The sequence below is a fragment of the Danio rerio genome, chromosome 2 (assembly GCF_049306965.1).
Source record: "Danio rerio strain Tuebingen ecotype United States chromosome 2, GRCz12tu, whole genome shotgun sequence".
NCBI classification, from domain to species: Eukaryota; Metazoa; Chordata; class Actinopteri; order Cypriniformes; family Danionidae; genus Danio; species Danio rerio.
In genome coordinates, this window is record NC_133177.1 from 45,420,809 (window position 1) to 45,492,897 (window position 72,089).

The 72,089-nt window shown below is 35.7% G+C and overlaps 2 protein-coding genes across 5 annotated transcripts in view; both read right to left on the reverse strand.

Moving 5' to 3' along the window:
* Nucleotides 1–20,838: 20,838 nt before the first annotated feature.
* slco5a1b (solute carrier organic anion transporter family member 5A1b) lies at nt 20,839–37,347 on the reverse strand. Its single transcript, NM_001353347.1, is given in 8 exon segments — nt 20,839–20,928; nt 21,009–21,329; nt 22,957–23,260; nt 23,338–23,461; nt 25,632–25,722; nt 26,032–26,145; nt 29,062–29,112; nt 37,065–37,347. Coding segments are annotated over 8 exon segments (1,146 nt in total). The 5' UTR covers nt 37,141–37,347; the 3' UTR covers nt 20,839–20,863.
* A 6,349-nt stretch (nt 37,348–43,696) lies between these two features.
* esyt2a (extended synaptotagmin-like protein 2a) overlaps nt 43,697–72,089 on the reverse strand; it is a 75,465-nt gene continuing 47,072 nt past the window's right edge. For 2 of the 4 annotated variants that reach the window (XM_693440.11, XM_005171397.6), the window contains 10 exons: nt 65,319–65,381; nt 62,993–63,067; nt 60,192–60,278; nt 59,185–59,334; nt 57,402–57,793; nt 51,647–51,745; nt 48,683–48,814; nt 48,430–48,535; nt 43,940–43,989; nt 43,697–43,773 (listed from right to left, as the gene is read on the reverse strand). In XM_693440.11, coding sequence (XP_698532.5) covers nt 43,731–43,773; nt 43,940–43,989; nt 48,430–48,535; nt 48,683–48,814; nt 51,647–51,745; nt 57,402–57,793; nt 59,185–59,334; nt 60,192–60,278; nt 62,993–63,067; nt 65,319–65,381 — 1,197 coding nt within the window. In that variant the 3' untranslated portion in view covers nt 43,697–43,730. The remainder of the gene's footprint in view (nt 43,774–43,939; nt 43,990–48,429; nt 48,536–48,682; nt 48,815–51,646; nt 51,746–57,401; nt 57,794–59,184; nt 59,335–60,191; nt 60,279–62,992; nt 63,068–65,318; nt 65,382–72,089) is intronic. The other 2 variants (XM_005171399.6, XM_021468651.3) reach the window with 1 other exon arrangement.

Here is a 72,089-nt window from a genome sequence, read left to right on the forward strand (position 1 = left end):
AATTACACTTTAATCTGAATGAAAGACTATAAAATACTTAAAGGGATAGGCTTTGTCTAATTACAAATGTCTTGCAAAATAACTAGTGAAAATGTTCTGCACTGACTGTTACTATAGGGAAAATAAAAAAGTAGATATTAGAAGTTTTTAGTTAAACTATCATGTTTAAAAATGTGTTTTAAATAAATCATGTGTTGAAGTCGGAAATCAAAAATGAATGAAGGCAAAACTAAACGAGTTGAATATGACTTACATGAACGTGACTGAAAACTTCATTTGATCAATGTGTTACATCTGTTCTCCAGGACTTGCCGACTTTGTAAATTCAACACTGCATTTCCTAACGTAAATCTATGTACACTAGATCTCTGATTAATAGCGGTCTCTGCATAGCCGAGCACTACCTATATTAAAGTGTTAAAATCGCTATTACCTGTGTCAATTTGGACGTCAACCTCTGACAAGCGGGGAACTAGGCTAATACACGCAGCACCGTCACTGACAGAGAGCAAGTGCGCATGTTGCTGTGTCAGAATCCTGGCTTGTAACATACGTTTTAGAGTGCTTAGTTTATGCAAATGTGATGAACGCGATCATGCGTGCTGACCTGAAAGAGTCGCTCTCGCTCACCGAATGCGCTGTACTGCATGCATTGCGTGTGTCCGTTCCCAAAACAACAAGAACAAACGCCTAACATCGCCTGTCCGTATTCTTCAAAGTTGTTTAGAATAAATGTTTACCTATGTGTGCCTTTGATGCACCCCTTGATGCTTCTTACGTCCTTGTCGCAGCACCGAAATTAGGCACCGAAATTCATATGCTGATTTGATTCGGTACATACTGGTTACAATGGTACCGGTGCTATAATGGCACAGGGTTTTGGTACCCAACCCTACTCTTCAGTACTTGATTGTCCCAACCCCACCGCTCTTCAGTTCGCAATAGTTCATCTCAACCACCATGACGCAAAATAAATAAATCGAGGATTCTGTTACCTTAAGGTTAAGACTGACCCAGGGTAAACTAGTTCAAATGTGAAAGCCCTACTTACCTTGGTCTGAACCATGTTGGGTCTCTGATCTCTCAGGTGCTCCAGGGTAGCAGCAATATCAATCTCTTTTGCACCTATAAAAAAAGAAATTGCACTACTTAGTATTTATATTGCATCTGCATTATTACTGAACTGATCCTCTGCTTTCTTTAACTTTACCTTTGGCCATTTTATTCAACACCATGTCGATCAATATGTATGTTCCAGTGCGCCCAGCTCCATCACTGATGGGGAAAAAGCAAGATAATTCATGCATGTTAAAGAATTTGTTCATCCACAATTGAAAAGGTGTAGATGTGGTTGTTTTTTATTGTTGTTTTAACTAGATTGGATGGCCTGAGGGTCATTATGTTTCATTTTTGGGTCAAATATTGCTTTAATCCAAATGGTCTTTTTTCACACTAGTCACAATCAGTGTTGGGTAACTTAATTCAAAACCTAACTGTATTTAAATGAAGTTTTCAATGGCTGAACTTAATTACTCAATAAGTAAATTAATGATCTAACACTACTTAAAAAAATCTTTTAATTCTTTAATTGTGAGCCAAACAGGATTTTTTAGCTTTATTAAAATTGTAACACTTGGAAGAATAATAAAAAAATACATGTATCAAAACACAAAACCTTTAAATATCCCATTTATTATATTACTCAATGAGTAGTTTCTTAAGCATGTTTAATCATCTTGATAAATGAAACCTTTTTTAGCTGATAATTAACAATTGAACACAATTACTCTGTTTCTCTGAAATGATTTATCTAGAAATGTTAAATTATTTAAAGTATTCAAGGCAAGTGCATAAAAAATAACAGTAATTAAATGACCTTAAACTTTACTTTTTTCTGCAGAAAAGTAATCTAATTACAGTAACTGGACACCAACACTGGTCACGATGTAACAACAACTTCTGCCTCATGTGACTTTGCTTTCCCGCTGATGTCAAAATGACAGCATGATGATGGAAAACTGCCAAACAAATTTTCTTACTACCATCTGTTCTTTATCTATTTTCAGCCACCATGTTAAACATAAATCAGCAAACACTTTTTCCCATCTCAGAATTGCCCTTATTTCAGATGTGCTAGTTTAAATTGTATAGGAAAAACATAAGGAAGGGGAGGAAAAAAAAGAGTTTTTCATTTTCCTATTCAATTGCTGAAATTTAGACAATGATAACAATTATTTTTATTATTACAATTTTATGGGTGAGTGTGAGAGTGTTTACTTGCCTGCAGTGAACAATGATAGGACAGGATCTCCCACGGTAGCATTTGTTTACTTTCCTATTGGAAAGAAGACACGTATACAATCATAAAAACATAGACATACAGACAAACAGACAGACATGAGAAACTTGTAATTAGCCTTCAGATCCAGCTAAACTCAGAAAAGGATAGAGTTCTGAACCTCTTATTAACAACATTTATAAATATATCATTTACTCGTTCTTTACTTGTTTCAATCCTTAATGAGTTTCTCACAAAAGAAGATATATATTTTATAATTGTTGGAAAACTGTAACTATTGACTTTATTTTTTTTTCTACTATGGAAGTCAATGGTTACAGGTTTTCAGGTTTCTTTAAAACCACGTCTTTTGTGTTTAACACTGGAAAAATAAACCCACAATAGCTTAGAAACCACTTGAGGGAGAGTAAATAGTGAGTGAATTAAAATTTCAGGGTGAACTGTACTTTTAAAATTGTTGTGGAAAATATGATAGAATTTTTTTGAATACTCAGATGAGTACAGAGTAAAAAAAACTGCAATTATTTTAAAACAGAAATCTTTAGTAACACAATTAATACTCTATCCATTTAATGCACACTTTTTAAAGTGAAAGAATTAAAGAAGAAATTATTGAATTCTAGATGTCTAATCACAGACAAACTTCATTCACACATGTCATTTTGAGCACTTTCCACTGCCTCCCATTATGTTTATACTAAGCTAAAAATATTTCCTAACCCCCTAAACCTTGCCCAAATGATTTTCATTTACAATATATTCAAACCCTGACCCACACAAACACACACACACAGTCACATTAACTTCAGCCATGGTACTTATTTACACTTATGTTTACGGCTGCTGGTTGTATGCTAGGGCTGCACGATCAATAAAAAAAAAGATTTTGGTTACGATTCGACCCCCACACTATCTTAATCCAGCATCTTTACCATTCAGCCAATTATATTTTCAAGTTCGAGAGAAGCATAAAGGGAGTCGTACAAGTCTTCATATTGTTTTACACAGCTAAAGTCAGAATTAATAGCCCCCCTTTGAATTTTTTTCCTTTATAAATATTTCCTGAATAATGTTTAACAGAGCAAGGACATTTTCACAGTATGTCTGATAATATTTTTTCTTCTATAGAAAGTCTTATTTGTTTTATTTCGACTAGAATAAAAGCAGTTTTTAATTTTTTAAAACCATTTTAAGGTCAAAATTATCAGCCCCTTTAAATATTTTTTTCACATAGTCTACAGAACAAACCATCATTCTGCAATAACTTGACTAATTCCCCTAACCTACCTAGTTAACCTGATTAACCTAGTTAAGCCTTTAAATGTCACTTTAGGCTGTATAGAAGTGTCTTGAAAAATATCTAGTAAAATATTACCTACTGTCATCATGGCAAAGATAAAATAAATCAGTTATTAGAAATGAGTTATTAAAACTATTATGATTAGAAATGTGTTGAGAAAATCTTCTCTCTGTTAAACAAAAATTGGGGAAAAAAATAAACAGGGGGGCTAATAATTCAGGGGGGCTAAAAATTCTGACTTCAACTATATACGTTTCTCAGCAACATGGACACCTCCGAATGGTGTTAAAAGTGTCACATACTGTATTTATAAGGTATTATTTACCCAAAAATGTCATTTCTGTCTTAATGTAATGATGCAAAATCACATGTGAGCTGACGCACTGCTTGTTTACTACAGAGAGAATGCGTGCGCGAATTAAGTTTACTCTAATGAACAGAACCTGCATAGGCTGTGAATAACAAATTATAAATATTGCTCATTTTGTTGCACACAGCAGTCATTTCTCAGGAGCCGTGCTGGAAGTATGATTTGCATGTATGTTTTTATTCTCAGTGACGGCAGCCATGACATGAGCGCTCTCAACATATATATAATGTATATAACGTTGAATATAATGCATGAGGGAATCTGATAATGACAAATGTCTTATTTTACCAGTGAAATAAAATGGTCTAATAATGTTGTCAATGACAATGTTGTCAACGTCTCAAACATAATAATTCAACTTCAGAATTATGAATATTCTAATGTCGTCACTTTACTGTGCTTTAACGACCAGGACAAATTTAAAGTCTATTCAAGTCCACTATTTAAAGTCTTTACAAAATGTATCATTTTAACCAAGCGGCAACCTCCTGCTCTCCCTCGTGAAGCAAATACAGAAGTAACTGAAACTTCAATTTATGGAAATTCCGCTAGTCCTGTCTCCATACAGAACAGATTTCTAATGACCCCACTGTTAAAATGGCCAGCTTCACAACAGAGATAAAGTTGTTTACAGCCTGGCACAAAGAACGATTTGGTTCATAATATTACCTTTCATGACAACTGTTAGGGGGTAAATTTTTTATCATGCATTTCCTTTATATAAAGTTATATTAAGTTATATTAATATTAGGTCTGCAGTGACAGCTAGGTCTCGCTGGCCGCCGTCATTTCACCTCAGTTGATTCCGGCTGATTAGCTGCTGAACTCTGCATATACATCGTATTTTTGTTTTGTTTTACGTGGCTTTACACAGTCACTTGCTTTTTGGAATTATTTCTTATGATATGGCATGCTGTGTGCACCAATTATGTGGCCTCCGCTTTCTAGGTGAGTGAAATGATATACTTTTACCATCTCTATAAATGTTTTTTTATTAAATAATGTGTTTTATTTAAGATCATTCATCATTTTCTATAGTGCTGTTAAGCACTCGGGAATCTGTCAGACTGATTAGCTGTAGGCTCTAGAACAGTCATCTGAAGCGTTGTCATGGAGTGTTAAGCCTGGATTTTATCAAGAGTCTTGCATTTAAAAACACTGCTGTAATACATTGAGCCACTAAGCATTGTTTTTATGCTTAGTGAACTCAACAGACTATGTTTGAAATATTTGGAAGTATAGTTCACGTTTTCCTCCTGACAAAAACGTCATAAGAACAATGCTTAGTGGCTTAATGTATTTCAGCAGTGTTTTTAAAAGTCTAAACACTTTATTGATATAGTATACATTCAAACACATGTGGTCAGAACACAAACAAGTCGCAGGTAATGAAGTATTAAGCAATTCTCTCAAAGAAAAGCTTGTCCAAGCAAAATGCTAGCAGGTGTCTGTAGCTCTGCTCAGGCTCCGCCTCTTTGCCCTTGTTTGGTATCCCCCGGTAGGTGCATTGATGCAAACAAAATGGCGACGGTTGGCCACCCCTACGTGTTTTGCGTTCTTCTGAAACCTATGGGTGAAGTCACAGATACTACGTCCATATCTTTCACAGCCTATGGTTTAATCCAACAGTAGACCTATACGTAGGCCTAATATTTTTTTTGTTGCTTTACCATATGTTTGAGAATTAATAATATTAATAGTCTACTCATATTAACCTTTAATTTACATCTGCAGAATCGTAAGAAAATCCTGATCTTGATTTTAAGCAAAAAAAAAAAAAAAAAAACATGGTGATTCTAATTTTAGCCAGAATCGTGCAGCCCTATTTTATGCAGATCAGCATTAACAGGGGCGGGGCCAGGAACAAAACAACAATTCTGATTGGAGTAAAACGGAAGAAGTAATAAAGAGCAGAGGTATACACATAATTGTAGGTAAGAGGGACAGGAAAGAAAGAAACCATATGTAGGAGGTTAGCAGACAGAAATGCTGAATAAAGATTCAGGCTAAAGAGAGATAAAGTGGGAAGGGGGGGAGGGGGTCTGGTATCCCAGGGTGCACTTGGATGCAGAGTCGCAGTTGTCAATGATCACTTTTGTGACTATGCAACTGGAGCCAGTGAACTAGCTGCACGACCACAAAAATGACACTGGCAACCGCTCAGGAGCTGACACACACAGACATACACATTCGTAAAACACACAGACAACATATGTGCAGACTCTCAAGGACATACCTGCGGAAGTCCAGCAGGGTTTGGCTGGTTTCGGGCGTTGGGTCATTCAGCCAGGTGTGATAGTGGAACTGTGTGACCGTACGAGTTTCGTTCGTCTGCATGTTCTTCAGGTAAAAGCTCCGAACCAGGAAGTCCTCACACCAGACGTGCTCGGAAACCAGATTAACCTACAGAAACACACATATGAGGAATGAAAGTGTTAATAGACCACACAGCACAGTTGACAACATAAAATATACTTAAAACCGAAGCAAAATTATGCCTCATTCATACTAACAGCGGCACAAATCACGAAACAACAAGCAACTATTCATTTCTATTGAGAGATTTTCGTTGATCTCCATCTACAAGAGCAAAAGTGATTGCTGCCGACAGTTGAACATTACTCAATTTAATTTCTTTGTTTAAATTCAGCCCATATAAATTGTTTGCAACCACTTACCTTAAAAAAAAATTGTAAATCAATATTTTTTTTCAGTGCATACACCCCAGAGTTTTCTGCAGATACTGTACATAGCCGCAATGACAGAGCACACAGTTGTTTTCTTGTTCATCTTCAAAACAAAGCATTTCATTTATGTTTAACGTTTTCCCGCCACAATGTTTATTTTCAGTTGCAAAAAATCTAATTTGTTGCAAGTGAGTCTCATTAATGTAAGCAACCTAAAAGTGGAAACACTTTAGCAATGTCAGCTAGGGCAGTAACAGAGTCACTGATAGTCTGTGAATGGGGCTTTTTTGTCCCGTCAAGACACTAATTTATTATAATTTATTTATAATTTTATAATTTTTAATTTATTATAATTAATCCAATATAAAGTTGTACATCAACTTCATTATTCTAGGGTTAAGCTTAACTAATTCTACCCCTCCATCTGCTCTAAATGTAACAAATGTGAATCTGCAGGCAAGTTTTGGAGTGAAGTTTTCAGATTCTACTCTTCTTATTCTAGTGTTTTAGGTTGGTCTGACTCAATTTATGAGTTCAGCCATCAAATTTAAAAAGCTGTACAAAATGGAATGATAGTGGCTATGAAAAATTCTTCATCTATGAAAAAAGGCATCAAAACCACCTTTTAAATTCTGGCTTTCTGAACTCTCTAGCACTTTGCATTGAGAGAGGCTCAGACACAATCTTTCGGACAACATGGCTGGCTTTGAATCCACCTGAAAACCTTTTTTTTTAAATAATTTGTCAAATGTCAAGGATAACACTTTAAAGGTATGACTGTTTCATTGTTCATTGTGGAAATATACATAACATTGTTGACATATGTAAAACTAGAGGAACTGAGGCGACATTTTTCCCTGTCTTTTGTCTTTTTTTTGTTCTGTCTTTCTAGCTGTTGTTGCTTTTTGTATTGCTTTGTGTTGCTTTGAGGTCAAAATAAAAATATAATATTCCAAAAAGAGGCAGTACCTTGAAAAAAAAAAGAAAGTAGGTAATTCTCAAAACATCATTTATGCTACACACTGCAAAAAATGATTTTCTGACTTAAAGTAATTGTCTTGTTTCTAGCCCAAATATCTAAAACTATTGTCTAGAAACATTTTCTAGACAAACAAAAAGTATTCTCTTGTTTTCAAAAATATTAAAGCAAAGTTAAGCAAAAGGCTAAATAATCTGACCAATTTAGTAAGCAAAATAACCTTTTTTCAAAGCGAAAACAAAATTATTTTGCTCGCCTCATAGACAGATTATTTATCTTTTATTAAAGAAAGAACTCACTTAATGTACACTTCCTTTAAACCTGTGAGTTTTTTTTATTATGAAAGTTATTATTTAAAACTGGTTTCCTCAAATTCCATGGTATTTATCTGTGTATAATGAATGTTAATAGCAATTGTTAAAAATATATGCAGTTTTCAAAATTCTTCAAAACATCTTCATTTATGTTGAATAGAAAACTAACTCGAAGTTTTGGATACTTTTGCAATTTCTACACTTTATTACGCACACAAATGTTACAAAGAAGGGGTGCGATTTTCAGTAAAAGAAACTGCTGTTTCAATTGTGTCCATGGCAATTGCGAACTGTTCATTTCATCCAATGCAGAAGCAAGACTGAGTGTCAGTTTGACAGCCTTCTCAGAGAGAAAGACCACATCTATGCCCTGCCATACCACACTGAGGTGTTCTCACAAGGAAACGTAACCATTTCACTTTTGTCAGTTTAGTGGTTAATTCGTACAGTTCAGTTGTAGAGTTCAGTCGTACAAAAATGTTGGATTTCAAGAGTTCACACTTAGCTGATGATTGATTATTAAGCTTGTTTATAAAGCTTGTTATAAAGCTTGCCCGGGGCTCCCTGCCATTTGCAAGGCGAGAGGGGAGTTTGAGCTCAGGTCGATCTCGAGAACTCCCCTGCTGTAGTAGCTAATGAACAGATAGTGATTGCTCTTAAGAGATGACTATTTACTTGGAGCATGTCTATGGTGCTGATTTGGATTAGTCAGTTAACTTAAGTTGCATGTTTCTGGACGGTGGAAGGAAACCAGGGAACCCGGGGGAAACCCATGTGAGCACGGGGAGAATGTGTAAACTCCGCACAGAAACGTTGGCTGGCTTGGTAAGGACTAGAACCAGTGACGTTCTTGCTGTGAGGCAACAGTGCTAACCACTGGGCCATCGCACCACCCATCTAGGATGGGAGGAGAAGTAGGGGTGGAAGGGGGGATTCTTCAAAACAAAGATGGCTGTCATATGAAACTTTGGGTATTTATAGTGGCTTAGGAATCGTCTTATTGGTGAATCATAAACTGAACAATGCAGGGCCGGCTGCAAGCAATCATAAGCACATAATACTCTTGAAATTAGTTTATAATTAAACTTCACATAGAAAAGGAGGAGTGGCACCCAACCACACCCCTAACCCCAACCGTCATTGGTGGATAAGCAAACCGTATTAAACTGTACGAACGAGAATGTACGAATTCATATGAATTAGCCAAAAATTCAAAAAGTTACGAATTGGTGTGAGATTCTCTTGTCCTCAGGCTCCAGCTTTATGTAGATCGTATTAAAAGAAAACATTCTGAAGTTGTTGTTTTTAAGTCATGTATACCATGATTTTTCCAGTCCGGTCCACTTGGGAATAGATTTTCCTCCATGTGGCCGTTGAGCTAAAAAAAAGTTTGACATTCCTGTCAACATTGGCATGTGAAAGTAAGGGATATGGGATTCCCCCGACCTACCCCCCCCCCCCTTTTAAAAATCCCCAAATTACCAAATATGTTCATTTGGAGCTGTTTCGTTGTAAATAAACAGTTAAACGGTCAGTAATATGTTTTATATTTACAAAAGAAAAAATAAATAGTATAAATGAGCAGCAAATAAATTAGCAAACAGTTCAGCTTATTAAAATTAATATCTATTATAATTGAATAGAATCAAGCTATTTCATTAATTTGATTAGCCGTTTGTTCACTGTATAACGTACACATTCTGATTAAAGAGCAACCAATGAATCTCTTATTTAGATTTTTTCGCTTGATTACATTAAATAAGAGGTGTCACTTTAAAAATGCACACATTTAAAGTTATAATGAAAGCATTCAATTGCTTTTCAAACGGTTTATGCTCATTTAGGACGCAAATTAGTTGTGTTTGAAAAAAATCCCCACCAAGTTTATTAGTTATGTGTATGTATGTTTAAACACGTGCCCAAAACCCAGACTGTTGCTCGCGTGTACAGAATCCGTTTGGGAAACAGCGTCTATTAATCACTATGGAGCGCTTCAGCTGACAGTCACGTTCCGCTTTTTAGACTGTTTTGAGGATTGCATATGAAGGGGCGACGGCATCTGTAATGAAAAGAAAGAGAATCCCGATGTTTTTATATTTATTTCAAAGTGTTTTCATGTCTAAACGAAGCGAAAGCACAAAACAGACTTACATTTAAGAACAAGGGCGACCCCTGGTGGTTTGGTGGTATGGGTTGCGAATAGGGAGGATTGACTCTTTAATGTTTATTTGCCACCATTCAGAGAAAGACTGAAAATACGAGAGAAATACGGGAAAATACCTTGACGGAATGATAGCGGTATAGAACTGTAAAATACAGGAGAATCCCGGGAAAAACGGGAGGGTTGACAGGTATGCCCAGTCATAGAGTCAGCAGAGGTGAGCACACGTGTCCAAATATGGCTGAAGACTCCTGCATTAAGCTGATTATGCTGTCAGCTATTAGCTTCTTGCTACCAAAGCAGCTCAAAACAGAATAATATTGGCACGTACTGTACCTCATAAATGTGGTAGAGGTTGGAGCCTTCATCAGGCCAGTAGTGATAACACTGCTTCACACCGTTCTCAGTGAGAGGAGTCAACATGACAATGACCACACACCCGCTCTCCCAGACCATCTGCAAGAAGACACACAAATTGTTACACACACACACAGTGCATGACCACCTACAAGAGGACACACACATTGTTACACACACACACAGCATGACCATCTGCAAGAAGACACACACATTGTTACACACACACACAGCATGACCATCTGCAAGAAGACACACACACACACACACACACACACACACACACACACACACACACACACACACACACACACACACACACACACACACACACACACACCACATAGACAAACTGTGCACACACTTCCTGACCATCTGTGATGCACATACACACATACACACACACACATACACTCCCAGAATCTGTGCAAGTGATTGTACACAAACACACCAACAAAATGAACAACACATCACAGACTACTGTCTACGTAAGACTGCAAACAAACATTGCCATTTACCTGCCAAAAGTCCGCCACGGAGGATGGCAGTGGCCCCTGAGTGGCGATATATGCAGGGTTACGAGGGTCATGATCCATCTGAAAGAGCGAAAATAATTTAATTAACCACATGTAGTCTGGCTGTTTAATTAATGCCGAGTTCAGACTACGCGATTTACAAAATAGTCGCATCACTGATGTTTTCACACTGCTTGACTTTCTAGGGTAGCGTTTTGTTGCTGCTTTGTTTACATTGCAAGATGAATCGGTGACAGGGGGTTTCACTTTGCAGAGCACACTTTTGTAGCGTCCACTTTTTATAAGCGACATAAAGTATATAAAACATGTATACAAAGTGTTTTTAAGTGTAAGTGATTTGTTGATGGAAATAATAAATTTATAAGGCAGAAATAAATGTAACAAATAAACACAAGTCAGTTTGATTATTTGTTCTTGTTTGCTGTATACCAAGATCTGGCAACACTAATGAGTCTCGTCCTCTTTCCCTGTGATCTCTTGCTCTTTGCATATGGAAAAGAGAGAAAAATCATGAATAACTAGTAAACTATGCAAATCTGGAACAGGATTAAGCACTAAAAGGTGAACTCACAACCCAATTTAGCCCAAATCCTGCAACACTTTCATTCGTTCATTCATTTTCCTTCAGCTTAGTCTCTACTTCAGAAATTGCCACTGCAGAATGAACCGCTAACTTATCCAGCATATGTTTTACGCAGCGGATGCCCTTTTAGCCACAACCCAGTAATGGGAAACACCAATACACACTCAATCACACACACTCATATGACCAATTTAGTGTACCCAATTCACCTATAGTGGATGTCTTTGGACTGTAGGAGAAATTGGAGCACCCGGAGGAAACCCACGGGAGAACATGCAAACTCTACACAGAAATGCCAACTGACGCAGCTGGGACTCGAACCAGCGACCTTCTTGCTGTGACGCGACAGTACTAACCACCGAGCCATCGTGCCACCCTGCATTATTCATTCATTCATTTTTTTTTTGGCTTAGTCCTTTTATTAATCTGGGGTTGCCACAGCGGAATGAACCGCCAACTTATCCAGCACATGTTTTACACAGCAGATGCCCTTCCAGCTGCAACCCATCTCTGGAAAACATCCATACACTACGGACAGTTTAGCTTCGCCCTGCATTACTTGAATCAAAATAATGGAAATAAAACATTTTAGATGCTTGAACATTGTTATGTTTACCTCAAGTTTAATAAACAAACAAACATTCATTTTGGGGATGCACTCGCATACTTAAATGCAGTTGTCGTGTCATCCTTTCTACATGGCGAATGGCATTAACTGTGTCCACAAAATACTGCACTCAGTAACTTGCATTTAAGTGTCTTCCTCAAGGGCACGGTGGAAATACAGCAGGTTTCAGTTGTCTGTGTTAATTGGTCCACAGACAGTTAATCAATGCCTTCTATCCAAACTAATTTACGCTAAGTATTATCTACAGGTCCAGACACCCTGAAGCAGTTTCCTACACCTACTGTTTGATCCAGTTTGTGGTATAATGTATGGACTGTGTTTTGGATTAGATTGCTGCTTTTAGCATGTAGTTTAGGCTCACAATTGGGCTGGCGTTGATGTAGTCGGAGTTCCCTTGATTGTTCTCCGCCTTCAAAGTTATTCTGCAATGATCATCTAAACAAAAACAAACATTTTGCTGTCAGTAACACCTCTGAAATTCATAAATACACCAAAGGTTGTGTGTGTGACTCACAGGCTATGACGGTACTTGTACGGTTCTTCTTGATGTTGCCATCTCTCCGGCCAATGGTGCTGGCATTGGGTTCAGCCTGGTACGCACAGAGAGCTTCCCACTCCGACTCCAAACGGTTCTTATTTTTTAGGTGATCCTCCATATATGCCTGCGTGTGTACAGGAAAACATACATGATGTTTTAGGTTGCTTGGCATCATTCCTCTGTGGTAAAACATCAACCAAAAGGATGAAAAACACACTACCAATTTTAAAAAAATGTCTGATGCCAAAATTTATGTGACATGAACCGATAAAATGCTTGGTTTAAAACGTTTTTTGACTTAATTCTAAGTGTTTGTTTATGAGTAGAAATATTAGCTCAGCCAGCACTGAATAAATGCATTCTTTGCCGATGGTAGACTGCTAGGGGCTCTAAAGAACTCTAACGGTACATTTACACGGGGCGTCAGCGTCAATGCTTGACATAGGGTGTGTCTGAAGCTTGGTTCTGACACAATCATCATAGCAGCATTAACCAATAAAAATAAACCGCAACTGCCTACTGTCTGAGCTGGGGTATTTGCATAAAGCGATCTGATTGGCTAACGCTTCTGTTGGCGCTTGAAAGGTTGAGAACTTATGCAGTGAGCAATGCTGATGCAGCGCCGACAGATCCACAATTCAGTTCAGCAATGCTTGACGTCACCCATTCAAACTGAATGGAAATCGTTGACGCCCCTTGTAAATCGGGCCCTTGTCAGTGTTAATCAGTCAATCAAAAAAAATCAGTTCCACTGTCAATAAACAACAGTGAGTTGAAATTAACTAAAAGAAAACAATAAATGAAATAGAAATCAGTACAAATTTAGCCTTTTAAAAAATAAAGTAGTGAATGATTAGGTAATGATTACACAATTTATTCAGTGTATAAATGATACTTTCTTGTTAAATGTACTAGTCAAGAGCAGTGAATGAATATAAATTTTTTTCTTATTATTCTCTTATTTGTAGTTTGATGTTTAATAACAGAGGTGTCACTTTAAGACCGAATGCACAGATCTCTATAATTACTACCAAATAAGGTCAAATTAACCATTTTTGAAAAAGACTGACAATTTTAGACATATTTATCTGTATTAGTCTGTTTAAGCATACACTCAAATCCCAAACTGTCCATTCCCACTCCTGTTGGGTGTGCAGAAGTCATTTGGGAAGAGCGTCTCCTTTTCATGTTTTCACAATGATTTTATAGTAATTTCATAATTGCAGGAAGCCAAATAGTAATTAAAAATTCTTTTGTACAGCCCCTTTTTTATGGTAAAAGACTAGTAGTTTGGGAGCCCTACGCATCACAGGAACTCTGCATATACATAGGGTGAATTGGCTTTAAATGCCTCCATATTGTACTGTTAAAAACATCAGTCCTATAACATGTGTTTTTTGGCGTGTGTACCAGAATCATGTGCCCAGTAGAGATGTCCATGTTGGAGTGGGCAGGCTCTTCGCTCCAGGAGGAGGTGCTTGTGCGTGCAGATGGGCTCGGCATTGGTCCGTCACTCAACTGGGACGATACGCTGTTTATTCGAGAAGAGTGAATGGGATCCGACTTCTCTACAGGAGGCTTCACTGCCATTCTCTGCCTACACAGTTCCTAGAGAAAGACAGAGATGGACGTTTCACGTGTCAGTATAAGGGATATCTCAAGCCAACCGCTTTTATAAGTAGCTCGTTGGTACCTGGTAGGTAGCTGTGGCATCTGGCGTGGGGTCTGATCCAAGGTTGGTGAGCTTCTCTTTAAGTTTGTGATGAGAGCGATGGCGCAGGCAGTAAACCACACTGGACGCCAGCAACACTCCAGTTATGCAGATGATGGAGATCACTGTCAGAATCAGAAACTTCAGAGACTCGGAGCGACTGTACTTGGTGGGGATCTGATTCAGTTTACTCCTCTAGAAAGACAAGATAAAGGAAAGCTTTCTTTCATTTGAATGAATGTGCATTTATTTTTTTTATTAAGAATCGGATAAATATAAATAAGTGAATGCTACAAATTTGAGAGTAAACTTTAACTGCCTTAAAATATTTTATGTTGTTTTTGTATAAACTACTGAGAGTCCCTATGAGTACTAGAAGTACCAACAGGCAACAATTTTGCATTACCATTTCCACCGTGCACTAACACGTATTAATATGCATGTTTTGTGACTGTTTGTGACTGTCATGAAGTGTGGGGTAGGACAACATTTGAAAATCTGGAATCTGAGGGTTAAAAAAAAGGTGTCCAAATTTACTTCTTTGCAATGCACATTAATAATCAAACATTAAGTTCTGATGTTCATTCATTCATTTTCTTATCGGCTAAGTACCTTTATTAATCCGGGGTCGCCACAGCGGAATGAACCGCCAACTTATCCAGCAAGTTTTTTACGCAGCGGATGCCCTTCCAGCCACAACCCATCTCTGGGAAACATCCACATACACTACGGACAATTTAGCCTACCCAATTCACCTGTACCGCATGTCTTTGGACTGTGGGGGAAACCGGAGCACCCGGAGGAAACCCACGCGAAGGCAGGGAGAACATGCAAACTTCACACAGAAACGCCAACTGAGCCGAGGTTCGAACCAGCGACCCAGCGACCTTCTTGCTGTGAGGCAACAGCACTACCTACTGCGCCACTTTCTCGCCCTGAGTTCTGATGTATTTACAATCAGAAATACAGAAATAAGAAAGTTACAAAGATATCTTCATGGAACACCATCTTTACTAAATATTAGAATGATTTTTGCCTATTTTTGTCTACTTTCTAAAAATATTCTTGGCCAACATAACACTCTATTTGTGATCAACGGAGGGTCACATATGCATCTGGATTGTGGGTGTTTCTTGCCCACAATTCCGTTCAAGTGCAAATGTTTGACAAAAATGAACAAGCTCAGAACATTTAACTTTTGCACACTAAAATGACACAATTGTATTTTATACCACTTGAATGTTGTCATGGAGAGATGAAAATAAACTGAAAAAAGTTGAAAGATCTTACATCGGTGATTCCAGCCTCCACAATCTTGACTTTGGCTTCTTTCTCCAGTTCATCCTTCTGACGGACTGTTGGAAGACAACAATCAAAAACAGAGGAGATCTGAGAATTTAGCAATCTGAGACTTTTATGAAAAAAGCACATATTTTACATCAAGTTATTCGATTAAACTAACCTGCTACATTCGCCACATCTGCTGTACTGATGTTCTGAGCATTTGGACGGACCTGAAACGTCACAGCCGGACTAACAACACTTTACAAACACACAAAAACAGAGCAAAGTGTTTTAATTATCATTTTAGTGTCCAAAAAATAAACAAACAAAAAAATCACATTAATGGCGGTTCATTCCGCAGTGGCGACCCCTGATAAATAAGGGAATAAGATGAAGGAAAACAAATGAATGAATGAAAATCTTATTAAATGTTCTGTCATAAAACATATAATAAATATAATTAATGTGCAGTTACCCATAAAACAGTTTTTAAAGAAAATATTAAGACACAGGCTAAAAAAAGACAAAAAGACACAGACAGTTACACATATATCTACAATCTTGACTCACGAAAGCTCTGAGAAGTCTGTCAGCTGAATCTTTGCTTTACGAGCCACCAACTCCATCAGATATAAGCCCTTATCTGTAGGAAGATTCCTAAAGCAAAGAGAGAGTTTTTAATTAAGTTTATTCTAATGCAATCAGATTAAATGATCACTCATATTAATACACTACTATTCAAATGTAAAAAAGTTTTTAAATGAATGAAACGTTACATTTATTCTGCAAGGAGGCATTAGTTTGATCAAAAATGAAAGAATTTCTTTATGCTACAGAAGATTTTAAATTGTGAAAAATGTGGTATGCGGAAAATATATCTTTTTTTTTATATTTTCTAAAAAAAAACACTGAAACTACTATTTTAACTTCTTAAAATAAACCATATCTTTTATCCTCCTAAATCTAAGGCCTAGCCCTAGGCCCTTGTCCAACAGCTTATCAAAATAATTCATCCCGAAGCCTGTCTTTTTTCTGCCAAACAGCTTATACTGTTACAGCCATTAAAATAGACCAGATTTGTATTTAATAGAAAGTTTTTTGTTTAGTTTTTTATCAGAATAATTTAGAGAAATGTTTGAAGTTTTAGTTTTTAAATCTATCCAAGCAGTATGTGGTGCACAGTTGAGTTTACTCAACTCACAAGTTGTGCATAACCAGCTCATCATTTACAGTTGTCACTATCTGAAAAGTTGACTAGAAGGTTGCGGTTCCTCTAGCGTTTTTCACAGTTTTAAGTTCACCATTGGCAAATTTTCTCATTATGTTCTTTATTGCAAGGTGCTGGAAATCTCTATGTGCAAGGCATCACTGGTGCTTCCGGACTGCACACATTAGATCTCATTATACTTTTCTTGAAGTTTTTTCATAATGCAGGCCTGAGCCTGATATGCATGCTGGCTATGATGTGAAAATTTGCCCAAAGCCTGGCCTTAGGGGCATAAAAAAGTCACGCCCGACGGGCTTGGCCTCAAAAAAATAATGTAATCCCCACAGTTTTCAACATAAACAATAATAATTGTTTCTTAATAGCCAAATCTGCATATTGTAATGAATTTTGAAGGATCATGTGACACTGTAGACAGAAACAATAAAGCTGAAAATTCAGCCTCAACATCACATGTACAAATATATATTTTTTAATTCATAAAATAGCTATGTTTAAATTGTAATCATATTTCTAAATACTACTATTTAACTGTAAAACTGTTTAAATAAATGCAGCCTTATTGTGAACGTAAATGTTTATATATGACATTTTATCTGTATCAGGGCCATAACCATCCTGGGCAAAGGAGTGGTTCTTTTTTCTCAATAATTAGACATTTTTGCAATTATACGGCTATGTTCCTGTGCATTACTCTAAAACGAATTCAATGCTTTTTTTGACAAGTTCAGCGAGAATAAAATGAAGATGTAAATATCTCACTCTGTGTCAGTAATAATGTATCCGTAGATGTCATTTTTGGCATTGCTCTGGACATCGAGCTGAAGGTCATCAACTTTCATGGTCTTGCGATGTGGTTCAGGGTTTTTCTCCAGCTCAGCAGAGGGTGCTATAGCTGCTGCCTGCACCCAGCCCTCCACCTCCTCCACTCTCTCTATGGCTTTCTTCTGCATCCCCACCTCACGGTGTGTAGTTCGGCTGCGAACCGTCTCCACAGACACTCCTCGCCCCTTATCAACAGGCTCTGCTTCTGAACCGGACGTCTTATCCAGGTACTCCAGCAGCTTCCCCAAAAAGCCCACGTCCTGCTGAAATAGAGAACGAAAGGTTTTAAAGTAAATATATGTCATAATATAGTTTTTAAATAATATTTATTTTAAGAATTCTATTTATTTTAGAGCATTTTAAAAACGCAGGGGGTCACGGGTGGATATGATGAGGTCCCAGGAAAATTGTACATGAAAACAATTGTATTTTTATGTCACAGTTCAAATTTTTAACTAATAAATTGGTTAAAATGTTCAATACAATGATTTAATAATGCCTTAAATTTTATATTACTATTCCTGTCCGATATTATTTGATGTTATCCTGATTTGTAACATAAATAATAAATAATGAAGTTAAAGAATTCACAAATAAAATGAAAAATTTGGCACAAATTAAGAGATCAGTTTAAATGTATAATCAGTTCTCTGGATTTGCCATTATGACGTGGTGCTTTTTGAGTAAAATTTTATCTTGTGTTCCTATGAATATCACACAGTTTACACACACATGCGCACAAACATTCACACACTTCATTGGAACTTTCCAGAGACCTAATGATTTTATACTGTACAAACTGTATATTCCATCCATCAACCGGAATCATATCCCTAATCCAGCCCTCACATGAAACCATGTGCATTTTTACACGTTCAAAATACTTCCAAAGCCAATTCTGTTTTTTTTTTTTTTACCTCTACCCCGTCCCCTTGGCCCTTGAAACAGAGTGTGAAGGGGAAGGGCTTCAAATTTTAACCTTAAGAAATGGGACAGCACTACAGCACCTGCACACGTCATCATCTGTCATCGTGATCTCTTGCGTCATATGAGATTGACGATCACGACTGCTGTAGTTATTCCAGTTGCTTTTTTTTTTTTGGGTATTTATCTTCAGGAAACGCTGAAGGCAGCAATATCATGTTATCATAACGATATAATGTGGCAATAAGATTGTAACTGTACTGTGCATTTACACCATGGCCATATTCATCTATGTAAACATAAAACTACATTACCATTATACCAGACACTGTAAAAGGTCATTCTCAGGCACTAGACTTTTCTGACAGGGGATTCGAGTGGCATCGAGTGTCAGATGTGAAAGTATGTTAAATTAAAATGGTCGTGTCCAACTGAGTCTGTTTCTCTCAAGGTTTTTTTTCTTCACTCCTATCAGGTGGGTTTTTTTCCTCTCCGCTGTCACCACTGGCTCGCATGGTTCAGGATTGGTAGAGCTACGCATCGATGAATTTGCTCTTCAGTGTTTGAACTCTCAGTAATGATTTTAAATCACACTGAACTGAGCTAAACTGAACTGAACTGAACTTAAACATTAAAAACTGAACTAAACTGTTCCATTTACTATGACCATTTATGTGAAGCTGCTTTGACACAATCTACATTGTAAAAGCGCTATACAAATAAAGCTGAATTGAATTGAATTGAATTGAATGTTGTGGGACTACTTTAAAAGAGGTATTTTTATAATAATAATACTCACAATAATGATAATAATAATAATAATTCATTACATTTATATAGCCCTTTTCTAGACGCTCAAATCGCTTTACACATGGGAAGAATCTCCTCATTCACCATCAGTGTGGAGCAGCCACCTGGATGACGCGACGGCAGCCATATTGTGCCAAAACGCACACCACACACCAGCTGATTGGTGGAGAGGAGACAGAGTGATGAAGCCAATTACGGTATGGGGATGGTTAGGAGGCCATGAAGGACAGAGGCCAGTATGCAAATTTGGCCAGGATGCCAGAGTTCAAAGGACATCCTGGGATTTTTAACGACCACAGAGAGTAAGAAACTCGGTTTAAGGTCTCATCCCAAATACTTCACTGAGCAGTATAGAGTCCTCTTTATTATACTGGGGCGTTAGGACCCACACAGACCGCAGGTTAAGCGCCCCCTGCTGGCCTCACTAACACCACTTCTGGCAGCAACCTAGCTTTCCCATGTGGTCTCCCATCCAGGTGCTGATAGGGTGCAGCTTTGCTTAGCTTCAGTGGGAGACCATGTGAGAGTTGCAGAGAGCTAGCTGCCGGCTATAATTGGATTATTTTAATCATTAATTTATTTACATGATAGTAAAACACGAACGCATTATGAATATAATAAAACATATGATTGTTTGTTGTAAAAATTCGTAATAATGACAAAAATACTAATTTGTGCACCTTAATTCCGTGTGCAGCGCTATAGATGGTGTATTCTGGGACATTTTCGTACTCCTTGGTTTTGAGTGTGGTCCTGAAAAATCTCAGTTTCAAGGGCTTTCTAGCCCCTCCCTTTATCCCTATGCCTTCAAGCTTAAGATAATTGGAACAGCTCTACCCCGTCAAGTGAACGCACAAAATGGGAGGTAGGGGTAAGGGGAAGGGCTAAGGGGTAGAATTTGGATTTGATTGGATTGGCCTTATTTTATAATCTGTGATTTATTAGACATTTTCCTCATGTCTCCATTTTATTAATATTTCCTGGTATTGCTATTCTTGTGAGGTGTGCTACCTGTGCTATACTTGGTATACTTGTCCCCACACATAAGGAATAAAAGGAACACACAATTTTTTTTAATAAAAACTTTACATCTTTTAAATAATCTTCTAAGTTTTCCAGAAATGTAAATTGCATAATTGTATATATACAGAATTTACATATTTTCCCAAGCCAAATTATACTATGTTAAGCTCCAATATAAACATAATTTAAGCATTTTAAACATAAAAAAGCATTATAAAAAGAACTGAATTAATATTCTGGCTGATGTATGCAAATCTACATTTAATATGCTGAAGGTGTAAAAAGTCTGCTTGTGTGTTTGCAGCCTGATAAAAGCAACTCTGTTATTACCTTATTGTCCATAGTTCTCTTCTCCTCCTCGAATGTCTGTCTCTCTGGAACAGAAGCAGGACTATTGTTATAAATGTTCATCTCCGCATGCTTAAGTCATCACGGCTGCTTGAGATGGCTTTACCTGTCACAGTTGGGATGGTTTGAACAGTCTTTTGAGTGACTGAAGGACTTTCCACCTCTTTCTGTGCACTGTCTTCAGGGGTCTGCTCCTCTGAGTAGCTTTCAGGCTGCTGGTCCTGATATTGCACATCTTCTGTCTCATCTTCCGGGTCCTGCTGTGTGTCCAGGTCTCTGGGTGTTTCTGCCTGACCGGCCTGTTGATCCACCACCTGCAGAGCATCTGCGATGAGGACAGCAAGCTTATCCAGATCCCCAGACTTTAAACTCTTCACATCCACACTGTGCCGGCCCACGTTTCGCAGAACTTTCCAGATAAAGGACTCTGTAAAAAAGAGAAGAGTAACATCAGTTTTTTTCTTTCCCACACAGCAAAATGTGGATTATTTAAATTCACTACATTTATGTAGTTTAGGAAATGTGAAGTTACTTGCAAATGAGGACAAAAGAAGCACTTCAAATCAGCATTATTAAAAGATGTGGTATCAAAAAAAGAGCTGAAAAATCTATTAATTTAAATCTAACCTGGCTATCAACATTTATAAAAATGTACAAACAAAAATAAAATGAGTTATGGAAAATGGAAAAACTTGCAATATAAAACAACTTAGCCCTCTTTTGCATTGGAATATAAAAGATAATAAAATGTTAACTATAGTATTTTTTTATTTTATAATTACATTGAAGATTTTTTATTTTATTTCTCCTCTGTATATCTCATTTATATGTTAATAATTACAAAAGGAGTTATCAGTTTTTGCAAATAAACTTCATATACATGTTGCTGCTGTCATTTAATGGGAGTCTGGAGTTTTTGATCAAACTGTTTACTCTGAAGTATTATTGTATATTTGTGTCTCATATACTTTATTGTGCCACTGGCACTGACTTCTTTAGAGAGACATCTTTCCTCTTTATTAACTATACAGTGAACCTGCAGATCAATTACTCGCATTTGAAACAGCCAATGAACTTTTGTAAGAATTGCCACTGTAGGACTTATTTTTATGTCGTTAACTATTTTCCTGGCATCTACATCAGTAATCCATCTAAAACTACTATTATTTGTGCAGTATACTCATTCTTCCAAGATGTTTTTAGTTCTTTAAATGGAAGAGTCTCAGTATACCCTCTGAGTGAACACCAGGGCCCGTTTTTCAAAAGTAATCCAATAGGATTTTGGATAACAGATTGGATCAAATCTTGAAAATGGGTTTTTTTAAAGAAAAAACGGATTACATAATTGGATTAGATCACGCAATCCAAAGCAGTAATGCGGTTGATATACCAATCTGTTGTGGTAAAGAAGGAGCTGAGCTGAAAGGGTCATGACCAAAATGACAAGATCTTGGATACAAGCGGCCGAAATGAGTTTCCTTCTCAGGGTGGCTAGGAGCACCCTTATAAATAGGGTGAGGAGCTCTGAGTAGAGAGAAGAAGTCAGCTGAGGTGGCTCAGGCATCTGTTTCAGATGCCTCCTGGATGCCTACCTAGGGAGGTGTTCCAGGCATGTCCCACCAAGAGGAGATCTCCGGGAAGATCTAGGACACGCTGGAGGGACTATGTCACTCGCAGGCCTGAACATGCCTCGGGATCCCCCCGGAAAAAGTGTATGGGGAGGGGGAAGTCTGGGGTTCTCTCCTAAGACTGCTGCCCCTGCCTCCCGGGCCCGGTAAAGTGGTTGAAAATGAATGAATGAATGAATGAATGAATGAATGAATGAATGAAGTTTTTAGTAATGATACTTTAAAAATCATTTCGCATAAAATCACAGATTTTTTTGTAAAATTCTCTGCAGAAATAGTAAAAAAATGTCTGCAGATTCTGTCCGGCCCTACTTATGGGTAAAGAAGCTTGACTATTCTGATATTCTGATCTTCTTTTGCTTTGCACACATAAAAGAAAATCCTGCAGATTTTACATGCCATGAATAAATAAAGATAATATCATACCATCAACAGGAGTAAGAGGGTCACCAGCAGAAGGCTTTGCTGGTCCATCTTTTAGGAAGATCCGGTCTGCTCTGGATGTTTCTCCCACATCAGGTTGTTTGCTCTTGGACAGATATTTCTGAAGAGCTGCTTTGAGCAGGTCAGATTTCTCCTCCTGCAGGGGAGCTTGTGTGGCATCACTCTGGTATCGGCTGAGGTCCGGGTAAGACTTTGACTGATACGGCACTTCAGGAATAAACTCAGGTGGGGAGGAGTCACTTTCAGGGCGTGGCTTTCCAGAGCGATAGTACTGAAGCTCCGCCCCCTACACAGGATGAGCATTGAGATGTTATCGGACTACAAACAAGGTGTGTGTGAATCCTATGACTCACCCTTACTCACCTTGTGCAGTGCTGTTTTTGGTAGCAGTAACAGGTGCTGCAGGTATTTCAGTGTGTTTTTAACCTCAGCATCTGATGATGATTTCATTCTTCTGTCTCCAAAAGCAATCTCATAACCCTTCGGCCTGTCAGAATAACAAGATATATGCATTGACCACACAGTGGTAATCTATATTGTTAAAAGCAAACACATTTAGAAATCTGATATTTGCAAGTATACGCAAATCACATATATTAAATACAAGTTTATATTTAGAAATTTAATTTTTATGATACGTCATATATGCCATATATGTATATTTTTTCAAGACACTTCAGCTAAAAGTGACATTTAAAGGCTTAACTAGGTTAATTAGGTTAACTAGGCAGGTTAGGGTAATTAGGCAAGTTATTGTATCATGATGGTTTGTTCTGTAGACTATCGAATAAAAACATAGTTCAAAGGTGCTAATAATTTTGTCCTTAAAATGGTGTTTAAAAAATTAAAAACTGTGTATATTCTAGCCGAAATAAAACAAATAAGACTTTCTCCACACTCTCAGAAAAAAAGGTACACGGTGGTACAAATAATGTTCCTTGAGGGCTAGTTTTGCACCTTTGTAAAAGTTGTACCTTATATGGTACAGAAAAGACCTCTTATGATACTGTTCTGTACCTTTTATGGTACAATTCAAATGAAGGTACATAATTGTTCTCATAAAAAGGTACACTCTCATCCTGGGTATATTTCCTGTCAGCCCTCTCTTACAAAGCAAAGAGGTCAGATTCATAAACGTGTATTTTACAAGCTAAATGTATTATTGCTCTTGATTGGAAAAATATAAATGAACCTAGAATAGGAAAGTGGATTAAAGAAATGGCATCACATATGTCAATGGAAAAGATCACGTACATTGTCGAAAAAAAATCAAAATGTGTTTGAAGATATCTGGAGACCTTTTTAATAACTTTCTAAAGCACAATGTAAATGTTGACAGTCTACTACAACTAGAACAAGCTTAGGAATATGGGAAGTATCATGGTCTAAAAAGACTACCTGATTTAAACATACCCCCCCCCCCTTTTTTTCTTTTTTTTCTCTTCCCCCTTTTTTAATAATATTTATTTATTTGTTTTTTATTTTATCTATTTACTTATTTATTATTATTTTATTTATTTTATTTATTTATTTTTAAGGGAATGGGTTGTTGGGAGGGAGAATGGGGGGTAAAAAGCTTGCTGTGCCTTCATGATTATTGTTCTGTAATTGTGTAATCTGTTGTGATATAAATTGAAAAAAGTAATAAATATATTGTACAAAAAAAAAAGTACACTCTCAGATATAAAGGTACAGGAGCTGTCACTGGGGCGGTACCTTTTCAAACGGTACATATTTGTACCTGAATATGTCTATGTACATTTGGGTGCTAATATGCATCTTTTGAAAAGGTACTCCCCCAGTGACAGCTCCTGTACCTTTATTTCTGAGAATGTACATAAGTGTTGGACAACTCCTTCTTTGTTACAATATCTATAAAAATAAATATTACTGGAAAGGCAAAGTGATTTATGAATAATTTCCATATTAAAACATGAATCATCATTTAAAAGTATATGTTTAAAGAAACTCATAAACAATAATTATTAAGTTCTATAATGAAATAATAAAAAACAACTGGTAAAACATTTCTATCTTTGATGAAGGTACATTTTGGTTTCCCATGGTATAAATCATGTTCTTAAAGGTACAAACTGCAATGGTACAAATTTGTTTGTCTTAAGGTACAATTCTGTTCCATAAAAAGGTACTGCCCCAGTGACAAGGGTTTGTATCTTCTTTGGTACAACATTGTACCATTTTTTCTGAGAGTGCAGAAGAACAAACATTATCAGACATACTGTGAAATTTTCCTTGCTCTGTTAAAAATCATTTGGAAAATATTTAAAAATGAAAAAAAATCAAAGAGGGGCTAATAATTACTTGCATATTTATTTATTTATTTGAGTTTTTATTTGTTTATTGTTTTATTTTTTTTAGGAGTTTACGGATTTATTCACATATTTATTTGCAAATTTATTTATTTACTGTTTAATTTATGCAGGAGTTTTTGTAGCCGAAATAAAACAAACAAGACTTTCTCCAGAAGAAAACATATTATCAGACATACAGTAAAGAATTCCTTGCTCTGTTAGACAACATTTGAGAAAAATTTGAAAAAGGAAAGAAAGAAAAATCCCAGCACGGCAAAAAATTCTAACTTGAACTGTATATGTTAAATGACTGTCAAATTAATATTATTTTTATTTATTTTTTACCTAGGCTCCGGTAACGGAAGGGAAACTCGGCGTAGTTTGGAGAACTCATTCGATAAAATCTGCTGCGTGACATCATCCTCCCAAGACAAACCTGCAGGAACAGAATCAAGACCTGTGAAATATGTGAAAGTGACTCATCACACACACACACACACACACACACACACACACACACACACACACACACACACACACACACACACACACACACACACACACACACACACACACACACACACACACACACACACACACACACACACACACACACACACACACACACACACACACACACACACACACACACAGAGAGAGAGCCTCTGATTTGATCCCAGAGCAGACTTTATAACCATGGTGACAATGATGTGTGCGGTTGCTGTGGTGGCACTAATGCACCCACCTCTGTGTGCCAGTCTCTGGAGCAGGTTTCGCAATCTCTGCACCGTTGCGGGAGTGACGTCATACGTGTAGACGTTTGTTAGAGGAGCAGCCTCGCAGCGGCCCAACATGCCATCTACACAGAAAATCAACAACCACTTCAGAATATGTGCACAACTACACTTCATGTTGTGTGTGTGTGTGTGTGTGTGTGTGTGTGTGTGTGTGTATTTTTAGATCCTTTGAGAGTCTCTGCTTATTAAAGAGTAGCTGAGGGCAACTGAGACAGGAGCAGCTGGAGTCCCGACACCTGCCTGATAGTAAGGTTACACCGATTGTGCGTATGCATGGTAAATTACATTCACGTCTATAATTTGTATCCAAAAGGGAAATACATTAAAAAACTAGATCAGTGATATGTAATTCTGTAATATGCTGTGTTTAAATGGAGCATGGTTTAGTATCTCATATGTTTGCACAGATGTTGGCCAATCATCAAAGACTTTACTTGCATGAATCAATGATGAGAGGTCCCATTTTAATGTCCCGAAAAAATGTATAGTGATAGAAATCATATTTAATAAATTATGGGTGAAATAATGTTTCATTGTCTTTCAGTGTACAGGCCCGTAGCCATCCTGGTGAAAAGGATAGCTGTTTTTTTCTCAAAAAGTGGGTCTTTTTGCAGTTATTCGCCTTATGTTCTATTTAATTATAAGGTTTAAATACTGCATTTTAGCACTATTTTTAGCTGGATTACCTTGTCGTATCATAACCACATTTTTTGATGCACCAAAAACATTTGCTGAATATTTAGAATAAAGAAATCTGAAAAAAACTACTTATTTTTTAAATACAAATTTATTACATCATATATTTTTAGAAAAAATAGTTTAAAAAAAAAATACTGTAGCCTATTGTCATCTATTGGGCAAATAACAAACTGGCCAGCACATTCAACTTGCCTTAGTCAGAATTTGGCCATCTGAATAATAAAAATTTAAAACATAATAATATTAATAAGGTAGAGCTTGACAATTTTTTTAAAAAAAAAAGTACATTTTGAAAAGTTCATGAATAACAAAAATAGCCTAATTAGTATTAAAACGTACTTTAATATGGGCCACTTTTGGTGCTTCAAACCTTTGTCTTGGTATTTTTTCTTTCAAGAATAAGGTCCAAGATTCAGAATAAACGTTGTTCTACTTGTAGTAAAAGATGACTTCATCTTTCGTCATATGGTTTTCTTGCACAGCTGCATGTCGGACTCAGGAAAAAAAATTGTTTGCCGTCATTGAAAGCCTTCTTTGTTGAGTTATTTTCACAATTAATGATGAAACAGCAGTCAAATTAAGTCAAATGAGCTCATGTATGGGGCAAATTCTGGACCTTTTATCAGTGTGGGGTGGGTCTTTCGAACCACCTAAATCCCCCCTGGCTACGGGCCTGGTGTAAAACATATTTATGTAAAAAATAAAAATAATATTTCATGCTTATTGTGGCCTGTACTTGTGCATGAAATTAATTGTATTACATATCAAATGCTAAAACAATTCTGACAAGCAGGTAAACCAAGTGGTTTGAAGGATAGCAAAGAATGAAGATTTAAAGTATTTTTGTATGAAGTGACTATATTTGCAAGGCAAGCCAAGTTTATTTATATAGCACATTTCATAATCAATGGAAATTCAAAGTGCTTTACATAAAGAAGAATAATAGAAACAAGAAAATAAAAATAACTGAAAGAGTTAAAAATGATTAAAATGCGTTAAAACGGGTTATAAAAGAATGAAAAAGAAAAGTAAGAAATAATACTGCGATCTGTCGAACGTAGCACAGTGCTCATTTAGTAAAGGCACAGCTGCACAGATGTGTTTTCAGTCTGGATGCGCCTTATGTTGGAGCACATCTGATCATTTCTGGAAGCTGATTCCAGCAGTATGGGCGCAGTAGCTGAAGGCAGATTCACTCTGCTTTGAACAAACTCTATTTTTTTCTAATTTACTTGATACCAATGATCTAAGTGATCTGTTAGGTTTGGATTTAGTGATCATATCTGTAATGTATCAGGTTCCTAGGCCATTAAGTGATTTATAGAAAAGTATTAATACTTTAAAATCTATTGTGAATGTAACTGGGAGCCAGTGTAAAGACCTGAGGACAGGTTTGATGTGCTCTGATATTTTGGTTCTGGTCAGAATCTTGGCTGCAGCATTCTGGATGAGCTGCAACTGACTGACTGTTTTTCTGTGAAGGCTGGTGAAGAGTCACTTTAATCAATTATAGTCATCATAATCACTATTTTGGGGCTGGATTATGAATATGCCTGATAAAATGCAAGATGCATGAATTTAAATACAGAAGTCATGTCAGTCATGGCCAGGACTTGTGATGTCATAGTAGAGGAAACTCTGAAACAGCTCATATCCAAACTCGGATTTAAAGTGATTATATTTTAAAATCCCTTTTGTACATTTATTTTGATGTGGACTCCAAAATAGGCCATCTTGCAGCTCATCTATGACCCATATTTAATTGAACAATGTGAATATATTCTATCAGGCCACATATTCAGTGCTGTTCCTTTCACACAAAGATACTGAGCAGAGCTGAATGAAATTATGAAACACACACACACATCCTCACACCAGATATGAGTAAAAAAGTAGGTTAAGTCTGATTGGCTGATATCGCCTGACCTACATGGGAATGATGATTTCATTCATATTATGTTCTCATTGATGGCAGGTGAGTGTGGGAACACATCATGCCAGCAAAAAAAAAAAAAAAAAAAACCTTTTTCAACCTATGTGGAGAAGAAGAACAGTTGCTAAGCAACACAAAAGATGATATCAAACACAGCACGTGTGTGGGTGCGTGTGTGTTTGTTAGGGATAGAGTCAGTATTTGTTGTGACACATTCAAAATGTTCAAATGTATTGTACTCATAACGCAGATGGCAAAAATGAGCGCTTGATCAAACAGCATGATGCATGAGATCTACAGACTGCAGTTCCCCAAGCGTGTGTGTGTGTGTGTGTGTGTGACTCACCATTTAGACAGACTTCATATTTCAGACACAGACCATCCTCAAACAGGCAGCCTGAAAGAAAAAAATAGAGAAAGAAAGGTAGAGATTATTTAAAAAAAATAGAAGAAAAGGTTGGTTCACACCAACAGCAGCTCTTATGTTTTATTAGGGATGCTCTGATCGATCAGCTGGAGATCGGTATCTGCGGATAATCACATTCTAGCTCTCTGCAACTGTCACATGGATGCCCATTGAAGGTAAGCAGGGCTGCGCCTGGTCAGTACCTGGATGGGAGACCACATGGGAAAGCTAGGTTGCAGCTGGAAGTGATGTTAGTGAGGCCAGCAGGAGGCGCCCAACCTGCGGTCTGTGTGGGTCCTAATGCCCCAGTACAGTGATGGGGACTCTATTCTGCTCAGTGAGCGGCGTCTTTCGGATGAGACGTTAAACCGAGGTCCAGACTCTCTGTGGTCATTAAAAACTCTACTATGTCTTCAGAAAGAGTAGGGGGTTTTACCCCGTCATCCTGGCCAAATTTGCCCACTGACCTCTGTCCATCATGACCTCCTAACCCTACCAGTATCATCATAATTGGCTTCATCAATCAGCTGGTGTGTGGTGTGCAGTCTGGTGCAAAATGGCTGCCGTCACGCCATCCAGGTGGATGCTGCACACTGGTGGTGGATGAGGAGATTCCCCCCTATGTGTAAAGCACTTTGAGTGTCCAGAAAAGCGCTATAGAAATGTAATGAATTATTATTATTATTATTATTATTTAATGATTCAATCGGTACTCATTGATCTGGCCAATCTCATCAACCAATCGCAGAAGTTGTTTACGAGTTTACGCACAGAGACGAGAGTGAATTAGGCTCGATGATGTTATGTGTTTTTGACATTATTGCAAGTTCACTAAAATCTGACTGAAAAAAAATGGTTAAAGAAATGTTTAAAACTTAAGTTTTAACTTCTTATGCATCAAATATGCACTCCAAACATACTGAACATTTGCATTTTTTTAAATTTGTTTAGGGACAACATGAAAGAATTAAGTTAACTTAATAGTTTTTACAAATTCAATTTTCCCAAAAGAAACTCTCAATAATTGGGTTGTTTCAGCTCAATTTATATACGGCACGTTCAATTTAAGATCAATGACTGCAATAAAAAATAGACCTGATGATAAATATTTTAGTGCCCACATTAATGAATAATTTTGACATTAAAATGTCTAAAAAAAAAAAAAAGTTTAAAGCTGCTTTTATTGTAGCCAAAATAAAACAAATAAGACTTTCTCCAGAAGAAAAAAATTTATCAGACATACTGTGAAAATTTCCTTGCTCTGATAAACATCATTTGAGAAATATAACAAATAAATAAATAAATAAAAATCCAAGGGGGGCTAATAATTCTGACTTTAACTGTATATTATTGTAATATTAATAAATTAGTAAGTTACCATAGACACTTTAATGTAACACAGTTTGGTATATTTAGCTTAGGCCCACCACCCTTAATCAAGTTTGGATTTTGGCCCTTCATATGAAAAGGTTTGGGCACCCCTTTTCTAGATTAGATTTGCTGTTGATAATATTGCCATATAACTGCACAATTATTAGTCCAGGGATGTTAACAGCTCTGGACAGAACATCACATGTTGTCATTTTTAATTTACTTTAATTGAAGCATGGCATCAATAGACAACAGACAAATAACTAACAACCTTTTACAGCAATTTTAAACTGCTCCAGTGCTTCATTATTCACTCTCACAAACAGCTGAGCCACTTCCTAATCAATCCAGCTGAGACAGACGGCGTACCTGTTCTCATTTCACTTGCATAAAGAGCAAGAACAACTACAAAAAAATAAAAATTAAAAATAAAAACGTCCCAAAATTGTGCTGCTGCTTGTTAAGTCTGTCAGACCAGGCTGTAGCCTACTCACTGCAGTGGTTTGACATTCACAAATCCATCATTCATAGTAAACTGTGCTCACACAAACCTACACACACTGAGTGTCTCCGCAGAAAATAGCTCTGAGTGTGTGTGTGTGTGTGTGTGTGTGATCAGTATCCATTTACTGAAGTGTGATTAAACAAGCTGTGAATCGCCTCTTCAGGTCTTATTTAAGCCTTATTCTGCAGTCCATCTATTTTGATCTCTGTGTAGGACTGTCAGAATAACACGGTAAAATGTGAGTTCTCCTTTAATCCATTACAATTTAGCAGTTTCAAATAACCAACAAGTAACAAAATGAAAAGTGAGAGTGTGTGGATAGTTTTTCTGTCAATTTATATGTTTTAATGTGTATTATTTAGCCGTAATACATATAAACATTAATATCCCACACACATACAGTACATTGCTAAAGCAGATATTGATCAAGGTTTGTTGATGCATGTTGAATAAATTGTTGAATGAATGACATTTTGGTCAGGCTTTATGTTTCTGTTTGTCATTAACAATTTTAAACTAAATGACAACAATCAGGTTTTGGTGCTATCATGCTAATTTACAACATATGAACAATGTTTTTTTTAGAATGAAATGTAGTTACATTTCAATAAAACAAACAAACAGAAAACCTGCCATGTTTCCAGACTGCCATGTTTACTTTTCAACAACACGACTGCAATGATTTAAAAGAATAATCAGAGATTAGAAATCAATATTTGCAGGTCAGCGGGAGGTTGGAGGAGAAGTTAAAAGTGCTCATTTTCAGTTTATTTGGACCCAAGAAAGGGAGCAGGAGCACCAGTGTCTGTTTGACATGTCAACTGAGCAAAATCACACAACAAGAAAAAAGTTTAGGATAAATTGCTAATTTTCTTAATTTTCTTAGCAAATATGAGCATTTTCTACCCATTAAAGGCTTCTTTCTTGTTATGTATTTAATAACAAAAGATATTCTACATGTTTTTGGTTGTGAGACATAGTTTGGACGAAGTTGACGGCGATTCTTCCTATTGTAAAGCAATGTGAAACCCCCTGTTGCCGATCCATCTTGCAGTGTAAACTAAGCAGCGACAAAACGCTAGCCCAGATAGTCATGCAGTGTGATGTTTATCTGTGACACGACTACTTTGAAAATCATGCAGTCTGAACTCGGCTTTAGAGATGTAATGATTAACCTGACTCATGATTCGATACGATTCCCGATAGTAACCTCATGATTTAGTCACAATTTTTTAACAAAACTATTTGAAACAAATTTAAGGTAAGGAGACTCTTCATTTTGTTTCTAGAATGCTGCACATTTTTGCAAAATAACATATTTTCTGCCATAACCAAATTGCATTTGTATTGTATTTAGTTTAAATTGTTTAAATTGTATTTAATATTTTTTTCTCCCCTTTGGGAGTACATAAAGAGCTCTCTTAAATTAACACAGCATCCTTGTCATTCATTTACAATTTTTGTTATAACCTACAATTAAAGACTGCTCTAAAATCATGTAATTATACTTCTATTTATTTATTTTTTACCTATTTATGTTTTTTTTAACATAAATTTCTTTACTTTCCATTCTCAAGACTGTTAACTCTCTGTAACACGTTTATACATTTTGATGTTAATATTTTGTGAATGTAGGCATACAATAAAAAAAACGAAAAAATGCATTTAATATTTTAAAAAATAAATAAAAAAATTATGATACAAACTACAGAAAACTCGAAAATACAAGCAAACTAAAGTGGTGATTGTGCTGGGATTTTACATTTCTAAAAAGAAACATCAGCATGTCTATGTTTTCTGGCATAAGCTGAGGTATTTGCACATTCACAATGTCCCCTGCTGAAACTAGACAGCAGTGTGTACAGAGGTGGTTAATAGGCCCTCTGATGCAGGGGACTGGCATAAAGAAATATTATTATATAGTAGGATAGAGACATGAGTTCAGAGTTATAAAGGTGAATAATTAATATTAATTGTATAATTAATTAGTAGGTATCAGTGTGAGATAACCTTAAAGATTTTTAAATATTCAATAATTATCAAATTATTTAAATATGTATAAATTCTTTTAAAAAAGCAAAGCGTAAAATAATCTAATAGCTGAATCTGTAACAAAACAACTTTCTTTTTCGGTCTGAAAAATATCTTGACACTTTTGTTATGAAAACACTGATGCACCATGTGATCTCCATAGCACTCGTCGAGCAAGGAGAGCTGCATCATCCATTTTTTGTGTATAGACATCTGTGACAGTAGTTTTTCACTGTGCTGATGGTTTATGTGCATCATATTCATTGCTCTATTAGTACAAGTAAACATCTTTACACTGTATTTGCACACAGTTTGTTACGTCTAGCGCATCTCACGGCTGTGATTTTACTCTGCCGCCTCACCTCTCGATCCGCTGATGTGCAGGTAAAGCAGGCTTGCAAAATATGCATTGTGATTTGTTCAACATTTCTATCGGTTTGAATCGTCACAAATTTTAATCGATTTCAAGGGGCTCACAGTGAATCATTACATCCTTAATTCTCTTTTTTTTCTTTTTTTTTTTTATAAATAAATTAAAAGTCTAAATTACAATTTTAAAGAATGTTACCAAACCTCATTTAAACAGCTAAAACACTAAATATTTCAGTCAAACACAATCCTAACAAATCCAGGAAAGTTTTTTAAGTTTTAAGGTTGTTTCTTTTGTTTTTAAAGGAACAATTTTTGTATTGATGTAAAGAACAATTTTAAAATCTAAAAACCCTATTTTCACTATAAAAAGTAGAATTGAATAAAACATTCCAAGTTAAAGGTTGTTCATCGAATCATCAATGCCAATAAATATAGCCACACATCCATATAGCTTAACAATCCATAAATACAAATATATAACATTAAAACTTTTGTTCTCAGTCCAACCGGATTCGTAAATCGGCACCCACTCAACACTCATCATCCACAGATGCAGATAAATAACGTCATAATGCATGCTTATCTTTTTATATTTCTGTGAAAGCCTCTCTGTTACTATGGTGAGTGGTTTTGGGGGAGGCGGGTGGCGTGAAGCTGCGGTCACAGATCATCAGAATGATGGCGGACAGACTGTCTCCTCACTGACATCTACATCAACACAAACCATGAGCTTCCTGTGGGACCATGATGCCAGCTTCTCAGAGTTTAGATGTGTCAGTATAGCTTTATGACCTGTTTCTATGAGTACATGTCGAAGATGAATGGATGATCATAAGTTATGTTGACACTGAAACTGTTTTCTTTATGAGTGCGCAGAACTTCCTGTACTCTGTGTTCCCACGCTAAGCCAAATGTCAAATTCCCTGACTTTCACTGATTAAAAAGCTGAATTTCCATGACCTATAATCAGCACTGAGCAGACAAAAAGGTAAACGTCTCTTTTAATTGCATGCCGTCACATTGTTTGGGACATAGTAATCATCAGGCACCACAGGATTTCAAGCAAGATACAGCCTGATGACGGCATTGACCGATGACAAACAGGAAAGGAATAAAAAAGCATTGAAAAATAGCTTATAACCTTAATAGACAAAACACATGAACCAATGTGATGGACAAAACGGAAGAAATTACATTCTGATTGGAATGTAAAATGTGAAAAACAAAGTTAAATTCTTCTATTCCATGTATATTATTCATCGACTTACAATGTCTGGGATAGACCTTTAAAATTAATGGATTTTTACCATTTTAAATTGTATGACCAGAGTAAACCCTGTGTATTACTCATCATCTTCCTTTTTTATTGGGAATTGTTTATAAAAAGTGACTTCAAAATGTGTTTGTCTCATGGTTATTATAGTTAAATAAGCCATTTTGTAAATAAAATAAATGTTAGTTGTAAAAAATGAACAGATATGTATTTTATGATGGAAAAAAGCAGATTAATTATAAGTAAAATTTAAAAATAAAATAAGGTAGACACATTTTGAAAAACTCAGTTGGTAGCATGTTCGCCTCATAGCAAGAAGGTCGCTGGTTCGAGCCTTGGCTGGGTCAGTAGGCGTTTCTGTGTGGAGTTTGCATGTTCTCCCCGTCTTGGCATGGGTTTCCTCCGGATGCTCAGGTTTCCCCCACAAGTACAAAGACATGCGGTATAGGTTAATTGGGTAGGCTAAATTGTCCGTAGTGTATGTGTGTAAATGGGTGTGTATGGATGTTTCCCAGGGATGGGTTGCAGCTGAAATGGGCATCCGCTGTGTAAAACATATGCTGGATAAGTTGAAAGTTCAAGAATAGAATAATAAAGGGACTAAGCTGAAAAGAAAATGAATGAATTAATGAAAATGCTAAAGCTGTAATAAATATTTAATGAAAATATCTGGAATAAACAAGCAAATTGGATGGATGGATGGATGGATGGATGGATGGATGGATGGATGGATGGATGGATGGATGGATGGATGGATGGATGGATGGATGGATGGATGGATGGATGGATTAACTATTGGATAGAAGGGTGGACTGATGGCTAAATTGTTGGATAGATAGATAGATTGATGGAAAGATGGATGGGGTGATGGATGGATGGATGGGTAGACTGATCTAGAGTCTAAATTGTTGGATGGATGGATGGATGGATGGATGGATGGATGGATGGATGGATGGATGGATGGATGGACAGGTGGACAGATGGCTAAATTGTTGGATGGATGGATGGATGGATGGCTAAATTGTTGGATGGATGGATGGATGGATGGATGAATGAATGGATGGATGGACAGGTGGACAGATGGCTAAATTGTTGGATGGATGGATGGATGGATGGATGGATAATGGATGGATGGCTAAATTGTTGGATAGGTGTATGGATGGATGGATGGATGGATGGATGGATTGACTATTGGATAGACTGGTGGACTGATGGCTAAACTGTTGGATAGATAGATAGATGATAGATAGATAGATAGATAGATAGATAGATAGATAGATAGATAGATAGATAGATAGATAGATAGATAGATAGATAGATAGATAGATAGATAGATAGATAGATAGATAGACTGATGGGTGGGCTGATGGATGAATGGGTAGACTGATGGCTAAATTGTTGGATAGATGGATAGATGGATGGATGGATGGATGGATGGATGGATGGATGGATGGATGGATGACTAAATTGTTGGATAGATAGATAGATAGATAGACATAAATTTGTCGGTTTTATTTCATTTATTTTATAAAACAAAATTTAGTGAGAAAATAGTTTTAAAAAAAAAACTATCTGGCCCTACCTATGACAATCTATTGTGGCAGCTTATAATGCAACGCAACATGAATATAAAGGAGGGCGGTGTGTGTTGTGTTTCATTCATGCGCTTTGGAGCAATCAAGTCGATATGAAATTACCATGCTGCAACCTGTTGCCATGGTTACAGTTGCTAATGACTGACAGGATGACCTTTTTTTCAGGGGCTGGCTTTATGAATCACACACAGACCACGTATAAACTCTATTATTGTGGCTCATGCTGCGAGCAGGGGCGAGCTGTAATCTGTGCTGCTTCATTTCCTGTGCTGCTGCTGGCAAACTACATACACAAACCACTATCACATCCACATCTTTCAACAATATAAATAGTAATAACATGCACTCATCAAGAAAACCGAAAGACAGGCCGTGCGTCTCCAGACCCAGTTATGTAATACCAGTGTATGTATACAGTCCTACAGCCCCATCCTCACGTTACTCAGCCTAAAATGATCATTTTTGCAGAATATTGCGCTTGTTTAGATGCTAAAGCTGTTATATATTACATTTTGTCGATTTTTAAATGTTACTCTCTCCCTGTTTGCTCCATTTATTAGCTCAACAAGGAAGATTTAAGCATCCACGCGTCATTCAGCCTTCGTATAACTGTATAAATCATAGTAAACGCCGCCGAATGGAGACTTTCTGTGTTTATGTCAGCGCTCTTTAGTATTATAGGAGCAATATTGAGATGGCGCTCGCTTCATCTCGCCCATTCCTTACGGACACGGACAAGCACACGCACAAGCACAAGCACACGCACACGCACACACACACACTACAAAACACTTACCGAATTTGTGGTCGGCCGCGGGGGCGAGACTTGCCCGAAGCGCGAGGATGGCGAGAAACAGGTGAAAAGACTCCATCCCTCAGATCAGGCGTCCATCTCAGCCGCAAGTTTATAAATCCATCCCAGAGGAGGGCTTCCTTCTTTCTGCGTGGTCTGAGAAGAGGAGATGGGGGATGGAAGGATGGATGGAGACGGTACGGAGATAAATGAGAGAGAGAGAGAGAGAGAGAGAGAGAGAGAGAGAGAGGAGGAGACGTCAAGCGTACGCAAAACCTGTCAGCGCGCGCCGCAGTCCTACAATCAGCACTGAACAGCAACCCGCCGCTGACGTCACGGACGCGCAGACTTTTTTTCACACAGGGCTGTGTAGTTTTGGATTTAGTTTTTCCTTGAATTTTCTTAATAAAAGCTTCATCTCGAAATTGCATGATGTGTTTACTTATGTTATCCTATAATTTGTTTGATAATTTGCAACATTAAAGGACACATGAAATCAAAACTATACGTATAAACTTTGTTAGCATACATTGCTAATTTTGTGGTAAAAGATTCATTTGTTCATGTCATTAAAAAATAGTTTGCTCTTGTAATGTAAGATTAAAATCTGAAAATGCTCTTCCTGTTTGTTTTCAGTAAAAGTTTTCATTTTTTTAGGGCTGCGCATAGATCCAAAGCCAGAGATATACACATATACACATATATCTACGATCGGGAGTTTTCCTGGATGTTATGCAATTACTTTTTTTAATTACGAAAATTTTTAATTTACATCACTTTTCTACATTGATGGATAAGTGATCGCATGGCATTCCTGACAAAAAGCTTGTGTTTGTGTGATGTACTATCCACCCTCCCTCCATGACTGTTAAATTTGATCTAATCTGTGTCCTGAAACACATCTCTTCTCCTGCTTTTACTTCTCATACTAAGGAGGGAGCGATTCGCTTGTGAATGAATCCCCCGTTATGAACGACTCGTTCACTAGCCAACAATAATACAAGTTTCTGGCACAGCAGCATCTCGTTGTCATATTTCTTTTGCATTGTTTGCTCATTTTATTCAACAAAACTAGCAAAAGCTGAGTATTTAGTGCGAGTTGGAGCTACTTTGCCTTATGGTGAAGGCAGTAAGTGACTGTATTATCATCAATAAGGTTACCTGTTGAACACAAAAGTTCATAACATACAAAAACGTAAAAAAACTTAATCTTACCTATGAAATGTTCTGCCTTTGTGCTTTGTTTTCTTTGTTTGCTCGTTACTACATCCGTAGACAGCGCTAAAGTTCCGCATCTTCACGTAATAACACTGTGTTGACTGGTGCGGTTGAATGACATTTGTCCTGGGAGCACTGTACCAATGTGGTGGCACTATTGACGCATGCTCAGGGTCCCTATGCGATATCTAGTGTATATATCTATGAGGGCTACGTCTGAAAAGACCTAGGCCTACTACGTCATTAGCTATTGCATTTGAATTTAACCGTACTACTCGACCATTAGAAAGGTACGTTCTATACAGTATGAATGCGAGTAGTATGACCAATGAGCTTAGGATGACCAAGAGGCGACACTCTAGAGTAATCTGGGAAACAGCCACTAGAGGGCGTGGCGGCCATTATGGAATGAAAACTCCAATAGAACAGCATATTAGAAGTCTGTAAAATGAACTATTAAAAGTGCTGATGAGTATAACAAATGTTGTATATTCACCTTTTAGGTTGTATCTCAACTTTAATGCGCTTTTTAAATAAATAAATAAAAAACAAAGCAGTTGCTTGCCATTGTGACAGTAAAGAGATCCTATAGACGGCCGATAACTTTCACTCCAAAATGGCGGAATCCAGGGCTGTTGCTGGGCGCTGCTGTTGCAATGAAACGTTCTATTGAGTGTCGCCTCTTGGTCATTCTAAGCTCTTTGGTATGACTGAAACTCGTACATACTACATCCGCCATTTTTGTCATGATCATGTGACCGACCGGATTGAGTTGCATCACTTCACTCCCATTCACGAATTCTCTCACAGGGCGTCATGGGAAAGTGTAGCGTCCATCCGATGCATACTTCAGAATCTCAATGGAAATAGTAGGTCATCTGGGTACTTTTCGTATACTGATTTTTGAATTCGGACATACTACTTGGCTCGCAAACTGATTTTAGCGTACTATATGGTTTTTATAACAAAAAAGTGCGTTCGGTGTGAACGGACTGTAAAACGCAATGTAACTGCAAGTGTTGCCTTTATTTATTTATTTATTTTTTTAGCAGTATATTTACACTGTGTATACACTGCATCCTGAAAGTATTCATAGCGCTTAATTTTTATCCTACAGCCTGATTCCAAAATGGATTACATTCATTAATTCCCTAAAAATTCTGCACAGAACAGCCAGTAATGACAATGTGAAAAAAGAGTTTTTGAAATTGTTGCAAATTTATTAAAAAATTTGTCGCCCCAGTCTGAGGTCAAGAGCACCCTGAAGCAAGTTTTCATTCAGGATGTCTCTGTACATTGCTGCATTCGTCTTTTCCCTCCTGACTAGTCTTCCAGTTCCTGCTGCTGAAAAATATCCCCACAGCATGATGCTGCCACCACCATGCTTCACTGTAGGGATGGTATTAGCCTGGTGTTGAGTGGTGCCTGGTTTTCTCCAAATGTAACTCCTGGCATTCACCCCAAAGAGTTCAATTTTGGTCTCATCAGACCAGAGAATTTTGTTTCAGTTTCTTTTTGGTAAATTCTAGGCAGGCTGCTTTGTGCCCTTTACTAAAGAGTGGCTTTCGTCTGGCCACTCTACTATACAGGCCTGACTGGTGGATTGCTGCACAGATGATTGTTCTTCTGTTAGGTTCTCTCTCCACAGAAGAACGCTGGAGCTCAGAGTGACCATCGGGTAATTGATTACCTCCCTGACTAAGGCCTGTCTCCCTGATCACTCAGCTTAGATGGAGGCCAGCTCTAGGAAAAGTCCTGGTGGTTCACTTCTTTCACTCAGAGATCATGGAGGCGACTGTGCTCATTGAAACTTTCAGAGCAGCAGAAATTTTTCTGTAACCTTCCCCAGCCTTGTGCTTCAAGACAATCCTCTCTCGGATGTCAACAGACAATTCCTTTGACTTCATGCTTGGTTTGTGCTCTGACATGCACTGTCAACCCTGGGTCCTTATAAAGACAGGTGTATGCCTTTACAAATCATGTACAATCAACTGAATTTACTACAGGTGAACTCCAATTAAGCAGCTGAAACAGCTCAAGAATGATCAGTGGAAACAGAATGTAGCTGAGCTCAATTTAGAGCCTAACAGCAAAGACTGTCAATACTTCTGTACATGTGATTTTTCAGCTTTTCATTTTTAATAAATTTGCAACAATTTCAAAAACTCTTTCACATTGTCATTATGGGGTATTGTGTGTAGAATGTTGAGGTAATAAATGAATTTAATCCATTCTGGAATAAGGCTGTAACATAAAAAAAATGTGGAAAAAGTGAAGCGCTATGAATACTTTCCGGATGCACTGTAAAAAACCCAAGCTAACATATAACACATTTTTAATTCCGTAAACGAAATGAAGAGAAAAAGACTAAAACAATATTGCAATTAATTGACTATATATATTTGATAAAATAAATTTACTCTACATTTACTCGTCCTCAAGTGGTTTCAGACCTTTCAGTTGAACACAAAAGAAGATATTTTTGAAGAATGATGGAAACAATTAGCTATCAACATCCATAATAAGATAAACAAATGCTACAGATGTTAATGGTTACCATTTTCTGACCTTCTTCATAACTTTGTCTTGTATGTTTAACATAAAAAAACTAAACAGTTTGGAACAACTGGGAAATGAGAGAATTTTCATTTTGGGGGAACTATCCCTTTAAATAATGCAAGATTAGTTCCAAATTCAGCCTTTGGTACCGAGTAATCTAAAAAAAAAAAAACAGATTTGCACAAATATAACATTGTATCACATTTAATAAACTTTTAACGTGTAAACTATATAATCATAATAAAAAAGTGTGACTTTAAAAATCTGGAGATGCTCTCCTTTTCAAAACTGTATAAAAGTTGCACAGACATCAACACAAATAATTCCCACTCCATCCGCACACTTTACTTGAACAGAAGCAACTGTTTATTGAAAAGAAAACCTTGGATATCATCAAATACAGAGACTTCACAATCCTGTATCTGATGCCAAATATCCTCTAAGGCAAGTATATTGTTGGTCATAAGGCACAGGAAATACATACATATATATATTTATTTATATATACATCAATAAGGCAAGCTCAGCAGAGAGAGGTGCTCTGACTGCATACGTCTGCATTAATCATAAACAATAATAAAAGCATAATAAAATCTGACATAATATACACAATAATTTATCGAATAAAAACACATTCTTGCTGACAGGAATAAGGTCAGAACAGTTTGCGGTCTGACTGTCTGCATAGCACAAGCTCAGCTCAGTGACGCTACAGAAGACCAAACCGCAACCTTCACTTTAACACCAGACTACACACGCAAAAATACTCAATGAGTGTAGAAGCACAGCGGGAGTACAGGGGCTGAGAGGTGAACGGGTGTTTCTGGAAGAGGAGTGAATTTGTGAATTGAGTGTTACACTAAATATTATTCAGAGCTATTGCAACGTTGGACAGTCGTGGTTATGTGACATGGTTATGTTTTGTGCTGTGCAGCACCACACAAGAGAACGTATAAACACACAATTATTTATATATATGTGAACACTTGGGGGTGCAAGACATGGTAACACTTTACAATACAGGATGGGGAGTTAATGTTTGCTAATGTATTTACTAACATGATGCTCGCACAGCATTCACCAATCATAGATCAACATTTACTAATGGATTGTTTAGAAATAACATTAGTTAATGCACTGTGCGTTAAAATAAACTAACAATAAATGACTGTTTTCATTTTCTAACATTGACAAACATGAATAAATTCTTTATTTAGTGTTTTGCTCATGTTAGTGAATATTAATTAACATTAACTACAAGTCATGAATTATAAAGTGTTACAAAAACATGTAGGTGCGTATTTGGTTTAATTAGAAACTCACCAAACTTTACATCGATGAGCCAAGCACTTCTTTGGTAGATCTGTCTCCTAAAAGGAGCATCTGTAGACATTGACGGAGATTATAATGCATAGGTCTCAAACTCGATTCCTGGAGGGTCACAGCTCTGCAGTTTTGCTCCACCCCTAATCAAACACAGCTGATCCAACTAATCAAGGTGTTTAAAACTACTAGAGACTAATAAGCAGGTGTGAGTTGGAGGTGCAATTATGCAGAGCTGCGGCCCTCCAGGAATTGAGTTTGAGACCATTGTTATAATGTATAACACTTTCAAAGCAAGCGCGAGTGCTTGTTTAACAAGAACTCTTTGGGTTATTATTAATCAAATATTAGAATATTTACTATTCATTTATGTATTTACAGTCTGAGCTCAGTGATAGATGCATATACACACACAGCTATGGAAAAGATCACATAAAAATTCAGTTTTTCTGGATTCATTAGAGATGGTCTTTTTGAGTAAAATGTTAATATCTGTTTGATTCTGTAAAGTTTGAGGACTTTTCTTCCAAACTTCAAATAAATATGGTCCATATAGTTGCAGGAAATGATAGTCAATGTAATAAATTCATTTTTTAAAAATAGTTTAAACCCTCAAGTGCTTCCAAACCTTTACAAATATTTTCCCCCTGTTGAACACAAAAGATACTTTGAAAAATGTTAAAGCCTATAACCAAAACGAACAAATACTATAGAAAGTCAATGGTGACCAGTTTCCAGCATTTTTCAAAATAACTTTGCTCTAGGGAGAAAAAAAAACTCAAACAAGTTTGTGTCCTTTGAAATTTGACAGAGTTTTAACTTCCCAGAAGTTAAAACACTGATATTATGTTGCTTAAAAATGTAAAACCTTATTTTAAAAAGTAGAAGAAATGTCATCAGTGGCTTGCAGAAAAAAACAGCATAACCATAAATCACAAATTCAGAAAAAAATAGAATTTCTAAGCATTTTTTCCCCCATAGCTGTATATTTTATATAATCACTCCACCATTATTGCATGTTTGATGGATGCTCTTAGAGTTTTTCACTCTTGCTTTAAAAGTCCTTAATGTGTAAACAACAAATCAAGGTAACACTTTATGATGATGGTCCATTTGAGTATTAGTAGACTGTCTGCTTAATATCAGCTAATACTGCTCCTTCAACAGACATTTAATTGACTATAAGTAACTTTGCAAGTACATGTCAACTTAAACTAACCCTAACCCCAACCTTAAAGTCTACTTACAATCTAATGAGAATCAGTTGGCATATAGATGCAATGTAACTTAAATTCAACAAACAGACCAACAAAATAAAGTGTGACCCAAATCAATCCAACAAATGAACCATTTCCCTTTAAAACTTTCTCTTTTACTCTTGCCAAGTCAGTGCACATAACAGCAGTAGAGTTTTTTTTCTCCTTTCCTACTACAAAGCTATTAAAATTGATCCAAGAAGTATGAATTCTGCCCACAGGCCAAAACACATGGCTTAAACATAGCTGAGGTTTGGAGTCTTGCGCAGGAATTTGTAGTTTTTCTTTTTCTTCATGTTGTAGTTTTCTATGATTACGGTGATGGTCGCTTAAATCCGTCCACTGAAAGCTCATACCTGCCAAACACACACATTCACCTTCAATTTTATGAAGTTATGGTCACATATTTTGCATAACAATGAAATTCGTGTAGTTAATTTTGAAATGCCATTTTCAGGAAAACTGCAAAATGTAAGTATAAAGTAATCAATATCACCAAGTTCATATGATTTGTGATTTTACCATTGCGTTGAGTTCTTTGATGGGTCCTCGAGGTTAAATTCAACTATCACCTGAAACACAAACATAATCCAAATTTCCAAACAGTTGTTTATGAGGCATAGACCTACAATTTTTCTGATATGGCTTTGAAAAATAATTGTACAAATGGTTTGTTCTCTGGGTGCTCCGGTATCCCTCCTAAAAGTTCAAAGACATGCGGTATACTGTAGGTGAATTGGGTAAGTTAAATTGTCTGTAGTGTATGTGTGTGATTGGGGGTGTATGTTTCCCAGTTCTGGTTTGCATCTAGAAAGGCATCCACTGCACAAAACATATGCTGGATAAGTTGGCGGTTCATTCCGCTGTGGCGACGCCAGATTAACAAAGGGACTAAGCCGAAAAGAAAATGCATGAAATGGTTTGTTTAAGGCAAGTATATCCAGACTCGGTCCTGGAGGGTCTGGTGTCCTGCAAAGTTTACTTCCAACCCCAATCAGACACACCTGGGCTATCAAGCTCTTACTAGGCATTCTAGAAACTTCCTTGCACGTGTGTTGAAGCAAGTTGGAGCTAAAATCTGCAGGACGCCAGCCCTCCAGAACAGAGTTTGGACACCCCTGGTTTACGGTCATGAAAATGATGTCATCATTGTAAGAATTAAATTATTGCAAATATTCTGATATCTTTGACAATTCAAAACATGACCTGAAAACAGAGACTGGTGAATTCACAACCCTCCAGGGAGGAATGCAGGAAAAACCAGTTCCTGCTGCATTTGCATCTGACTATGCTGAGACTCAGCTTCATCCCCCCAACTCATGCATATGGTCATTTCAATGTTTGAATGTTTTAGATTAACCAAACTGACTTTAACTATCATGTTTGATATCATTTGAAATGTCTCAGTGCGATTGGTACAATGGTCTCATTCTCTCAGAAATAGACATAATCAGAACAATAAATATATAACTTCAGGCATCTTTTGAACCACTGTGAGGGGTGTGACTTTTAAACTAAGTGTGAATGCCTTCTTTGTTATTCACACCCCCTTCCTTGAGGGAATTCTTGGATTATTTAAGGTAAGGTCTAGGAAAAACTCAGGGCGATTCTGCCTAACCAGATCAGCCCATAACATGGGGTCTGCCCCATGTTATGTATATTTCAATGTCAGGTATGCATCTTTTCATCTTGGATTTATCTTTGATAATTTGATGTTTTGTATTGATCATTTATGAATTGACTGATTGAATTGGCATAATACATTTACCTGACTAATAAATTGTAATGTTTGACCATATTTTGCTCACTCTGTAATTATTAATTCAAGTAGATTACGCTGTATCCTTGTTTCCGCACGTCTTGCGTCAGGTCAGTAGACGGACTAAAATCCAGTTGAGATGGAGCATTGGGCACACTAATTGTGTTTTAGCGATCCGGCTGACTCTTGATATTGATTCATGTGTACTTAGGTGGAAAGGGCGATAACTTCCGTCTAGGTCAACAAGGTGTTGCACGACTAACCTAGATTGGGTACCCGACCTTTGTTTGAAGGTAATATTATTCTAAATTAAGTTCATATGGGAAACCATGGGCTTGGTGAAAACCAAAGTTACTATAGAGTCCAGTAGTCGGGTACATTTATATTAATGCCCTAACCTCTAATTAGAAATGATGATTGTCTTAACTCAAAGGTGTACATCTAAGCGGGACTAACTAAAGTATTTTAGAACGAGCGCGCTGGTAGCGGCCATCTAAAGTATTAGTCAATTTACCTCTGTTTAATATTCAAGACTGACCGGAGTGTGACCATGAGGGACGCCTTCGGCCGAGGCGATTTCTCTGAGCGACATGAGCACCCGAATGAACGGATGTAATAGTTACTAGTGAAGACAAACGGTTCAAACATTTATCTAAATTACATATTGATATAATCTTCTTAATGTTTTATGATTGGAGTCAGATAAAACGAGGATAAATATATTAATATTCTAAACCACCTCATACTAAAATTGGAGTCAGATATGAGTTAAGTTTAATATAAATCAACATTGTGCACTGGAAAGACCGAACATGCAGTGAACCTTCATCCACCAGTGGACACCGGCATTGGGCCAACTGGGTGGACCCTACATCATTATCCTTAAAGCTTACCTAACACATAAGAAATTGAATCATCTTGTTAACACAAATGAACATATTTTACTTTTCGTTGTTCATTAATAGAGCTAAACAAAAATAAATAATACAAAAAAAAAAAGAAAATCCATAAATATTAGCTATTGTAATACAAGTCTTCTGAAGAGATAGCATCATTTTATATGATGATCAGAGTTTATTTAGCCTTTTATTCACATGAAGCTTTGGTAAGGAAAGCACTCAAATCTAGCCATCGAGGCTTAATTTTATGTGCATTACAAGAATTAACAAGATTCATTCTGATGTCAATAGGCATGGGACGATAACCGTTTTCAAGGTATATCACGGTTTGCAAAAATCAAGGTTTTAAAACCCCCCAATTTTTACCGTTCCTAAGGTATGTGTAAGATATTTTATAATTTTTTTTTTTTTAGGACAACAGTTATCTCCAGCAGAACAGATCTCCATAGATGCTGTTTTAAATTGTAATGAAATATGTTTTTGAAACTAACGAAGACAGCAGAAGTCAATGATGCATTTGAATTACTTAGCCTGACATGTTTACTGCTACAAAATATATTAAATGTTTCTCAAAATAAAGTATATTGTGTTTAAAAGTTTTTGTTTTCTACCCAGACATTTAAAAATAATATATTTTAGCACAGCAAACACAATACCGTGAAAACTTGATATTTTTATTCAAGATTATCATCACCGTCAGAATCTTCAGAAACGTCAGCACCAATAGTCTCATGGCCAGTGCAGCAACTGTGCTTTGGGCACCCCGAGATCCAATCCTGTCTTATAGGATATCTTTCCTATCCCAATAAACGCAACCCCCTCCCCAAAACAGCAAAAATAAATCCATATAATATAATTCAATATTAGTTATTAATTGAAAAAATAATAATAAAGATGCCACAGCCATATCACCATGCAGGCCAAGACCAGTTACTCACTGAGACTAACCAGGGCTAAGCCTGACCAGAACCTGGATGGGAGACCACATTGGAAAACTAGGTTGCTGTTGGAAGTCCGTGGGGTCTTAAAAAGTCCATAATTTTCACAACAACATTTAAGCCCTTAAAAAGTCTTAAATTCACTGAAATATTGTGTTGTAGGTCTTTAATATTTTTAAACAGGACTTCATTTTCCTCTGTCCAAGTAAAGCTACCAAATCGGGCCGAGATCCATTCAATCATCAACAATCCAGACAGAGCAACATATCCCTATAACAAAACTACTTACAGAAGTAAGGGGGAGTGTTAATAAATAGACATGAAACTTAAGGTTTTATAACAGAAACACATTAGGTTGAATCCATTTGGACCAAAAGCCAACAAATACTGTATATATTTTTGATTAATCATGTCATTTTCTCTGTAATATACTTTCAGCAATGTTAAACTTGTCATTAAAAAAATAAACATTAGGGATGTGACAAGATCTCGTATAGAAGCGTAAAAAGTAGAGGTGTAACCCTGGTGTCCTAGCCAAATGTCCTCCATCGGCCCTCCCAATAATCCCCATCCAAAGAATGTGCTCTATGAATGTCTCTCCACTCCACCAATAGCTGGTGTGTGGCGAGCGCACTGGCGCGGTTGTCCTGTGGCTGCAGTCGAATCATCCAAGTGGATGCTACACTGGTGGTGGTGTAAAGACACCCCTCATGATTGTGAAGCACTTTAGGTGTATGGCCATACACGATGAATGTGCTATATCAATACACATTACATTACATTTAAATAAAATACATTTAAATAAACTATAAAATAAATAAATAATAAATATTTGAGAACTGAAAAAAAAAACATCTTATGGGTTTAGAACAGGGATGGGCAAACTTGATCCTCGAGGGCCGGTGTCCCTGCAGAGTTTTGTTCCAACACTAGTCAAACACACCTGAACATGCTAATCAGTGTCTTTAAGATCACAAGAAATCTATAAGCAGGTGTGTTTGCTTAGGGTTGGAGCTAAACTGTGCAGGACACCGGCCCTCCAGGACAGAGTTTGCCCACCCCTGGTTTAGAATGACATGATGGTGAGTTGATGATGCAAAAATGATCATTTTGGGGTGAACTAAGTCTTTAGAAAACTTGTGAGGTTTGATAAAAAATGTACAATCTATATTATTAAGAGCATTTGGGAGGTTGTATATCATAAAAATCAGTGTTTCTCAACCACGTTCCTGGAGGACCCCGAGCTCTGCATATTTTCAATGTCTTCTTAACCAAACACTCCTGAATCAGATCATTAGCAGAGACTGAAAGACCTGAAATGGGTGTGACAGACAAAGGAGGCAAAACATGCAGTGCTGGTGGTCCTCCAGGAACATGGTTGAGAAATACTGCTATAAATGGTGTGAGGCATGTTACCTTTCCTAGTAGCCCTCTGTGTTTTGCCAGTATTCCTCCTCCATTCTTCACGGCCACATCTAGAGTTCTCCTCGGCAACTCCATGATGGACACTGTGAACTCAAACCTACACAAACACACGTGCAAGCTATTTAATCTCATGCAAAACTTGAATTGTTCATAATATACTGCAATCATAGAACATACTGGGAGGTAAAAAGCCTTAAAAAAACATTTGGTGGGAAATCAAAAAATGGTGGGAAAAGGAACTGACGTCTGATCAAAGATGGGGTTCACTGTTTTCTTCGCTGTGCTCGTTTTTCTGCGTCCAGAGCGCCGCTTGTCAGGTAGTAAATACAAACGCACGTATGGATCGGAACCATTTTGAGAAGCAGAGATCAGATTTCTGCAAACAAGAAAAATTCATGCATTCATATTACAAACACCAATTTTTAAATGAATTTTTAGAATAATTTGTACACACAGTAATGAGTAAAACTATAAAACAGTATAAAGTATTTAAGGGAAAAAATTGTCTAATTCAAAACAATATTACAATACCACAGTGTGCACAGTTAAGGATAAATAGTAGACTTCTAATCGATGCCAGGACAGGTCAAAGGAATTTCCCAAAGCTTCTGAAATGACTTAAACTTTCCATTTAACATAAGTCCAATCTTTTCCATAATTAAGCTTTCTTTAATCAGTATCCCCCAGTCCTTGATAAGAGGGGTTTCTGTCTTGACCCATTTATTCATAATTAATTTTCTCCCCAGCATCAGCAAAGGTGTTAATAATATCTGAATGTTTAAAAAAAAACATTCGGGGTGTGTGTGTTCATGTATTATGGACAGTTCGTCACAAACACCATTCCAAAAATCAGCAATCAAAAAACATTCCCAAAGACAATAAAAGAGATACTATTATTGCATTTTAGACACTGAGCTGAAACAGTGTTATTTGGGGATTTATAAGCCCAGTGTACAATATTATACTGCATTTCTTTAAATCTGTTGCAGACTGAAATATTCAAGGGAAGTTTGATAATATCATCCCTGACATTTTTGTCAATGTCACATTTTAAGTTCTTACTCCATGTCTTCTGTAATGAAATCAGATTATATTGGTTTATCACGGAGTCAAATTTGGATATAAAGTGCTTAACTTCAGTATTCTGAAGGTCCAATCTATCCAAAAAGAAATGAGCTATTCAAGGTAAGACTGCCATGTTTAGTAATAAAACGCCTTATCTGCAGATACTTTTTTTACTTTACTTTCTTTATTGTCCGCAAGTGGAAATTTATCTTTGGCTTCACCACACAACCACATCAGTGTTTACATTAAAAACATCAAAGAAAAAACAGGCACCACAAATACATTCAATGTCATCATATATATCACATTAAACTCTATTTAAAACCCTTTACATACTTAGAATTCAGTATTTGAAATCCTAATGGCATTTTTCTTTACTTGAGGTTGCCATAAAATGTCTTTTTGATGGCAAGAGCTGAAATTTTATACTTAAGGGATGGAAACAATCTTCAATATTGACGTGTGCTTTCTGCATAATTCTCATTGAATAAATTTCATTTGGTTGTCTTTGTGCTTTACCTACAATTGCACTGCCAATCTTTACTACTCCACACAGTTTTTGCTTTTCCTTAATTGGCAACAGTCCATACCAATCACGTTAAAACCCACAACACTTTCAACCAAGTTCTTGTATACCATCTTTAGAGCATCTTGACTTACACCAAATTGTTGTAACCTCCTGAGATATAATATCTGCATTGCTTTTTTAAAAATAAATGCACTCTGCATTTGCAGCAAATGTTAATCCGCTATCAATAACTGTTCCTAAATATTTAAAAACAAGCAAATGTCTCCATTTCATGTCCCTCATGGATCAGAGGTTTCAACCATTGACTAAGGACTAGTTTATTTCTGCTATTGGCCTATATTCTGCCTTGGTTTTATTAAAATTTATTAAAATTGTATTAAAATTGATCTCCAGTTTATATAATTATAGTACAAGGGATCTCCTTCTGTTCCTGTTATAGTCAACCAGCCAACAAGTGCCATATCATCTGCATATTTAAATAAGTTAAAACCTAAATCCTGGATGTTAAGTTCATTTGTGTAAATGAATTACGCTTTAAATGCTTTAAATGTAACTTCTCAAATGACATAAACAAAACCTTATGAGAGAGATCAAATATTTAGTATATTGCCTAATTAATCCAGCCACCAAATTGAGAGCCCATATAAATATGGTAAAAATTTGTACTACTGATCAATGTGGATAAAATAGGCAGGTTCTGATTGTACTTAAGAGATCTTCTGATCTGCGACCAGGTTTTGATAGCTCTGATATTGAGTGGGGGTGTTGTGAAATAAAAAAAAATAAAAAAAAAGATTATAGTTTCAATTTGTTAGTTAAGGATATTTATAATCTAGTGCTCCACAACAGTGACAAAATTAGCATTTAGAAAATATAAAACTGATATAAACATTCAAGGGCGAGGCAGTGGCGCAGTAGGTAGTGCTGTTGCCTCACAGCAAGGAGGTCGCTGGTTCAAACCTTGGCTCAGTTGGCGTTTCTGTGTGGAGTTTGCATGTTCTTCCTGCCTTCACGTGGGTTTCCTCCAGGTGCTCCGGTTTCCCCCACAGTCCAAAGACATGCGGTACAGGTGAATTGGGTTGGCTAAATTGTCAGTAGTGTGTGTGTGTGTGTGTGAATGTGTGTGGATGTTTCCCAGAGATGGGTAGCGGCGGGAAGGGCATTCGCTGCGTAAAAACTTGCTGGATAAGTTGGCGGTTCATTCCGCTGTGGCGACCCCGGATTAATAAAGGGACTAAGCCGACAAGAAAATGAATGAATAAACATTTAAAGCTTGTAGTTTGTCACTATCTCACAAATGAATTGATTGTTCCCCCTTCATACTTCAAGTTTTGCATCAACTCTTGACCAATCAAATACTCTCTAGTATTTAACATGCCCCGCCCCCTTCTCATTCGTTTTTCATTTGATGCGCTTGATCTCAACCACTCTCACAGACACAGCTGTGATAAAATGAAACGCTATTCGCTGTTTTTTTAAAGGGGAGGAGCTATTTTATTTCACCCGGTTTCAGTTGATTATGTCAGACATCAAATAAAAATAAATGCATATTTCAACGCACTTCATGGTACCTTTAAGCAAAAACATTTAAAATCTGCATTAAATGTATTTTACCTGCATTTGTGTACCACGACAATCAGCTTATTTCTTTGGGGACTGTGTCTGATGGTTAGCTCAATTTCACCCAGAGGAGCGAAACCCGGTGAAGCGCCGCTGCAAACATACAGATTACACAGTCAATGTGAAGCTGCCTTCATTTATTTTTAAAGACACATCAGCAGCATTGGCTGTACTCATGTCAACACTTGTACTAAGTATTCAATGCATAATATACAAACATAACTGTTTTAGTAACACTTTAAAATAAGGGTCTATTAGTTAATGTATTTACTTAAGAAAACAAAGTATGAATAATCTTGTAAAGCAATTATTAATTATAGTTCATCATTAACTAATGCAATATTAGCCTGCAAAGTTAACATTAGTTAATGCACTGTGAGTTAACAGAAACTAACGTTATTTGACCTCAATAACATTAACTAATGTTAACAAAAATGAATAAATACAGTAATAAACATATTACTAATTGGTTGTTTGTTAATCAATACATGAAATAGCATTAAGTGTTACCACTGTTTCTTAATAGTCATGCACTGTACAAAAATCAAACGAACAACAAAACTTATAAAAATTCATATAAAATACTTCAAATTGATCGATGATAAATATTTTAAAATTCCTCCAGAAGACACTCTTTTAAACATTCCCCTTCAAATATTTCTTGAATAAAAACATGGAAAATAGAATGTACATTCTATTAAAATATATATGATTTATAGTCAAAATATTCTTACGCAAGTTACAAATAGATTTCTCTTCTCCTTTCAGTACATATAAGTGCCCAATTCTACATCTCGTATGTACAGCCTGGTCATTTGTAAATTCCAAACAGTTATTATTTCTTGGAGCTGCCTTGAAATGATGTACAGTTAAAGTTAAACATGTCTATTTTTTTCAAAACATGTCTATTTTTTTCAATTGGCTACAGAACAAACCACATTTACCCAATAACTACAAATAGGTTTCTCTTCCCCTTTCAATAAGTATGAGTGTGTAAGTCTTGACACTAACCAGGCACCTTATTAGGTACACCTGTCCAACTGCTCGTTAACGCAAATTTCTAATCAGCCAGTCACATGGCAGCATTTAGGCTTGTAGACACTGAGGGGCTACAGCAGATAGAAGATTGGAAAAACGTTGCCTGGTCTCATTTTCTGCTGCGACATTCGGATGGTAGGGTCAGAATTTGGCGTTAACAACATGTAAGCATGGATTCATCCTGCCTTGTATCAACGGTTCAGGTTGTTGGTGGTGTAATGGTGTGGGGGATGTTTTCTTGGCACACTTTGGGCCCATTAGTACTAATTGAGCATCGTGACAACGCCACAGCCTACCCGAGAATTATTGCAGACCATGTCCATCCCTTTATGACCACAGTGTACCCATCTTTTGATGGCTACTGACAGCAGGATAATGCGCCATATCCTATAGCGCGAATCATTTCAGACTAGTTTTTTGAACATGACAATGAGTTCACTGTACTTAAATGGCCTGCGCACTCACCAGAGCTCAATATAAAATATAGCATCTTTGGGATGTGGTGGAACAGGGGATTTGCATCATAGATGTGCAGCCGACAAATCTGCAGCAACTGTGTGATGCTATCATGTCAATATATACCAAAATCTCTAAAAAAACATGACTAGTACCTTGTTAAATCTATGCCACGAAGGATTAAGGGGCTGATCACACCGAACATGTTTTTTGCGTTGAGAGGTGCCTTTTTGAATGATTTACTAATGGCTGTGACCATTTTGCACACAGTGCTCGCAGTTGAAATGAATTAAACTCTGAGCTGAAAAAGCGTGTTACGTCAGATGTGTCTCTTTCAATCTCCAATCAACTGAAAGTAGAGGCAGGGTTTCTTTTGAGGTGCCTGCACTGTTTGTGTTAACAAGATGGAGAAGACACTTGTGGTTGCTGTTTTGAGTTATCCAGAGCTGTATAAAAATTACAAATGTTGAATATCACAATATTATTAAATATTAAACACTCTCGCTCAATACCCAGCTGATTCATTCATTGCCTAGCGAAAATGCGCGTTCGGTGAAATCAGTTCAAGGCAGTTCTGAAGGTAAAAGGGCGTTCAACCCGGTACTAATAAGGTGTACCTAATAAAGTGGCCAGTGAGTGTTTATTTTCCAATTGGCTATAGAATAAACCATTTTTATTTAACTTGTCTAATTAACCTAGTTAAGCCTTTAAATTCCACTTTAGGCTGAAAACTACCATTTTGTAAAATAACTACAAAAATAAATGGTAAATATTTCAAATAAAATGAGCGATTAGAAATGAGGTTTTAAAACCATTATGTTTAAAAATGTGTAAAAAAAATGTTCTCTACATTAAACAGCACTTGAACTGAATTTCACAGGAGGGCTAATAATTCTGACTTCAACGATACATCGCCTGTTTAACTCGACTATTCAGGAAAAAAAAACATTACAGTATATCATGGTTAACTTGAGATCATATTCCTAAATGTCAGTAAATTGGTCAGTCCATTAAAAACATTTAGTTCTGTGTTTGCACTGCCTGAGACAGAGAGATGTAGGCCTGTCATGATATCTATTTTTTGATGTGCAATATATTGCACCAATATATATATATATATATATATATATATATATATATATATATATATATATATATATATATATATATACACACACACACACACAATATTAATATATAACAATATTATTGTCATTTTATGCCACTTATTATATAATGCCAGAATGACAATATAATATCATCACAATGCAAGTACACTCCTCCAAAGAACACATTATATTTTATCCTTAAGAAGATTTAATTTAAATATAGTCATTTTATAAAATTAAGTAATTATGCATTGGAATCAGGATGTGAAAACGCATATCCTAAACTAGGAGTCCTGAGGGGCTGGTGTCCTGCATAGTTTAGCTACAACTTCCTTTAACACACCTCCTTGAAGTTTCTACTATACCTAGTAAAAGCTTGATGAGCTGGTTCAGGTGATTTTAAACGAGGTTGGAACTAATAAATGCAGGACACCGGCCCTCCAGGCCCGAGTTTGAACACCCCTGTTCTAAACAAATGAATAATAATAAATGTTAACAAAAAAGTGCAAAGTAAAAAGTAACAGGCTGCGATATCTGCTACCAGATCTATTTTCAGTTGTCAGACAGCCACATGAAAATATACTATAGTAATTTAGAGTAAATGCTAGGGCTGTAAGGATACACCAAACCCACGATTCGGTTCGTATCATGATTTTTGACCCACGATTCGATTTGTATCTACATTTTTTTTTTTTTGTGAGGGGTGGGAAAAAAAGATTTGTAAAATTTTTTTTATTAAATAACATTTAAAAAATTTATATAAACTGAACATTAAAGAACAATATTAACTATGCAAATTATTAACAATATAAATAGCCATGTATAAAATAAATAAATAGCCAAAGCTATATCACTTTTGTTTTCTTTGTAACAAAATACTGTCGAAAAACCAAACAGAACTAAACTCCATTGTGTAGATGGTTCAAGCATGTTGAAAATTATTTTTCAATCAAGTTCTCTTACATAGAAAAAGTAAATTAAATAGCTACTAGGGATGCTTATTTCGTTAATTTTGCTAACCGACAACCGCCGCTCATTAATCGGTTATTAACGGTTAACTGGTCAGATTACTATTAATTTTATATTAAACAAATTGACGTGTCTATTTTTTTGTCTGACACATTAAATATTGCATTTTAAAATACTGATTTATTTTTATATGCCAGCATATTAATAACAGAACAGAACAACAGAGCATTGTCACGCACCTGCAGTGTTAAGCACAGAAGAGCAGAATAATCTAAATAAAATGAATAAAATAAATAGGACTGCCCTAAATTATTTTCACTTCAATAATTAATTTATATTACAAAACGAAAATACTGACTGATTCTTTTTGATAACCGGCAGGCTGTTTTTTTCCAATCCAGTTTTTTCTTCCATCAAATAAAAATAGCTGACTTTCTCAAATTGCCCGTTTCACGGAAAATATGCATTTATTGGCAAATGTGTCTGTAGGCACGGGTTATCCGTTATCGTCCCACAAATTAAGTATGCCTTGCAGTTGAACAAGGGGCCGAAAATAAGGCGCACCTCACTGCCTTTATGTTGACAAGGAAAAAAAGAAGAAGCGCGGTCCTCTTATGAAACGACTGAATCAGCTGGGTATCGATTGTGCATAAGTGTTGCTGTCTGTGTTGTTACAATTGTAATATTTAATACTATTGTAATATTCAAGATTTATACATTCATACAGCTCTGGATAACTTAAAACAGCGATTAGACCTTCAGAGCGGCATTATGCGTCCTGAAGTAAAGCGAAACTGCTATAAACTCCAGCAAGATAGAGTGATTATATGCAGAGCCATGTACCTTTATCTCTAAATAAAGTATAACTGTAGAAACTGTGTTCATCTTAACTGAAAGCTTCGTCGTGTTTCCTGACCTCACGCATCGCGCACCTGTCAGTCAGCACTCCCAAAGGTTCAAACAGAAAGCGCACAGCACGGTTACAGAAAAGTGCCTGTGCTGCAAACCCAACACAATAAATCACAAGTCAAGTAAACATTAAACAAATAAACAACTTATTTCTCTCAAGAATACCAAACTCGTTTGATTTAAGGGAGTTGAAAATTCTTCAGAAACACCATCATGTCAACATTGCAGTGAAAAAAACGTGACAACTTTCCTTACTCTGCGGAGTCGGGGCATCTGGTAAACGCCCATCCCTCTCTGCGCAGCCACATTAACAGTGTGAGCAAAGCATGGTAGCGGTGAAAATCCGGCCGCTTTGACAGCATTGGCAATGTTTCTGCCGTTGTCTGTTGTCAAGAGGGGTTAAGTTGGTTTTGTTTTTGATATTCCTGACACATTCAGAAGGTCCCTTACTAAGAGCTCCGTGCAAGCTCTCCCGCGGCTAAACGCATATTGCGAGGGCTTAAACGGAGCAGTGCTTGAAATGTCAAACGAAAAAAAGTGTTTTCTCACGTTCTTCTTCAACTACCTCAACTTTTGCAGGCACGCGTGACGTTATTAGAAAGGTATACACGGGGTGTGTCGCGATTCTCCCTTATCACACCGCGACACAGGATCGTAGATCTGAGTTTCGCGATTTCGATTTCATATCGCGTATCGTTACAGCCCTAGTAAATGCTACAGCGTTTCTTTTTAACCATACTGACACTAACACCGCCAATAGAGATAGAGATGTTGTGCAATCAGCTAAAATGTTGCTAGAATTGGTTTTTATGTATGGATGATATATATTGCATCACCAAAAATGATTGAGCTCATGTCCATGTGTTGTGCGATAAGTCGATATATTGATTGTCATGACAGGCTAGAGAGACGTATAGATATGAATCAACTTCATTCTTTATAATGCCTCTATTTTAGTGTAACAAAAAGTGAATTCATCACAGAAAATAAACACTGATGAAATAAACAGATGCCTATTGCAGTGGTCAAGAGTGCAACTTGATCCTTCAAAATAAATAATCTATAATTATGATTAAAACTTCAATTAAATCAAAAAAACATGATTAGACATATATTTAATTGCTAAGACATGCAGAGTTGCCTATTCAAAATTGTGACATGACCATGATTAATATTCTAAATAAAAAATGATGTCTCCATATTCACCCACAAGGCTGCAGCTCAGCCTGAACGAAAAATCAAAACATGTTAAAAATGTGAACACGTACTTATGTAACTGCTGTATGGTCTTCTGGAGCTCCTGTGTGGCGGCGAGATTGGAGATGTCTGAGGCGATGCTGGGCGTTTGCTCTTTGCTGTTCAGGTGGAGATTGGAGCCAGAAATGGCCAGGTTAGACATGCTCTTGCCTGATTTAGCCAGATGTGGGGGTGATTCCTCCAGCGGTTTGCGGTCTGTTACGGGTTCCACCCGTGGAGAGGGAGTTGGGGTCGGCTGGGTTCGGGGTGCAGGTGCGGGCTGCTGGGTTTTGGATGTTTTTGCAGGCTCTGAAACAGCAGGCCGCTGAGGAGTAGCGTTGGATGTCTTCCTCACAGAGCCGGCCCTGTGGACCTGAGCTGAGGACGGTTTATCTGATGCTGCCAATTTATCCAGAGACAGAATCTGAAATGTACACAGAGATGCCTTGATCACCGATTGATGTTATGCAAAATCATTCAGGGTTTGTTTCTTTTCAAGTCATGCGAGACCGCATTTGTCACTGATGCCACATTGAAACCATTTATATTTTGGAAAGCGCTATTAAAATAAAACAGAACAAACAACTTTCCAAAAATTCCAAAAAATTTTTTTATTATTATTTTTTTTTTATTTTAGTTTCAGTTGAAGTATAACTTTATAATTCAGGAATCTACATAGTTAGAGCTACACACTAGTGCCAAAAGAAATCTAACATAATTCATTCATTCATTTTCCTTTGGCTTAATCTCTACTTCAGTGGTTGCCACAGCAGAATGAACCGCCAACTATTTCAGCAAAGGTTTTATGCAACAGATGCCCTACCAGCCACAACCCAGTACTGGGAAACACCTATACACACTCATTCCTTACGGACAATTAAGCTTACTTAATTCACCTACACTGCATGTCTTTTGGACTGTGGAGAATACGGGAGCACCCAGAGGAAACCCAAACAAACACAAGGAGAACATGCAAGCTTCACACAGAAATGCCAACTGGCCCAGCCGGGACTCAAACCAGCGACCTTCTTGCAGTGAGGTGATAGTGCTAACCACTGAGCCACTGTGCCACCTTCCAAAATAATTATATATATTAATGTGTGTGTAAGTGGTGTATATTTATTTTGTATATATAAACACAAAAATGTATGCACATATTTGTGAAAATGTGTATTTATATTTAGATATAGAATATATAAATATGCATGTATATGATAGAAGTTAAATATAAATATAAATATCTGTGACAAAAGTTTTGTATAGTTTTGTTTTTAGGCGTGTGTGTGTGTGTGTGCATCACGTATACATAATAAATATATAAAACTACACACTCTTTTTATCTTAAGTAAAAAAATATATATATTTTGGATGTAATTAATCTGTATTGCAAAAATTACTTGAATTTAAACATTAGCTTTTTTTTATCTCGATCAATATAACAGTGATTTACAAATCGTTGATCAAAGCAAAAAAACTTTAAAAAACTTAAATATTTTTTTTCAAGGTTAAAAAAGTTAAATAAAATAAACATTACCTGATATATTCAAATTTTCGTTTAATTTAGCTAACTAATAAAACAAACCAAAACTAAAGCAAAATGAGAAAAAACCCTTTCATTAATGGTCATCGAAACCACAAAAAAATATGACATTATTATTATTATTATTATTATTATTATTATTATTATTATTATTATTATTATTATGTTATCATTTATTATTTTAATTTTATAACTATTATATTAAAAATTAATAATTATTCATTTATCTTCTTCAAATTATTTAATTAAAAAAATGTGTGTGTGATGTTTGTTACCCTAAGTGCCATCTTCATTTTAAGTGTTGAACCGGGTCCTGAGTTCTTGAGTGGGAATCTCTGACTCATCGTCATCTGTTTCTCCTTCAGCAGCTGAGACAGAGGAAGAGTGATCGTCCCCAGAGAACACTCGTGTTTCTCATCCTTTACCTGCACATGCACGAGCACACACACACACACACACACACACACACAAAACATCAGTCTGTGACTCATATCAGAAACATCACTTTGTGTTTTGAGCACTGCAACTGTCAGTCCACACTGTATGTAGCTATGATGGAAACAAAAGAAGAGTTTGATTCTGTTTCTCTGGATTAACAAATTATACTTGTTCATTGGAGTAAAGCATCTTTTTTTTTTCTTTATATAAACTATGGATGGCAATTCTTTTGACAATAAAATATAAAAATATTGATTAAAATGAGAAAAGATGCCGTGTTTGTAGATGGCTAGTTTTAAACAGCACAATAACAATGTTATTCTGACCAGTTGTCATTTTCTGAAAACAAAACAAAAAAGTTCATAAAAAAAAGTTATCAAACATAAAAAACGCAACCATAACAAAATTACAAAAATAAAAATTACAGCAGCTATGCAATCACAATAAAATAACACTTTGCTAGATTTTAGATTTGAACTATTGGAAAATAAGAAAAATAAATACAAATTAAAATGAAAAAGATACATTTAAAATAAATAAATAAATTATAATAAATATTTTATTATATATATATATTTTATTATATATATATATATATATATATATATATATATATATATATATATATATATATATATATATATATATATATATATATATATATATATATATATGGTCAGGAATTTATATAATTAAATAAATATTAACATTTAACATGTAAAACCAGATAAATAGAAGAGATCTTTTCTTTTTTCCCATAGGTGTTTACAGTACACAGCTAGAATGTTTGTGTGTGTATGTGTTAATACATGTGTGTGTGTGTGTGTGTGTGTGTGTGGTTTACCTCGACTTCGAGGTCTTGACACTTTGGATTGTGGATGAGGAATGTGAAGGTCTCCTCCCAAACCGGCTCAATTGTTTTAAATCTTGTCTGTAATGGAAAGGGAATGTGAAACATTCAGCCGTTAAATATTTAGCAAAAATGAAAACACACAGGCTCTGTTACAAGAATTATACAGCAGTCTTACAAAGACAATTTAACTTTAAAATTAATTTCCTGCAATTATGATTTCCTAAAATTAACTTATGTGAAGGGGGGGGCAAGTTGGGCCCTTACCATCATCCTAACTGTCCCACCCTAGCGGCACCCCTGCCTATAAGTATTACTTTTTGCGTTTATTATCGCATCAAATTTCTGCCAAAAGAGAATTAAGAAATTAAAAAGGTGTATAGTATATTATAATGCACAAAAACTAAAAATTAAATGCTGAATAAGACAGTTCACAATGTGTGTAAATCAAAAAATAAAAATAAATAAATTGTAATTACAACGCACAAAACTGAAACCATATTTATTATAATCTTAGTGGTCTGCTTGAGGTAGGTCAATTTATTTTTATGCTTTTGATGATGTAGCATTTAACTTAAGAGCCCTTTAGATCATGTGCTGGACCGTTTCGCTGTGTTTTCCTAAGTCTTTAAATAAATAAATATTTAGGGCTATTCAATTATTCATGTATTATTTATGTACAATAATTAAGACTTAAAATGAGAAACTAAAATAGAATGAAAACTGTAAATGAAAGCATAAATGAAAAAGCTTATTTATTGGCTGCCTTAGTACTGTCACTTTAACACCTCTATATTTAGGCTAAAACACTGCTTTATTTATTTGTTTATTTATTTATTTATGTAGGCAACTATGTAGGTTTGTACTTTCATTTTAGTTGTGTTTTTTAGATTTACAAGTTTACAATAATAATAAAGCTTTTTAATGATTAATGAAGGATATATAATGCTTTGTTTCATTATTTTATCTTCATTTACAAGTGGCAGGGTATTTACAGCTAATATATTTCTGGATTCCGGATTCCTCAGTTCCGCGGCAGTGCCACACACCGTGGTAATAATCCTTTTGAAGTGTCACCCACTGTTTATATTTACAAATGGTAGTTCCACCAAAGCCCCTGAGGTGAAGGCGGCATGGGAGGAGGTCCAGGGCGTAGGTTTGCTCTTTGGTGGGGACCTATGAACCATCTATGAAATTTGACATGCTGGCCTACTCTAAGAGATTAGGAGAACTGACAGGGATCAGATTATTTTTACTTTTACATTTAGCAGCTCATTGTGCAGTAGTTTTCAGACCATATTATTTACAGACTACATCAGCCTATTATAACATTAGATTGTCAAAGTGGGGAAAAAACACTATCATTAATGTTACCATTATTGTGATGGACTTTTTCAGTAGCAAACTTGAGTATGTGACTTACACTTTTTAAAAAAAAACTGCCACCATCCTTACTTCTGTGCCACCCACCTCACACACCTTAATCTTGCACAGGACACCTCCCCTGCACAGTTTTGGTGCCGTTACATCACATGTTACATGTCACAGCAGGGAAAGGCACATCCAATTGCAATGTTCATATTGAGTTTTGGGGGCAGAATGACTTGAGTAGAGAATGTGATTTAACCCTATGGTCAGGATAATGTTGACAGCGTGATTTTTTTAAAGTGAATTAAATCATTGGTGGAGACCTTTCAGTAGTCGGTGGATATTAGTGAGGAGATGTCCCCTCCGTCCATGCTTAATCTACGCCCCTGGAGGCGATAATGGTTTTAATCCTTTAATTTTTCATATTTCAATATATTTGTGTCTTGCTGTACATGTGTATGTGCGGTTTGACAATGCATAGGTGCATAACTAATTTGAACTATGCTGCCATTGACTTTAGGACAGCTTTTTGATAAATGATGCGGTCTATTTCAATTGACTCAAAATAGCAACTTGCCAACAATGTGCCTTAACACACCTCCTTTTCAGACCAGCACGCCCACGAGTGTACAATGTGTCGGAAATGCATTTGCTATATAAAAATGATATAAAACATAAAAATGATACCTGCGCTGGTCTGAAAATAGCAAAAAATAACTTGTGCCAGAGGTATAATAGGGCCCATAGTTTTTCAAATTGCAATATTATTCACTTTTTTTGCCACATTCTGCTCTTGCATTTCCAAAATATACCATTTAAGTTTCTTTAAATCACAATGGGCTTCAGCATTGTCATTGGTCGACTAGTTGAGATTAACAGCTGCTGCTCTAGCCAATCAGTCAAAAGGGGAGTTGACGTCACTCAGACACCCATCCATGCTTTTTTTTTTTATTTACGCTTGTGATTTTGTAATCTGTGACTGCAACTTTTGGCAGAAATTTGATCCCATATATTATTAGTGCTGATGAAATAAAAATGCTGGATGTTTGATTTCTAAAACACATTCTGAGAGTGGTTGGCCAATCACAAAGGACTGGGCAATCGTTTGAGTAGAGTAGACTCTCAGAAAGAGGTTTAAAAAAACCAGAGGCTTAAAAAAATGCTTTAGACCCTGAGAGGAAAAAGCTGAAGCAGAAATGTACATTATGCAAAGATTTAAGTATAGTTTGACTGAAATAATTAAAATCTATAGTAGGAGAACTCCAAAACTAAATAAGGGAAATTATTATGCCCGAATTAGGCAACAGCATAACAATTTCAATGATTATTTTTCATTGTTACATTTGGACCTGTAAAATTCACATACTGTAGTATGCTATTCATCGCTGAAATGAAAGGCAGATGAAATTAAATGTCAGAGAGTTTACCTTGCTTTCAAACGATCTGTGTCCGACAGTGAACTGGACGAATGGATTGGGCACACTGGTGACCTTTTTTCCAGACTGAAGAGAACAAAAACATTATTGAGAACACTTCCACATGTAAACGCACAGTACTAAGAAGAGTATTAACCTGGACTTGATTTAAATCAAACAATCAAAGTGTCAACGCAAATATGTAACCAGCTGGAATACATATTTACCTACTAATGACTTGAAATTATACTATGTAAACATACTCAACATCAGCTTGCTGTCAGTTACTATATAATACACTTATAAAGGAAAGTTTACAAAATGTTTATTGTGTGATTATCGTATAAACAACATATGAACTTCACGTTTTAGTTTTACTTTAAAATATTATAGGTGTTTATTTTGCTAATAAAAAATTCTTTTAAAACGCTTTTGATTTTACAAATAGCTAATGAATCAAAATGATTGACTCTGGTAATCAACAACTATAGAAAAGATATAGAAAAATGTCATTAAATAAATGCTGAAATATTTCAAATATCCCATAAATGAAAATAAAAAAACAGAAGCAACTTCCTCTCAATAAAACATCATGAACAATATTAAGATCAGGACTTATGAGTCAAAGAGATGTGGAGGTCTGCATCAAACAAAATGAACCAATGTGATTTTATATAGATATAAGAATATTCATAAGTAAGGATATTGAATGCAAGCGTAACATTCATTCAGTGTAACAGATATATTTATGTAAAAATCAAACAACATGCTTATTCTGCCTATACTTATTATATAAAATATATAAAGGAATAAGCAATGAAAATCGTATTATATTTGAAATTCAAATGTTTCTTGGTGACAAAAGTATAAAACCCAGAGATTTGAAGGACTGTGTCAAAGTATAAAGATTTTGAGTGACAAAACAGTATATTGAATGTGACTTTATGTAAGCTTATAACAACTGTTATTAAATGTCATTCGCTCAGTTATTCATTCCTTCGTTCATCTTACTGCGGCTTAGTCCCTTTATTCATCAGGCGTCGCTGAAGCGGAATGAACCATTAACTTATCCAGCATATGTTTTACAAAGAAGATGCCCTTCCAGCTGCAACCCATCACTGGAAAACGTCCATACACTACAGCCAATTTAGTTAATCCAATTCACCTATACCATGTCTTTGGACTGTGAGAGAAACCGGAGCACCCGGAGGAAACCCACCCTAACACTGAGAGAACATGTAAACTCCACACAGAAATGCCAACTGACCCATCCGAGGCTCAAACCAGCGACCTTCTTGCTGTGAGGCGACAGGGCCTAAAATGACATAACTCTGTTATGTCATTATAAATGCAAAGATGAAACTGTTATGACAACTTGACGTTACAAAGACAACATAACTTGTTATATATGTGTCATTAACATGATTGTCATGAGGCATTATAATTGTATCATGAATATTCTGATCATATTGGAATAAAATGTACAGGTATTTGTCATTAAAATGTCTCAGTAAAAGTGACTCTAATAATAATAATTTTATAAGAGCATCATTAATATTTAATTACATTTTACAGGCAAATTTAGCTTGTGCCACTGTAGCTGAAGTAAAAAAATATATATATTTATGACAGTGTTATGAAATTCATGATACATTTATAATGTATTCATGACAATTATGTTTATGGCAGATTTATGACAAATTCTGTAATGTCAAGTTGTCATGACAAAGACAAAAACAGGTTGTCATGTATTTGTTTATGTCAACATAAACAACAATGTCATCTTTGCATTTAAAATTATATAACTGATCGAATGACACTTGAAGACACATTAAAAGCATACATAAATCTCATTCACATTCATGAGGTGTCATGTCATGATTATAAAGGATCAATGACAGTCTTATGAACACTCCAGGTAAAGCGTTTGAGTCAAAAACATTTCTTTTGGTTGGGTGGTGGGGGAGAGGTGTAGCAATATAAACTATTGTTCCACTGTAGGCATCTTTATGATTGTCCTCAGTAAACCATGGTACTTTTACACCTCTTTGTAACAGAAATAAACAAAAATCTATGCATGTAAGATCATACGTATACAAGTTTGATTCTTCAATTTCTCGAATCAAACGTAATCAATGCAGATTTACCAAAATGAGATTGAAAAGCTGAGATTTAAATGCGCCACACACAGGTCTGCATGCGGTTAATCAAAGCTCAAAGGCAGCAAATAAAACACACTGCAGTCCTATCTTACACTCCAAGGGTCCTTCTACTCTACATCTTTCTTTATGTATGTGTGCATGTAAATGTCTGTTTAAATTATGAGAAAACTGGTTACCTTTACGGCTTTATTGACTGCACCCTTCTTCAGACCTGCACTGTTGAATTCTAAAGGATTGCGCTTATTTCCCCAAGCAGAAAAAGATGACACAAACACACACACACACACACACATTCAAATACAAACACAGGCAGGATTATTAGAAGGATTCATGCAGAGTTAAATTCATAATAGCACAAAAAAACACAGACATCCTTCCTGGATTAATCATTCATTCATTCATAACACAACAACACGAGTGATGATGGTTACAGAATGAATGCCTTTTTAAGTTGATGAGTTTATAATATGAGTTCATCCAGGGTTTCTACAGGCTTCACAATATAAAATTTAAGACCTCTGAAGAGCTTTTAAAGACCAGTATGAGGAACAGCTTAGACTTATACAGGCCAAAACGCTTTTTCTAATGGCCAGTGGCAAAGATTTTTACCTGCCCCATCAAAATAATTCAAAATTTAGTTACTTCGTAGTTACTACTTTAGTTACTACATTTTAAAAATTAAAATAAACTAAATTAATGCACAAGACATTTTAAGACTTTAAGATCCAGAGGACAATCTGTTATATATAGGAATGTTCAAATGATGAAAGCAGATCATTCATTTGTGTGGAAGAGACGAGGACAAAATGTATGAAAGCAAGTATGATGAAAATGAATTACAGAGAAATACAGAGATGGCAATCCAAAGAGAATCAGTCCAACTCACACTTCACTGAAAATCAATCAAACCGACTGTAAAAGTTGATTGTGGAAACACATACAGGATGCCGGCATTTACTTTATCACTCTCATCAACGGATGAAGATGATCAAATGAGGCATGAGCTGATAAATCCACTGTTATACAACAGTTATTTATGATCTTCAAATCTGATCTCATTTTATAAGGGATGATATTGAAGAATAATAACACTGGGGCTTTTTATTGTTTGGTTCTCGTTTTGTCTGAACTAATTGTTTAAAAAATAAAACAAAAAGTTTATTATTTATGTCTTTATTTATAAAACTGTTGTATAAAAGCAATATGGTAAGAGACTGATCTCACAGCCATGCAGAACAGCACTATTGAGTGACGTTGTATCATTTGAATGTCTTTTATACAGTGAAGTGCAGAGTGGGACTCGTTCTATTCAACATGCGCCCAAAATGACTTTTATACACCTCTACCTCACACCTCAAAACACACTAATAATAAAAAGTTTTTTAATGCTCCTGAAATGACTTGCTGCATTTATTTGATAAAATTATAGCAAAATACTACATAAAATAAATAATATAAAATAAATTACATAAAAGAAAATAAATAGAAATAAATAAACAACCTAAAATTCTAAAGTAAAAATGAATAAACACATAATTGCAATGTAAGATCTAGAGTTATTACTATTTTGAAATTCAAAAATACAGTAAAACATTGCACAAAAAAATAATGAAATAAAATAAAAATAAATAAATAACGTAAAAACATTAATGATAAATTATTAAAATATGTAATCAAAGGTTATTATTAATATTATTATTTTGAAATTCAAAATATAGTAAACTAATACATTAAAAAAAATTCAAAAATAATGATAAAATAAAAATAATAAATAAAACAAATAATAATAATCACAATGTAAAATCCAGAGTTATTACTATTTTGAAGTTTAAAAATATAGTAAAATACTTTATTAAAAATTTATGAAATTAAATAAATGCAATTAATTAATTAATTAAATAAATAACCTAAAAATAAAAAAAAAATAAATATAATGTATATATATATATATATATATATATATATATATATATATATATATATATATATATATATATATATATATATATATATATATATATATTAATACGTGAATTTTTTGTCATGCCAATAAGGCAATGGTAACTGAAACTAGCAAAACTAAAAATAGGACAATAAACAATTTACACATTTATATAAATTTCATCCAAAAAAACAAAAAAACAAACTACTAAAAGTTGAATTAAAATTAAAATTATTAATAATAATAATAATAATAAATTATTAGTAAAAACTACAAAGCTTTACAATACTTTTCTTAGTACTTATACGATACTAAGACAGCACTGACCAAACCTCATCTCACAATCAAAAAATCCAAATTAAAAACGATTGAATTTCATATAATTGCATGATTAAAATAAAACACTGAGTAAACAACCTTTAATTCACCAATTTGATCTCTATCTCCTTTGGTATAATGTCATTTCATAATCCATTTTTGCATATTTCAATTATTTTTCTTCAACATATTTCAACATATGTTGTCATATCTACATGGAACATTATGATTTTGATATGACATAACCTCATTTTACACATTGAACAGGGCTGACAGGCCACATTCTGCTGCTGTGTAAACATAACCCAAAAGATTTCCCTGAACTGCCTCTGACGCTCTAAATTCAAATGCCTCCTTTAAAGGAAAACGACGTTGTGAAAACAGCTGCACGCCCAAAAAATGACTGCATTAACACCACTACACACTAACTATTTATATCAATGCAAAACACAGGCAGGGCAAATCTGTAAACACTAGCATGCTAACAGGAAGAGCCACACAACATAAACAAATACAAACAAAACAGTCTTCAGAGATCAAGCAGGAGAACAAGAAGGTTTTACATGCGAAAGGAAAGCCGAGATGTAACTATGAAATATTTGTGAATTAAGGCAAGACACTGCAGGTAAACAGGGTTAAAAAAATCTTGAAAAAGAAAACATCACCATGCATCTATCTATCTGTAACAGGGAGAAATGTACTCAACTCTGAATTGCTCATAGATTACACATCACATCACTTCTCAGAAGCAAGTTTGACTTAAGTAATGCACCAATATGTGTTAAATGTAAGGTGGAAGTGGGAGACTACACCCTACTATTATGAAATTGACCTGTTATTTGTGCTCATCGGTCAAAAGTTGCTACAGTTGGATCCATAATCTTTGATTTTTAGGTCTTCCAGTTAGACATTTGCCTGACAAATTTACTTATTGTTTATTTGGCACTTTAGCCGCCAGGAAAAATATACAGATAAACTGAATCAGTGACAAACCTCCATGCTTGAAAGGGTGGCACAAAATTATTAGAGAAATGATTGCCTTAAAATTCCTTACCTGTGTAATTCATATGTCCACTGAGGCTTTTCATTAAGTCTGGACTCCTTACTTGGAATTTACAGATGTTTCTTCAAGCTGTATTTTGAGTTATGGTATGTCATAATTGAATTTATTTATTTTATATTACTATTATTTTATTTGTATACATTTTACTTCACAGCAAAATTCTCTGAGTAAAATGTACTCAGTTCAGAGAGTATTTGGTTCCTCTTTAAATAAAGGCAAACTATTGGTAATAAGTAAAGCTGCTATTTGTGGAGTTGCTTAATGATCCTCTGCTGAGATTTTGAGAGATTCAATGTAGTATATTCCAGCTGATTTCGTCTAAGGCTGTGACTGAAGTCAGTAGTAGTTTTGTGTTTCTGTTTTATAACAGTACGTGTTCATCATCAGTCCTCAATCATTACCTTATTAATCCTTTCATTGTCTTTTTAACTTGAGCAACTTTAACTTAATTTAGATAGGGACCAAATACTATCTAAACTGAGTACATTTTACTCATAGGATTTTGCTGTGTTTTGTTTATTTATTTACTTATTATTACTTTTTTATTATAACTATTTTATTATTTATGAACATGTATGTATAATTTATTTTTGCCTTTCTTTAGCATTGCATTGTTAAAATAAGCATTGTGTATTTGTTTGTTTCAATGTGTTTTGTGATCACTAGTTAAAATGTTAATAAAATATGCAATAAAAAAAGAATTTGTTTTTTTTTAGTATTAATTTTTTTTAAATGTTATGTTTAAATATGCAAATGAACTTTTATCACATCAAAAATGTGCTAATTTGCATACATTTCTAGCACAGAAAAATCTCAGATTCAAAATAGGTTTCATTTTGACAGATAAGCGTTTGTTTTAATGTTTTAGTATATCAATCAACATATTTTTTTCTATATCGAGAAAAAACAACAGCTAACTTTTAAGAAAGCTGCCATTAAAAGCATGTATTATAATTGAAATCTACAGAAACTAATTCATAAAATCCGGCAAAAGAAACACTTTTTAAAACAAAGTCCACGCTTTGCCATGTCCATGTTTGTTGATGTACTTACAACTAAAACGAAATATTGAGCAGGGGGTGGAACATTTTGCAAATCATTCCCTCATAGCAAACTAACAGTAAGAGGGTATTAATATGCAGTTGCTATGGAAGCCCTTGTGTCACCGTCATCTGAAGTACCATCACTCCAAAAGTGAAAGGAAATGATCAGACTTTCGTTGAAGATTATAAAAAAGTTATAATAATTTTAGTGGATTAACGTGCATGGACTAATTATTCGTCTTCATTTCTCCTTTACCTTTGTTCACCTTTAATTTCTTAACTCACCATTTCTCGAAGGTCAGCTGATCAGCTGTTCCTGATAGTGCCAAAAAAACGAAGAGTAACCTTAGCGAGGGATTGTGCTTTTGCTGTGGTAAGAATGATTTGCCTCTGCCCATTATGGCCCGTTTCCACTGAGTGATACGATACGGTACGGTTCAGTACAGGTCAGCTTTATCAGGCTTGTGTCTCCACTGCCAAAGGGTACCAATGGTACATTTTGATGGGTGTGGTGTACGACAGAAAGTTTTAGTCGACGTCATTCTCGCTATAGGAAATGTCTACAGTAAAGCTGTAAATGTCGTTCACATATCATATGAAGCACTTCTCACAACACAGAAGCTTTATACACATGAATACATGTGTATAAATGTTCATTACTAACTTTTCTAAGAACATGATTTGATTATAAATGCAGATCAATGATGTGTGAAATAGCCTACAGAAATTTCTGCAATTACATAAAATTAATAAATGCAACATACTGTATATAGACACAAACAGACCCTTACAGTCTCTGATATGTTACAGATTACAGGAAATCTACACACAACATACATTTAGTCCTAATTTGGGTTCAAAAACAACACAAAATATACATGTGCACAGTCAGCACATGTAACCTGTTAGAAAGTAATTCCGTCATTCTGAGTTTATAATAGTCCAAACGATGATGATAATAGTTAAACATGGCAGTTTGTTAATCTTTTAGGTTGCTAAAACAATCATTTTGGTCCTTTGTTTTTTTTTTTTTTTCAGGCTTCTCCTTTGTTTTTTCGTGCTTCACTCTCATGTTTGTCCGTTTCTGAAAGGATCAGATGTCAGAAGCACTAAATAAATAAATAAATAAAATATAGACTCGCACACAAGCTCTCTGGAGAAAGTGAAAAGCCTGTGCTTTTAGACAGCCTCGTAAACAACAACAGGTTTATTTGAGCTCGGTTCGACCGTGGCTTGTTATTATATGTACAGTTGAAGTCAGAATTATTAGCCCCCCAGAATTTTTGGCCCCTTGTTTATTTTTTTTCCCTATTACTGTTTAACGAAGTGATTTCTTTAAACACATTTCTAAACATAATAGTTTTAATAACTCGTCTCTAAGAACTGATTTATTTTATCTTTGCCATGATGACAGTAAATAATATTTGACTAGATATTTTCAAGACACTTCTATACAGCTTTAAGTGAAATTTAACTAAGTTAATTAGGTTAACTAGGCAGGTTAGGGGAATTAGGCAAGGTATTGTAAAACGATGTTTTGTTCTGTAGACTATAGAAAAAAGAAATAGCTTAAAGGGGCTAATAATTTTAACCCTAAAATGGTTTAAAAAAAATAAAAACTGCTTTTATTTTAGCTGAAATAAACCAAATAAGACTTTCTCCAGAAGAAAAAAATATTATCAGACTTACTGTGAAAATGTCCGTGCTCTGTTTAACATCATTTGAGAAAATATTCAAAAGAGAAAAACAAATTCAAAGGGGGGCTAATAATTCTGACTTTAACTATATTTATATTATGGTGTAATGTCTTGGCTGTGTTTTTAAAAATGGCTCTTGCTTTGTTTTCATTCTCCTGGCTAGTGCACGAGCTAGTGACGTACTGTATCTCTGTAAACCAATAGCGTTCAGCTGCGCATTTCACTCTAACTTTTGGTACCCTTTTGTCGTGCTAGGCACCCTTTGGAAAGGGTACCCAAAAAAAGGTTACTGTACGGTTTACTTTTTGGTACTTTTTGACAGTGGAAATTAACATAAAACCTTATTGTACCATACCACTCAGTGGAAACTATTCGTTATGAAACTCAGTGTCCATTAGTCAGGCCTCCTCTTTGTTTTAATTTAAATCAGCTCTTAAAACTTTTTTTTTTGTCCTTTGACTTCTGATATTACTAACTGACTATTTTAATTTCTGTGCATCTTTAGGTAGTTCAGCTATATTTTACCTTATATTTTATGTATTTTTTTATAATATTATTTAGTAGTATATTGTCTGTACAGCACTTTGGCTCACTTCTGGTTTTTTTAAAGTGCTTTATAAATAAAGTTAGACTTAACTTGACCTCATCAATGTGAGCTAGCAAAATTAACATAGTAAATTGTGATTTTTAACTTGTAACATTTTTTTTTTACATTACACTAAAAAAAAAACACGATGAAGAGACAAAAAGCCCAAAATTACAGAATTGACAGATACATGAATAAAAATGATGTTTTTGCCTGCATTGTTTTGCCTTTAGAAGTCAATGCAGTTAATGCAGATCAAATACAAGAAGCACACTAGAATGGGAAAAGCCAGCAGAGA